Raw genomic sequence first — 59,987 nt, 5'->3', positions numbered from 1 at the left:
CTGGGGTAATCGGGATGGGTGTGTCAGAGGCGGTGCGGTTGGCGCAGGATAGAGCAGGGTTTAGGGCTGTTGTGCATAGGGTCGCTATGAGTCGGAAACAACTCGACGGCACATAACAACAACAACTCTTGTTTAACAGGGATCAAACTGTAGGGTAAGCAGAAGAAAAGCATTGCTTGGGTACAATTGTGAAGGACTGTGCATACCAGGTTACATGTAAGTCTCAATCGTAATGGTTTGAATCATGACCATTATCAAGCCCCAAAGTGTCCCTTATTTCAAGACTTAGCGTCATACTATTTATGCCTCTTCTGTTTAGAATCAACCTTTCCTTCCTATATTGTTTCTTCAGGTGTACCAATTTCAGAAACAAATAGTAAACAACAACCAGAGTTAGCTTTAATAAGACTCTCTCATTGCAATGACCCAAGAAGTTTAAATTCTGTTAATAAGCAATGAACACCTACTTAGGCTGGCAACTAGGTCAAAATGCTAATTCCTCTCCAACAGCCACATTTTTTTCTCTCTTCATGTGCACTTTCACCTTATCAGAGACTCTAATAGAGTCTGAATTTTCCTTACTGTTGAAACTACTGTGGTGTTAAAAATAAGTTAGCCCTTTGCCTGTCTCTCTGGAACCTATGATCAGAGGCGTCATCAGTTTCTCTCCCTTCCCAAGTTAATTATATTCAGTGTGAACTGAATTTTCAAATCCATCTGTTTTCCCCATCTCTGTAGGGAGTTTATTTATATCTATTATTTGAAATAGAAAAGAGATAGAACAACAGTTTCTTCATGCTTTCAACATTTTCAAATCTAAACAATAACCATTTCTTATAGAATCTACTTATTGAGAGAGAACTAGATTTTACAGCTGCTCTATGACCATTGGGAATTGAGTTGTGTCCCTAAAACAAGTCTTTTAAATTCAATCTCTATGCCAGAGGTTTGGATGCTTTTTGAGAGAGAATTGACTCTGTTATGTTAATTAAGCAGGAGTAGTGAAGAATGTATCTTAAATCAATCTTTTCATAGAGATATAAGATTGTGAAGATGGGATAAGACAGTTACCAAAAAATATGTGATTAATTTTATAAAGCATAATTTATGAGAAGGATTGTATGAAACAATGCGAATGAAGAATAGTGGGAAACATAATATATATAAACTTTGTAAGCAAACCAATTTAAAAAAATGTAAAAAAGAAATACAAACCCCAAACATAAAAAACCATGGAGACCTCCAAGGAACCGGAAACATAAACTGAAGTAAGAAGGACCTTCCTCCAGAGCAGACAGAGACTTCTCTAGAGTGAGCACTTGGCATTCAGACTTCTAGGCTCCTAAACCATGAGAAAATAAATTTCTGTTTGTTAAAGTAATTCACGTGGGGTATTTCTGTTATAGCAGCACTGGATAGCTAAGTAAGGCATGGCACTGCCAAAACACTAGAAAGGTATTGCTCTGAAAACCAACTGGAAAGGCAGCTACAGGTCAGTTCTGTCAGTTCTGACCTGATAAACAACAAGTGAGAGCTAAGATGATTAAGCATTTCCCTGGCACTTACAGAGCACAGCTGAGGTAAGTCTCTTCTGTTATTCCCCCCGTAGACATCTGTCATGATTTATACTTACTAACTTATTTATGTTTTATTTGATGCTAACTGCACTCTGAAGAAGCAGGAAAATGTTTTGTTTATCAATTTATATCTGAAACATACTGTATTACCTGGAATATGGTGATTGTTCTTAGGTACCATCAAGATTATGACTCATTGCAACCTATGGACAACAGATGTGAACCCTACCATATCCTGTGCCATCTTTGTTGTCTTAAGTACATTGCTGTGTTAATTCATCTCCTTGAGGGTCTTCCTCTCTTTCATTGATCCTCCTCTTTTCCAAGCATGATATCCTTTTCCAAGGAATAGCTCCTCCTAACAAGTCCAAGATAGGTATGAGGAGGCTTCACCATCCTTGCCTCCAAGAAACATTCTGACCTCACTTTCTCCCAGACATATCTGTTCATTTTTTTTTTGGCAGTCCATTACTCAGTGCTCTTCTCCAAAACCACTCAAAGTTATTGATTCTTCTTCTGTCGTTCCTATTCATTGTCCAGCTTTCAGATGCGTATAAAGTATATAAAGTAATTAAAAAGACCATGGCTTAATAGGTGCACCTTAGTGTTTAAACACACATTGTTGCTAATTAATACCTTGGAGAGGTCCTTGACAGTAGATTTTCCCAATGGAACACATCTTTTGATTTCTTTTTTTATTAATTTTATTATTATTATTATATGTGTGTGTGTACCATCAAATCAGATCTGACTGGTACAGGAGGAGATTGTTCCTCATTTTCCAGCCCAGCATCTGGTGCATCTGGTGCATCTGGTGGATTTGAACCACGCACCTCAGGGATTGCAGTGAAAATTCTTGCCACTAGGCCACCAGAGCTCGCCTTCTTTTGATTTCTTGATTGCTGATACCAATGGTGTTGATTGTGGATTCAAGCAAGAGGAAATAATGGACAACTCCAATCTTTTCTCCATATATCATGATGTTACTTACTGTTCCAGTGGTGAGAAATTTTGCCAAGATGTAATCCATATTGAAGGCTATGGTCTTTGATCTTTTGCATCAAGCATTGCAGAAGAATATGGTTTATGGAATATGATAGGGAGTCAACAATATTTCTTCTTTTGGACTTTTTTCCATTTTCTTCAGTTTCAATTTGAACTTGCATATGCATAATTTGTAGTTTGTTCCACAGCCTGCCCAGTTCCTGGTCTTATTCTGACTGCTTTCCACGCATTAATAAATCTGGTGACTGTGTTGTCCATCAGCCAAGGTCCATGAGTATTGTTGCCATTTATGTTTTTTTTTAAAGGTATTTGAAATGAAACAGGCTTCTTACCCGATAAGGCTGTGCAGCCTTCTCAAGCAGAACAGCAGCATGGTGCCTATGCTCCAGGGACTCCCAGCACATCACACACAGTATCTGCTGGTCATACTTGCAGTAGTAATGGAGCTTCTCCAGGTGTCTCCCACATAGGTTGTCTGCTTTGTGCTCAGGGGATCTTTCCTCTCTGAAACTGAGGAGGACTTCATGCACTTACTACAGAGGGTCAAGGACTGCAGCCTTCAATATGGACTGAGGCTCAATGTCAAGAAGACAAAAATTCTCACCACTGGACCAATCGGTAGCATCAGGATGGATGGTGAAGAGATTGAGATTGTTCACAGCTTCAGTTTGCTCGGCTCCATGGTCAACACTCTTGGGACTGGTAGCCAGGAAATAAAAAATCGTATTGCAATGGGAAAGTCTGCAGTCAGGGACCTCTCTAAAGTACTCAAGAGCAACGGTGTCTCTCTGGAGACTAAGGTGCGCCTGATACAGGCCATGGTTTTTGCAATCACTTGTCATGCATCAGAGAGTTGGACAATGACTAGGGAGAATAGAAGGAGAATTGACGCCTTTGAGCTGTGGTGCTGGAGAAGAGTATTGAATGCACCATGGACTGCCAAGAAAACAAACAGATTCATTGTAGAGAGGGTTAAACTAGGCTGCTCCTTGGAGGCAAAGATCCTGGGGCTTCGTCTGACATACTTTGGACATGTTGTAAAGAGAGACAGGTGTTTAGAGAGGGACATCATGCTGGGTAGAGTAGAGGGACAGTGCAGGAGGGGAAGACCCTCTATGAGGTGGATTGATTCAGTGACTGGGGTAATCGGGATGGGTGTGTCAGAGGCAATGAGGTTGGCACAGGATAGAGCACGGTTTAGGGCTGTTGTACATATGGTCGCTATGAGTCAAAACGACTCGACGGCATATAACAACAACAACAACAACAATTTGAAATGAATAAATCATTGATAATATGAAATTCTGTCATTTAATATCCAGTTTCATATCTTTCATCAAATTGATAGAAATCTCCAGTCTCTTCACCTTTGGTTTTATGGTATGTACATATATTTTAATACTAGTTATATTAGCAAGTCTTCCTTATATGTTAGTATAGAGAAAGTGCAACGACAGTGCTCCTTAAGAGCCTTTGTTGCAATTTTTTTAGTTGAACACATTGTTTCCACCAACCTGGGCCACTGTAATAATCTTCAAATTGTCTTTCCAACGCTTTGGTCTTCTCATTCATTCTACGTGTTAGCCTTTCTGAAATAAAGGTATATCCAATACTGTGTCTTTTAACATTGCATTTTTGTTTCCCCCAAAACAAATTAAATTGCCCTTGAGTTATGGTTTTAGAGAAGGGTACTGAATATCCCAAAGACTGCCAAAAGAATAAAGAGATACATATCTTTGAGAAAGTGTAGCTATAAAGATGGTGAAGCTTCATTTTTCATTCTTTGGGGATGTTGCTGAATAAAACTATTCCCTGAAAAGGGATGTCAGAGAAAAAGAGGAAGAATCTCGCACTGAAATAGATTGACACAGTGACTGCAGCAATAGGCCCAACTGTGTCAGAGTTGTTGAGGATGGCACAGGTAAGCAAGTTTCAGGTCTATTGTTCATAGGATCGCTATGAGTTGTACTTGAGTTGATGACACTCAACAACAACAGCAATGGTGCTGTGTGCTTTGACATTGCATTTTCCTTTCTTCACCAGAAGCAAATGAAATTAATTGTTATATGAGGTCGTTTCAGAACTGACTCACAGTTGATCCTCTGGTGAGTTTTCAGAAGTTATAAATCTCAGGGAAGTAGACTACCCGTCTATCTCCTCTCAAACCATGTGCTTCTGGGTTGGCAGATAACTTACTTACCACTAGGCCACTAGAGCCTGCTAGTAAATTAGTAAAGACTTTTATAATCAATTGTATCTTTGAAATAAAATACTGTGAAGTGTTCTCTTGTACACACAAGTGTGTAGAGATGATCTACAAGAGACGTTGGATTTTCACTTCTCGAGGTAAGAATAATATTTTAGATATTGTAAAATTTCTAGTGTAGTCTAGCATAATGCTTTATAAGTACAGTGCTCTGGAAATATGCATTGAATTATCAGTTGTAGACAGTGGAATCCAGGACACTACTTAAGTATAGTATTTTGAATGAGCTATAGCTAAAACTGTGGTTATTAGGAGGAGCAAATAAAACAACTTAAAGTCATGTGGTTTCCTCTAACTGCTATAACAAATAACTACAAACTCGGTGATTTAAAACAATTAAAACTTATTCTTTGATGGTTCTAGAAGCTCTGAGGAGAGTATGTTTCCTTGCTGTATCTATCTTCCAGAGACTACTTGCATTCTTCACATCACTCCAATCTCTTGCCTCCACCTACTTTTCTCAATTGTCCTTCTTCCCTCTTATAAAGATATTTTGAATACATTGAGTTTGCCTAATAATTCAGAATAATCTCACCATCTCAAAGTACTTAAAATTATCAGAAAGGTCTCTTTGGCCATATGAGGTAACATTCACAGGTGATGGGAATTAGGACTTATATATCTTTGGGAGTTATTCAGTCTGTTATAGAGGCCACACCTGCTGAGGTGAAGTAAGTCACAAAGCAATAGTAATCATAAAGCTCAGGCGAGGGAATAGCTCTCTGTAGAACAAACTAATTCTTGGTGTGGAGAGGCATCAACAAAGAAATCTTATTCTCTATTTTGCTTTGATTTGTTATATAGAACTCTGTAAAGTGAATGAAAATTCACGTGACAACAGGTCCACATTCTGAATAGTCAGCTGTAGTTGATTAATTCTACAACTTTTAAAGCACAACTTTATAATCTTTACTATATCACTAAACCATCAGAAATTAGCTATAGTCATTAAATATCAACAGTAAATTTCTTAGCCAACCTTTTAGATCTTTTCACAAAGAAGAACTTATGGTTCCTAGGAAATAGCTTATGAGTGTGTTGCAGGTACTTATTAACCAAAAGTCTTGGTATACACTGCACTATGTAAAAAATAATTTAATTTGGATTAATTTCATTTATAACACTTCATAACTTCTCATATTTTTTAATCTAATCTTTCAGATCCAGAATGTGCATGACTCTATAACCCACGAAAAGCAGAAATTTCTGGAATTTCAAGTCTGTGTTTCTCTCATGTTGTATAGTATTTTATCATTGCTCCTGAGTGCTGAATAGGATTCCATTGAGTGAATCGACCATAATTTCTCAATCCTTTCATTTGTTGATTGGCGTTTGGGCTATTGTCATTTTATTGCCATTGTGAATAATGCTGCTATAAACATATGTATACAAATCTCTGTGTTTCTCAGTATTGTTTTCCTATGTTCAGCTTTTTGAGGAAATGCCAAACTGCCTTCCAGAGTAGTTGCACTATTTTACAATCCCACCAGCAGGGTATGAGAGTTTTAATCTCTCCATATCCTCTATAACAATTATTGCTCGCTGTTCTGTTAAATTTGGGTCCTGACTGGGATGACATAGTATTTTTTGTTTTGATTTTCATTTTTCTTATTGCTATTAATTTTGAGCATTTCTTCATGTACCTGTTGCCCATCTAAATGTCTTCCTTTGAGAAAAGTCTTTCCATGTGTTTTGCCCATTATATCAGTCTTTTCACTGTTTGTTGTTAGGTGCCATCAAGCTGAGTACGACTCATAGGGAACCTATGAACAAAAGATCTGAACCTAGTCCTGTCCTACACCATCCTCATTTCCTGACCCTCAATAGGCCATTGCAGCACTCACCATGTCAATCCACCTGGTTGAGTGTCTTCCTCTCCTTTGCCAACCCTCCATTGTTCCCAACATCATGTTCCTCTCCAAGAATAGCATCTCCTAGCAATATGTTCAAAGTATGTGAGGCAAAGCCTCATCATTCTTGCCTCCAAAGAGCACTTTGGTTGCACCTTCTCCAAGATATATCTGTTCATTCTCTTGGCCATCCATGAGATATTCAGTGCTCTTCTCCAACACCACAGTTTAAAGGCGTGAATTCTTTTTTTGCCATCCTTATTCATTATCCAGGTCTTGGATACATAGCTAGTAATCAGAAAGACTATGTCCTGAATCAGACACACCTTAGTCCTCAAACTGACATCATTATTCCTCAATAATTTGGAAAGGTCCATCACTGCAGACTTTCCCAGTGAAATGCATCTCCTTATTTCCTGACTGCTTGAGCCAAGGGTGTTAATTGTGGATCCAAGCAAGATAAAACTGTTGACTGTTTCAACCTCTTCTCCATCCATCATGTCACTACATATTGGTCCTATGGTAAAAACCTTTGTTTTCCTGATATTGAGATGCAATCCATACTGAAGGCTGAATTCCTTCATCTTCTGCAAAAGTACTTCAAGTCCTCCTCGCTTTCAACAAGCAAGGTTATACCATTGGCGTAACACAGGTTTTTGATGAGTCTCCCTCAATCCTGATACCACATTGCTCTTTTTAGAGTCCAGATATTAAGATAATTTGCTCAGCATGTAGATTGAACAGTTATGGAGATAGAATACATCCCTGACGTTCTCCCTTTCCAATTCTAAACAATGCAGTGCTCCCGTGCTCTGTTAGCACAGTAGCCTGATCCAGGTATAGGTTCCTCATGAGCACAATCAAGTGCTCTGGGATTCCCATTCTTCCCATTGTCAGCAACAACTTGTCATGATCCATACAGTCAAATACCTTTGCATAGACAATACAGCACAAATAGATATTCTGGTATTCCTTACTTTTAGCCAGGACCATCTGACATCAGCAATGATTTTCCTGGTGCTACAGCCTCTTCTAAATCCCACTTGAACTTCTGGCAGTTCCTTATATATGCACTGTTTCAGTCATTTTTTAATGATCTTCAGATGTGTTTTGCTTGCATGTGATACCAATGAAATTATTTGATAATTTCCTATTTAGTCTTATCACCCTTTTTAGGAATAGGAACAAATATAGACTTCTTCCAATTTGTTGGCCTGACAGCCATTCTCCAAATTTTCTGGCATAGACTGGTGAGTGCATCCAAGGCTGCATCTGTTAACTGAAACAAGTCAACTGTTACCCATTAATTACTGGGGCCTTATTTTTCACCAATGCCTTCAATGCAGCTTCCACTTCCTCTTTCATTATCATTGGCTGTGGTTCATATGGTACTTCCTGAAATTTTTTTGCTTCAATTCTTTCTGGTACAGTTACTCTCTGTATTACATCTGTCTTCTTTTCATGCTTTCTGGGTCATTCAATATATTACCCACAACATTTTTCAACATTGTGACATGAGGCTTAAATTTGTTTTTCAGTTCTTTCAGCTTGAGAAAAGCAGAGCGAGTTCTTCCCTTTTTGTTCACCAATTTCAGCTCTCTGCACATTACATTATAATACTTTGCTTTGTCCTCCTGAGCTGCCCTTTGAAATCATCTGTTCAGCTCTTTCACTTTGACATGTTTTTCTTTAGATTCAGTGCAATTTTTAGAGTCTCTTCTGACGTCCATTTCAATTTTTTTGTTTCTCCTCTGTTTTTGTAATGCCTTTTTGCTTTCTTTATGAATGATACCCTTGATATCATCCCACAACTCATCTGGTCTTCTATCACTGGTGTTCAATGCCTCAAACCTATTCTTAAGATGATGATAAAATTTTGATGGAATTGATTAAAAAATCATATCTTGGCTCATGTGGACTTATTTGAATTTTCTTCAGCCTCAATTTGAACTTCCATATGAGTAACTGACGATCTGACCCACAGTCTGCCCCTGGATTAGTTTTGACTGCTGATATTGATCTTCTCCCACGATTTCTCCCACAAATATAGTCAATCTGATTCCTGTGCAGCCCATTGGGTGAAATGCACCATCTGGTGGATGGGCCTTTGTATTTGAAAGTTAGTTGGGCCTTTAGGCTTGGTACTGATTGTGTTTGGAGGGAACATTGTTCTGAGTGGTGCAGCACTTGTCTGTCAAGTTGCTGTACTGTGATTACTTGAGGTTACTGTGATACTGAAAACTTTTCCACTGGTGTGTCAAATTCCAAAAAGGTTTCCCCATCATGGACGAGTTTTGGTTGAGCTCCTTGATTAAGATAAAATAGGATACAGGAGAGCCATCTGTATCCTAAATAAAAGGCTTTTGAAAACCCTATCCACATTAAACAAAGAGGATAGTTAGTGTAGAGTCCAGATAGGAAGTCAGCTGAAATGAGGAAAATTAATAACAAACATCATTTAATAGTCTATGGAATGTTTGTGGCTTGAATGTTGGAAAACTGGAAATTGTTAAAAATGAAATGGCATACATGAATATCAACGAAATAGGCATGAGTGAGATGTGATGGACCAACTATGGTCACTTTGAATCAGATAAGCACATGATAATACTTTTCCTTGTAGAGGCCCTGTAATAGTCCGTAAACTTTAATTATGAGGCCCTTGTCTGAGATGTCATTGTCAAATGTATTTTCCCCCCCAGTCTATAGGTTTTCTTTTCATGCTATTGGAAAATGTTTTTGATTCACACAGAGTCATAATTTTTAGAAAGTCCTTATTAACAGTGTTATCCTCTCCTGATTGTGCATTGCTGGCTATATTTTCCAGTCTATTTATAAGATAGGCAGAGCTTCTAAGTTCGGTTCCATTTTGTCTCTTATGATCTTTATGGTTTTAGGCTTTAGCCCTATGTCTCTGATCCTCCTAGAGTTGATTTTTGTTTATGGTGTGAGATGTGGATACTAATAAACATGGGAGAGTCTAAAGAGCACTACACTGAGTGAACTAACTCAGTCTCATAAGGACAAATACTACATAAGAATGTTGTTGTAGAAATAGGATAATTAGTAAAATGTGTATAAAAGTCCAAAAAGGGAAGAGGAGGAGGACAAGAGAGAGTGCAGAGAGGAGAAATCAATAGGAAGAAAACGTTAGGTGGATAGAAGAGAGGTGTGAAAAAATTAGGAAATATCCAATGGGGACCTGAAAAGATGGGGAAATAGTAGGTACAGATCAATGGTAATTGATTTTATAAAACACTATATATATATATATACATATATATATATATACATATATATATAAAAAATGATTTGAAACACAATGTGAGTGAACAATGTAGGAAGCACAGTATACATGAATTAAACACAATGTATATGAGTGTTGTATGCAAACCAATATAAAATTTAAAAAAAAAGTCTGTATTTCTGAGAATATTGTATGATAACGAGTGTGGGGTGTAGACCCTTGAAAATTGGTCTTGCTAGACATTACATTAATCCCTGTTGAGATCTAGCTACCTTAACTGTACCCATATGGTTTTGCAAATCATAAACAGTTGTGGGATTGATAGAAGAATGTTTTCTATACTGTGAGAGATGGTGGGGGGGGACTGCAAAGACATTATGAGAAACAACAGTGGAGAGAGTGTGAAGGGACTGTGGCACTGCTGTGAAGAGACTATGGCAAGGTGTAATCAGAAGAACCTTGAAGATAAAGGCCACAGTTAAATTTTGGCTTGCTGGATGATTGGAGGAAAGGCTGGCTTGTAACTACTCTGAGATAGGCTGGATGTTTGAGGAATCCAGAGGCTTCTTGGATTTGTGCTGTTGATCTCACACTGGACTTTCATTAATTGAGGAATTGTGCCTTATTAATCTGGTTTGGGATTGCTGGACTAAACTTGGATTTGTATTGTAAGATATTGCATTGTGAAATAGTTGCCTCCCCCCACTCTCCAACCCATTTCCCTAATAAAGCCGACCACTTTAAGTCAAATCTATGAGTCTTGCAAGCAATACTGAACCCAATGATTGGTCAAAATAGGTACAGGAGCATGTGGGGTTGCATGTCTGATGATTTAGATGTCTCGGTATGATAAATACTACTGATGAAGAAAGTTCCACTTTATGAAACAGGTAGAGATCAGACTTGGCTTTTCCTACATTGCATCTGCTCCTTTTATAGTGTCTTCTTGCTATAGGATATATTTAGGACACAGGTAACTAATTATTTTTGCACAAGGAGAAATTGTTTCAGAAATCTTAAATGCTTTATATAAGAAAACCTTAAAAAAATAAAAAAAAATAAAACCTTAAAAGTAGAAGCAACAAGGCAGGAAATTAATATACAAGCCATTTTCACTCGTTGATTGATATTAATCAATATTTAAAGTTTAAATGAGGCACCTAAAATTGAGGGGCGATACAATCATAAATCATAGAGGTGGGATACAATTATAAATTTATATAACAAGTACTCGTATACTTAGATTTGGGAAACTGATCACTATTAACTTTATTTGAGAGAAAACATATACACAACATGGACAAAAGTGTAAAACATAATTTCTGTCTATACACCTTGCTTATGCATAGAAAAGCTGTGTAAAACAAAACTAAATTTAATAGTTACTCTTTTTATTTTACAATTTGATTAAATATTGACGTTCTTTATAGTTATTAATAAGTTAAAATACTTCATTGACTAATTTGAATAATGGAATTTAGGCCCATTTCAAATACTATTAGAAAAGTGTTGGCGTAAAACTATTTGAAGATTTAAAATAATATTTTTTGTAATAAAAAAGGATAATGGAAGCAATTATACTTCAATTATAAAAGAATAGCATTTGTTTAGAACCCTTTGCACGGGGTCTTTATATGTCAGGGTGATTACAGAATCCTGACTGCTGCACCTTAGAGAATTGAGAATGAAGGCTCCTAGGATTATAGCCGTGGCACAGCTTCTGAAGGCAACTATCAAGGACCCTACAGCCTCTATGTGTAGCTTGCTAGCTAGATTCAGCTACATAACTAAAGGGTCTCAGATGGGACCTGAGCTTGTAGTTCTTATGTTGTTTACATGTTCATTCATCCAGATACGCATTTAGATATCATGGGCCAAGAAAATGTCTAAAAGATCTAGAACCAAATACATTATGTTAAAAGTCACTCTTTTAGTTTTAAAATTTGATTCAAATGAAATTATATACATATACATATGCAATCAGAGTATCTAAGCAGATGATCTTTATGACTTTTTTAAAGAAAGGCCTCTTAAAATTCAAGTTCAGATGTCTATGGAGTAAGGAATTTTATGTGTTTAAATGAAACTGAAACTCATTGCTCTCCAGTTTGAATCCACTCATAGCTGACCCTCCAGTGGATATTCAGAGGTTGTAAATTGCACAAGAGAAGAGAAAAGAGGCAGATTTACAGATTTCACTCACAAACAAAATAATCATATGCGAAGAATATAGGCTTTAAAAATCCCTATTTTTTTCTTAGACTAAATAAAAGTGCATGTTCTATACACGCTAACTTTGAGCACATGGCCAGGAGAGATCAATTCTTGTAGAAGAACATCATGTTTGGAAGGGTGGAGGGACAGCACAGGAGAGGAAGATCCCAGATGAGAGACTGACTCAGGATAAGATAGGGTTTAGAGCTATTGTGCATGGGGTTGAGACCACTGACAAAACAACAATAAGGAGGGAGACATGGATATAATGAATATAAATCTGAAGGCTATTTACTCTTTGTTGCCATTGAAAACAAATAACATAACTTAAAAAAATGGCTCTAAGTGTACCCATAACATCTTGAAGTGAAAAACATTAGCACTGAAATGCCAGTGATGGCTTCTACGATTAGCAGGTAGGAGAGTAAAGCTGAATTCAAAAGAATATGCTTAAAGCATCAAGTCAATTGTTTCAGATTTACATTTTTGGGTTGATTCTTTTCCTCTCTCCTCTGAAGACTGCAAGAGAAAGCAAAAGAAATTCCAATTTACTGGTTCACTTCAGTGTGTTAGCTACAGATTGGCAGTATAGCGCATGGAAAAAAGACAAAACCAGGCAGATCTGGGTTCCATTGCAACCCTTCTGTAGCTGGATAGCTTTAGGTCTGTCACTTAACCTTTCTAGTAATAATGTGGTACATGTAAATTTAGAGATACAATATATGTACAAGATTAGATTGTTAGGCTAAAAGGATTGTTACTCTTGTTTGTTGAATGCATGAGATTAAATTATATGATAATGTTGCCATTTTTGTGACCCAAAAATAGCTAAATATCAGATCTCCTTTTAAGATGGCATTTGCCCTGAAACCTCAATGACACTGTTCACAGCAGGCCACAGTGTGGATGGCAAAGGCTAGTAGTTTTAGATTTCTGGACGAGTTTTTAGTAGATGATCATGGACAGGCATTTTTAATCAGCTAACAGTCTACGACAGGTTTTAATAACATTTATGACAATGGAGCTGAGATTTCTTAGAATATTCCACATCCTTTGTTATTGTTGTGGTTGGGTTTTATCAAGTCAAGTACGACCCATAGCAACCCTATGCACAGCAGATTTGAACCCTGTCCTACCCTGCGCCATCCTTATACTTCTGACACATTAGAGTCCTTTGCAGCAATCACCACATCAATTCTTCTGGTGGAGGGTCTTTCTCTCCTTCACTGACTCTCCACCTTTCTGAGCATCATGTCTCTTTCCAAGGAATAGCTCCTCTAGCAACATGCCAAAAGTATGTGAGGCAAAGTCTCATCATCTTGGACTCCAAAGAACACTCTGGCTGCATCCTCTTCAAGACATATTTGTTTGTTCTTTTGGCCAACCATGGAATGTTCAGTGCTCTTTCCAACACCATAGTTCCAAGGCATCAATTCTTCTTCTGTCATCCTTATTCATTGTCCAGCTCAGATCAATATTTTTCATTGTACTAAAATCAGCACTTTAATCTCATTGCATTTGAATGACTGGCTACAGTTCTGTTCCATTATGTTAAAAGTCACAAGAACACAAGAGTAGTGACACACACCATTTCACTTTCTTTTCCAATAACGTCAATAACAAAGGCATGCACATGTAGACTGTCAGTGATACACTTGATCTAAAAGCTTGATTTCAGGGTGTTTTCCATATTGTGGATATTCTTCTCGGTCACCTTTCTTTGAATTTGAGGTATACGTTTTCGGAAATTTCCACTCAGCAGGATGTAGAGGAAAGGGTTAATACTGCTGCTGGTATAGCTAAGACAAATGGAGAGGTAATAGCCGACATAGAAGGCCAGTGTGGGCTGCTCTATCTCCAGGTTCACCAGTTGTATCACGTGATAGGGAGCCGTACTTAGAATAAATACTGCCACCAGCACCAATACCATCTTCGTCAGCTTCACAACTCTCTGCCTTGGAATCCTGGGATTGTAACTGCAAAGAAAGCATTGGAATAGAAATGAACATAAGCAACAAAATGTTCAGGGGCGGGGGAATTAAATAATCATGGAGTTGTATAATTTGATGGGTTGGGGGGTGGTAAGGGAAATCGGAAGAATCTGTTCTCAAAAACAATGTATTTGAGTTTTGTAAAGAAACTAATAAAAAAAAAGACTGAAAAGAAAGTTTTAATACTTTAGAGCTGAGAGTTTGGCACTTTCATCAGAACATAGAAGTCTTGCATTAACCCTCTCAGACCCAGGTAAAAGCTGTAATATGCTTAGAGCTGTGGACAAGATGGTGCCCGAAGCAAAGGAGACTATGGGTGGATTCTGATCAGAGTGAAGAAAAACTGTGTTGTTTTTGTTGTTACTATGTGCTGTTAAGCTGATTATGACTTATAACTATCCTGTGTACAATAGCTCTGAACTCTGCCCTATCCTGAGTCAAAACATCCTGTCTCAAAAACACTGACCCCGTTACCCCAGTTATCGTCAATCTATCTCATCCAACATCTTCCCCTCCTGTGTTGTCCTTTCACCCTTCCAAATACGATGTCTTTCTCCAAGACTGGTTCCTCTGGGCTACATGACCAAAGTATGTGAGATGGCAGAGCCTCATAAATCCTTGTTTCCAAGGAACAATTTAGTTTCAACCTTTCTAAGACAGACCTGTTTGTTCTCTTGGCAGACCATAATACGTTCAATACTCTTCTCCAACACCACAACTCAAAAGCATCAGTTCTTCAATTGTCCTTAGTCACTGTCTAGTTCTCTGATGTATAGCAACTAATTGTAAAGACCCTGGCCTGGATCAGGTTCACCTTATAGACTGACATCCTTGCTCTTCAGTACTCTGGAGAGGTCCCAGATAGTAGCTGATGAATGCAATTAATCTTTTGAATTTTGAAATGTTCAATTTTGATTTTTTTTTTTTTTTTTACTTCTGGTACCTAGAATGTTGACTGTGGACATGAACAAGCTGAAACTGTAAACAATCTCAATCTCTTCTCCATATTCTTCGGTGCTGCCATTTTGGCCCAAGTGTGGGAATCTTTGTTTTCTCGATGTTGAACTTCAATTCTGCAGCAAATGCTTCAGGTTCCTCTCAGTTTTGGCAGTCAAGGTTATTATCTGCATAACACAGGCTGTTGATGAGTCTTCCTCCAAATCTGATGCATATTCCTCCTCATGAAGTCCATCATCCTGAATGATCTGTTCTGCATATGTATTGAAAAGGTGTGGAGACAGGACATTACTGATGCACTCCTTTCCCGATTTTGATCCATGAGGTGTATCCTTAAACTATTCTGACAACTACTTTCTGCTCCAATTATAGTTTTCACATAAGCACAATCAAGTGTTCTGGAATGCTCATTTTCTCAAGGTTAGCCACAATTTGTTGTAATTCACATAGTAAAATGCTTTTGCACAGACATTCCTCTGATACTCTACTTTCAGAAAAGATCCATCTGTCATTAGTTATGATGTCTCTAGTACCATAAACTCTTCTGAACCCAGCTTGCACTTCTAACAGTTCTCTGTCAATGCACTGTTCCAATAATTTTTAGATAATCTTCAGGAAGATTTTATGTGTGATATTAGTTTAATAATTTCCATAGTCTGTCAGATCACCTGTTTTTGGAATAGGAATAAATATGTATCTTTCCAGAAGGTTGGTCAGGTGGTTGTCCTTTAGGGATTTGTGTTTTGTTTTTTAATACTGTTGAATAGGATCCAACTGACACAGAAGATTGCTCCTCTTTCTCCAGCAGAGCATCTGGTGGATTCAAACCACGTGCCTTCAGGATTGCAGCACAGCTTCTTGCCATTAGGCCACCAGAGCTCCCTGCCTTTAGGTTTTTTTATACAGCCTGGTGAGCATGTCCAGAACTGTATCTATTTGTTGACATATGTCAATTGGTATGCTATCAATTCTTGGGTCCTTGGTTGTTGTTTTTTTTTTTTTTTTTGCCAATTCCTTGATAGCAACTTGAACTTCCTCCTTCATCACTATTGCTTCTTGGTTATATTTGTTTCATGAAATTCTTCTGTGTCAGTCAATTCTTTTTGGTCTACTAACTCTGTGTACTATCAGGGGACATAGTGGACTTCAACGTTGCACCAAAAGGAGCCATGCCTGTGGCAGACATCTGGGAACTTTTGAGAGTGAATACGTGTTCTCAAGAGGATAAGCGTGCTCCTTTGAAATGTTGATGCTCCATACTGGGACCTCCTCTTAGACCTCATTTCATGCATATATTCAATTCTCTTTATATCTTTTGTTCCTATCTTTTTCTTTTAAGTAACCATTGTAGGTAAGGCATCTATGATTTTTGTGGGTATTGCAATGTATTATCAAACTCAATAGGGAGAATACTATAGGATGAAAGTTGTCAGTAATATAGAGGAAGTTGCATAGTGGAGGCATATTTGAACCTCATAGGAACCAGCTTTTGCTAATTATTATAGTTCAAGTTATTCCTCGTGTCATTAGTTATGAAATTACCCCTGGAGCTATCACTTCAGGCAAAAGGGGAACTTTGCATATTTTCTATAATTTAAAACTTTTTTAAAAACATTTTTTAAAATTAAATTTTTTTGGGGGGGTGGTGTGTGTGTATATGTACCATCAAATCAGATCTGACTGGTACAGGAGGAAGTTGCCCCTCCTGCTCCTGCAAAGAATCTAGTGGATTCGAACTGCGCACATTTGGGATTACAGGGCAGCTTCTTGCCACTAGGCCACCAGAGCTCCCTAAAGTTCTTTGTATTTTTTAATACTTAAAATTATCCTCAAGACTTTTCTATAAATTTAATGTTATTCCAAGATAAACACATTGAAATATCCTTAATTATGTAAAATTAGACATTTAACAAAAATCTAATATTATTTAACAGAAAGTTTAGATATTTGACAAATAACTCTTAGTTATATAACCAAAATCTCCATGGAGTCATGTCTGAAGCAGGTGAACCAGTTAGGGTAGTAAGAATGAAAAGGATATGACAGGTAAAATCCACTTAAAAGCAGCAATTCCACTGCAGTTTTCATGAGTAGACTCCATTCCTCTAACTTCTTGCATTTTGAGGTATATCTATGTAAGCCTTATTTCATAAGATGCTCTTAGCATTTCTGGTGAAGAGTGTTAGAAGCTAACGATCTGATTTGGAGAACATTTTTTAAAGGGCTCAAATATCCTCTCCAACTTTTTGTGTCTTAATGTTCTGTGTGATTCAATTTCAATCTTCTCACCAATTCAGTTCCTTGGGTGTATTTAGAAGTGATTCCACCTACCCTCACCTTCCCCGCATAGCTATGGTTTCTTCCCTCTCCCAGTATAAATGGATCACTCTTTAATAATGTGAGATTATCAAAGACTTTCAAGAAGCTAAAAGGGGGAAAAATATGAGTCTACAGATCACTTATCTATTAGTATCAAGGATTTTCTGCAGATTTTGACTAATGGTGGCTATACTGATTGTTGTTGTTGTTGAAAGTGTTGTGCAGATAAAACTCAGAATTATGCTTTTTCAAAAGAAATACAAAAATATATTCAAATTTTAGTAGTAACATTGACCCAATATGTTAGATAATTACGGATTTAAACAACTTGGCATATTAATTTCAAAGGGAAACAATTTCAATTTATTAATTTAGTTTTAGATCTTTAAATGATCTTTCTTTATCTCTAGATAAACCTTTAATTTCATTAACCTGTGAATACTTTTTTACTAAGTATGCAAAACTAATCAGCTCCTTCTCTACATTAAAAAACCCCCAGCAAAATGAAAGGTTACACATAATTTATAGGGTATTTATTTATGTACACAATTCTGTAAAATGCACAGCTAAAACATTCAAATGACAGTTGCTGATGACAAATGTAGAATTGTTTAAATAGAAATTTGAGTTCAGTTCACATTTCAGTGAAACTGTTTTGCTAGTGATTTCAGCCTTTGTCACTGAGAAATCTTTATAGATAACTCCTTCAAAAAATGTCTTATTTCCTGAAAGCGCTTTATATAGATATATATTCATGACTTATGCTCAAATATGCTCAATATGGAAGATAAAGGAACTCTAATAGCTTAGTGGTAATAATAGTGTTCCCAATGCAAAGGCAAGAAGTTAGAATCCATTAGCTTCTCCACAGGAGAAAGTTTGGCAAACTCCAGTCTCTTCTTATGTGATTTACTGCTTCTGAAAACCCACTGGCTGGGTCAGCTAGGGGTTAGTTCCCACTCAGTGGTACACAACAACAACAACAACAGCTCAATTGTAGTATGTTTAAGTGATTGTCACCTTGAGTTTCCATTATAGATGTCTTGTGGTGGTTGTTAGGTGTTGTTGATTATGACTCATAGTGATCCTGTGACCAACATATCTGAACCCTGTCCTGTCCTGTGTCATCCTCAACATCTCTGGCACACTTGAATCCATTTCTGTAGTCATTTTGTCAGTCCATCTCATTGAGAGTCTTTATCTCTTTTGCCGACCCTATGCCTTTCCGAGCATGATGTTCCATTCCAAGTAATAGCCTCTCCTAGCAACATGTCCAAAGTATGAGATACAAAACTTTACCTTCCTTGTCTTTAAACAGCATTTTAGATGCACTTTCTTCAAGACTTATCTGCTTGTTCTTTTAGCAGTCCATGAGATACTTAGAACTATTCTTCATCACTACAACTCAAAGGTGTCATCTTGTATTTTGTTATCCTTATTAATTGTTCAGCTCCCAAAGGCAACGCAAGTGATGGAAAAAAATAGGGCTTGAATCTGACACTTCAAACTACCACCATTGCTCCTCGGTATTTTGGAGAAATCCCTGACAGCAGACTTGGCCAATGCAATACATTTCCTGATCAACTGATTGCTGGTACCATATATATTGATTGTTAATCTAAGTAAGATGAAATTATTGTCAATTTTTATCTTTTCATGATGTTTCTTATCAGTCCAGTGGTGAAGATTTTTGTCTTCTTGAGAAAGGCTGTAGTATTTGGTCTTTTGCAGCAAGTATTTCAAGTTCTTACTTTAAGCAAGCAAAGTTATGTCATCATCACAATGCTGATTCATGAGGTCTTCCTCTTATCCTGATGCCACATTCTACTTCACGGAGTCCAGCTTCTTAAAGGATTTGCTCAGCTTACAGACTGAATACATATGGAGAAAGGATACCACCCTGACATACACCTTTCCTGATTTTAAACCATGCAGTGTTCCCTTGCTCTGGACAACATTTATTTTTGGTCTAGATACATGTTTTACATGAGCACAATTAAGTTTTCTGATATCCCTGTTATTCTTAATTTTAGTCATAGTTATGGTCCACACAGTCAAATGCCTTTGCATAGTCAATAAAAGACAAATAGATATTCTTCTGGTATTTTTTGCCTTCAGCCAGGATCTTTCTGACATCAGCAATGATATATCTTCTTTGTTAATGTAGATTTCTTAGGTTATCAGAATTTTTCTTTTACTAACTAAAGTAAAATAGGAGCTCTGGTGGCTTAGTGGTAAAGAATTGTAGTGCCAACTCAAAGGAATGCAGTTCAAATCTACCAGATGCTCTGCAGGAAAAAGATGGGCAATCTCCTCCTTTGTGATTTACTTTTTCTGAAAGGGTATCTCTGAGGGTCTGCTATAAGTTGGTTCCAACCTGACAGTACACAACAACAAACAATAACAACAACTTTCATTGTCGTTGTTACGTACAATTGAGTTGAGTATGAAGAGTATTGAAAATACCATGGACTACCAAGAGAACAAACAGGTCTGTCCTGGAAAGGGTGAAACCAACTTGCTCCTTGGAGGCAAGGATTTTGAAGCTCCATCTCACATACTTTGGGCATTTGCCAAAAGGAACCAGTCCTTGGAGAAGGACATCATGCTTGAAAAGATGAAGGGATAGTGCAGGGGAGGAAGACTCTGTATGAGATGGATTGACGTAGTAACTGGAGCAATGGGGGTAGGTGTGTCAGATATAGTGAGGCTGGTTCATAGTAGGGCAGGGTTCATAGCTGTTTTACCTAAGGTTGCTATGAGTCACAGGCAAATCAACTGGACATAACAAGAACAACATGTTGACCCTATGAACGACATACCAGAACCTTGTCTTGTCCTGGGCAATCTTCATCATATATGACACACTTGAGCCGACTACTGAAGTCACTTTTTCAATCCATCTCATTGAGGGTCTTCTACTCTTTTACTTATTCTTTCCCTATTCAAGCAAGATGTAGCCTCTCCTAGCAACATGCCCAAAATGTGTGAGACAAAACCATCCTTGCTAATAAGGAGTATTCTAGCTGTACCTTCTCTATGACTGTTCTCTTGGTAGTCCACGGGATATTACATACTCTTCTCTAATACTACAATTCGATGTCATCCTTATTCATTGTCCAGATCTCTGAGGCATAGCAAGTGATGGAAAAGACCATAGCTTCAAACAAGTGCACCTTAGTCTTCAAATTAACACAATTGTTCCTCAGTATTATGGATAGGTCCCTGACAATGGACTAGCCAAATGCACTACATCTTCTAATGTCCTGACTGCTGGTATTAAGTTTGTTAATTGTGCATCCGAGGAAGATTAAATCGTTGGCAATTTCTTCAATCTTTTCTCCATCTATCATGATGTTGCTTCTCAGAGCAGTAGTGAGGAATTTTGTCTTCTTGATCTTGAGATGCAATCCATATTGAAGGCTGTAATCCTTGATCTTCTGCTACAAGTATTCTAATTCCTCTTCACTTTCAGCAAGCAGGTTGTGTCATTTGTGTAATACAAGCTGTTGGTGGGTCTTCCTCCTAACTTGATACCACATTCTTCTTCATAGTTAAGTTTCTTGAATGATTTGCTCAGCATTCAGATTGAGTAGATATGGAAAAAGGATGCAACCCTGACACACACCTTTCCTGATTTTAAATTATGAAGTGTTCCCTTGCTCTGTTTGGACAACAGCTGCTTGGTGTAGGTATAGGTTTATGAACATAATTAAGTGTTCTAGATTCCCATTTTTTCAATGTTAGTTATAGTTTGTTGTGGTCCACACAGTCAAATGCCCTTGTTTAGTCAATAAAACACAAATAGACATTCTAAAACAATAGTAGGTAGGGCTGTGAAAGGAGCAGTGGTAACATTGGGAAGACTACCCTTTTCATAAAGGGGAACTGTCTCCATCAATAATATCCACAGCACCATATAAGTAGCTACATGATCAGGCATGCCATCTCACATGCTCTTGCACCTATTTCTATGAATCATTGTGTCCAGTGTTCATTGCAACTTGATTCACAGACTTTATTCACAGTTGTGGGTTTTATTAGGAAAATAATTTGGGGAGTGGGGGAAAGACAAAGAATATCATACAATTTATGTCCAGTTTTGGTTCAACAGTCCCAAGCAGGATTAACAAGTCACATTTCCTTGGTTATTTAAAGTCCAGGTTCAGTTCGGTTGCACAAGTGCAAGAAGCCTCTACTTTCCTCAATCATCCAGCAAAATTAATCTTAGAGCAGTTACAAATCAGCTTTTCCTTCAATCTCCAGCAAGCAAAATCTTTAATTATGGCTCTATCTCCAGAGTTCCTCTGGTAACACTTTGCCACAGTCTCTTCATAGCAGTGTCACAATATTTTCATCTTTTCTCCACTATAATTTTTCATAGTGTGGAAAGCACCTCCTTATATTGGTCCCACAGCTGTTGATGATTTTCAAGACCATTTGTTTGTAAGTAAGGTAGTTAGAATCTATATCCCCAATAGGGGCTAACATAATTAATAGAAAAGCCAATTTTCAAGGTTTCTGACACCACCAGGACCATTAGTGAAGAAGGTGGAACAGAAACATCTGAGGTAGAATAGAAACATCTATGCCTCCTCAGAAACAGAAAAAAAACTTGCAGAATTTGTCTGATCAGAATTCTGAAAGACAGTCAAAAGTTTAAAGCAACCAAGCAAACATGCTATAAGGAAGATCACTAAAACAAGGAAGAAGACATGCATGGTATTTTAATTTACCTAAGCCTCACTCTCTTCCCTGGAATAGTAGTAGTTGTTGTTGTTATGTGTTGTCAAGGTGACTATGACTCATAGCTACCCTATGCACAATAGCTCTGAATCTTGCTCTATTATGAACCAATCTCACTGTCTCTGACAGATGTGCCCTCCCTCCCTGTTACTGTGTCTGTCTATCTCATTCAGGGTCTTTCCCTCTTTTGCTGTACCCCCACCCTTCCAAGTATAATGTCCTTTTCCAAGACTAGTCTCTCTTGGCAATTTGTCCAAGGCATGTGAGATCAAGCTTCAAAATCCTTGCCTCCAAGGAGGAGCTTGTTTCACTCTCTCCAGGACAGAACTGTTAGTTCTCTTGGCACTCTATGATATGTTTAATACTCATCTTTAGCACCACAATTCAAAGGGATCCATTCTTATTCTATCATCTTTGATCACTGTCTAGCTCTCTGTTCCATAACAAGTAATGTCTGGATCAGGTGCACCTTCATTTTTAGACTTAAGCCTGTGTTCCTGGTTCTGGAAGGAGCAAAGTTCGTCTTCTCCCCAAAAATTGTTTTTGTCTATTTTAACTTCACTGAGTTTTCCTCAGATAACTGTCATAAGGATATTCTCTTTGTTTCATCCACTCAGAACTCTATCAGAGTGGAAAGCCTGGGTTATGTTGTCCTTGAAAGTAAATGAAAGTAAAATGAAGAAACTATTGCCACTTGAGGCAAGATAAAAAATAAATAATAGCTTCAGTCAAAATTTACCAGAGGCTAAAAGGAACAGAGAAAAATTGATATACTGAAATCTGAGGGTGGATTTTTTTTTTTTAAGAGGAATGCAGGTTCTGAAAAGTTGCTTCAAATATGGGAGTTAAGAAAGTCACACACATGCTCAGGGCAGGATGCATGCCCAGAAAAGTACTTAGTGGACCCTAGGTTAGTACTTCTGGCTGGTCTTCCGGCTCAAGTAGTAAGTGAACAGCAAATCTAAGTTTTAGTGGCCTAGCTGAATGTTGAAGCAGTCCCTTCAACTCAGAGCCTACAGATATCTTTTCTTTGTTTATTGCTTTAATATTGAAAACATTTTAAAGAGATTATGGTGCATGGAAAAACAATACAATTGAAAACATGAATTAAAAAAAGAAAATAAATGAAAACTGTCCCTAAGGAAGGACAGACTTTGGAATGACTTTACATAAAAAACATTAATAGAACTATGGACTAAAATAAAGGAAACTATGACAATAATTTCTCAATAAGTAAAGAATATAACAGAGAGGAATTTTAGAAAGGGACCAAGTAAGATTTTGTGTGTGTGTGTGTGTGTGTGTGTGTGTGTGTGTGTGTGTGAGTGTACCGTCAAATCAGATCTGACTGGTACAGGAGGAGATTGTCCCTCCTTTTCCTGGCAGAGCATCTGGTGAATTCGAACCGTGTGCCTCTGGGATTGTAGTTGCAGCTCCTTGCCACTAGGCCACCAGAGCTCCCCTGACCAAGTAAGATTTTATAGCTGAAAATTATAGTAATTAAAATGAAGAAATGCTCTAAAGGTATTAAAAAGAAGTTAATTAAATTTAATTAATTAAAAAGAGTTAAAATACAGCAACTATGAAGATAGATGAAATGAAATTATTCAATTTGAATAACAGGAAGCAAAAAGAACTAAGAAAAATAAACATAGCCTAAGAAACTTGAGAAAGACCAATATGCAAGCCAATTATGTGCATAATGGAAGTAACAGAAGTAGAAGAGAGAAAGAAAGGAGCAGAGAGAATGAGAGCAAACCTGGCATTTAACATAAAACTCACATTTTATAAAATACATGGTAAATAAATCCTAGAAACTAGAAAACTTCACTGAGAGTAAACTCAAAGACATCTACACAGAAACACATTATAATCAAATTAAAAAATTAGGATAAACTCTTACCATCCAGCATCCTTGTTTTGCTGATACATCTCCCAAGTATAGCATAAAATTAATATATAGCACACCAAAATCAAAGGTAAAGGGAAAAAGAAAGTTGATATTGTCAAATACAGTGTATACCTGTGAAATTAAAGAGAAAAAAGACATTGCTGTCATGTTCATTATGCTAGGACTTAGCTTTTGTAATTTAGGAGTTCTAATTTTCTGATTCCCCCCCCACCCAGGGCCTAGGATAAAATCCTTGGGGCGGGGGTGGGGGTAGGGGGGAGTGGAAGGAAAGCTCTTTGAATAGTTTAATTTAGGGGGAAAGTTAAGTAGTTCTTTATTGTTCATGGAAAATGATGATTGCTTCTTCTTTTTTTTTTTTTTTAGGCAAAATCAACTCTACTGTGTGCAGACAAGGTAAGACGACTGATTAGTGTTGATCTTTATTATAACAATTGTTGTTGTTGTTGTTGTTGTTAGGTGCTGTCGAGTCATAGACGACTCATAGGGACTCTATGAACAAAAGGCCTGAGAACTGTTCGTACATAGAGTTTGCGGAGGCAAGCCATTTCGGAAGTAGATGCCGCTCCTGCTTCCAGGTTTGTTTTAAACGGGAAGCTCCAGCCAACACTGTCCACCATGGGTAACCATTACCACGTTTGGCACATCAGTGTCCCAGTGTTCAGTATCACAGCAACCGCTAGGTACCTCTGTACAACAATGCACAGACCAATGCTATACCACCTAGAAGGACGTTTGACAGGAAAACAATTTGAACCTGGCCTGAGGGCCGCAGATGAAAATCACCCACCTTTGGCTTGGTAGCATAACTTTCTGTCCACTAGGCCAGTGTAGCTCTCTCTATGTAATCGTATTATAACAATACATTACATAAATCAACAAGAACAATAAGCAACAGAATAACAGTTACTATGTAGTAGGTACTATTTGTACTACCTGTCTGGTGTGTTGTCTAAACAGTAGTGATGTACATGTTGCTGTGATGCAAAAAGCTATGCTATCAATATTTCAACTATCAGAAGGGTCACTCCTCATTGACAGATTTCAGTGAAGCTTTCAGACCAAATCCTGATAAGTTATTACATCTATTAAATTAGTCAGTTAAAACCTTAAGGATCACAGCAAGAATACTCTCTATCTTGCTTGTTTTTGACATGTCATTCAGTGAGATTGATTGCTAAAGGAGGATATCATGTTTGGTGGAGTAAAGACATAGAATATTTCCCCCTTTGCATTTACCTCAGGGTATGAATTGGTGTAATATTGCAACATGTTGATAATTGTGAGGGTAATATAGAATCAAGCAATATTTTGTTCTGTTGCAAGTACATAAGGTTGGCGTCCATAGAGCACATATAAATTAGATGAACTCGACTTGATGGTAGCTGACAAGAAATATTAACACTGTATTAAGTGCTTTATGTTCCTGAAATTATAGAATTTATATGACTCTATGAGTTCTGGTGGCCTAGTGGTAAGAAACTGCACTGCAAGCCCGAAAGGCACATTGGGTGGAATCTACCAGCTGTTCCACAGGAGAAGGATGGAAGCTGTGTTTAACTGCCTCTGAAAACCCTCTGGAGGGTCAGCTGTTGGTCGGTTCTGACTTGACGGTGCATAACAACCACTATAATATGAATATGATGCCACTGATATCCTCATGCTACAGAAGAAGAAACCTAGGCATGAACTGGTTTCATGACTTTCTTTAAGTTACCCGGCTAATAAATGGGAGAAGTGGGATTTGAATACAAGAAGTTCGGTTCCAGAGCCTATTTCGTACCATGGTACCAGGTGATATCTCATTGTGCTGAAATGAGGGTTTCTGCAAAAATCTGATTTTGGTGCAATTCCAGAACAATTTCTCAGGTGAGTAAACTCCTTTCCTGCACAGATAAAATATTCTTTTCTTGCTGGAAAACCCCTGACCTCTGGAAAAGAAGGCTGGCAAAGACACAGTGGATATGGATAAGGGACCAAGTGCAGTATGGTAGTTCCCAAGTCAGGTTGTTTTAAGGGCTTAATTCTAGGAGGTCTAAGAGAGGCTGCCATGTGAGAAAGAATGATAAACAAAAATAGTAGCAATATCTGTAAATCCAGAATCGTTAATTTTTTTTAAGATCATACAGTGGGCATCAGGTGGCCTTTTTAGGTAGAAGGAAGAGTCTAGATTAACATATCAACCAGGAGTGATTAAATATCATTTTCTCATTTGAGTTGGTCTGTGAGTACAGCCAGTGCTGATGAGAGAAATAATGTATGAACAAGCATGTCATTTACAGTCATGCGAAGATTTCTTTCTTGAATATGTGTCCTCACAGGGCTTGTACTCTATATCATGAATAAATAATTCATTCATTTGATAAGTGATGGGGGGGTATTCCATCATGCTGACTTGAGATAGTGTGTGTATAAAACACCTTACACATTACTTGTGAACCCCTCTGAACTCCTTGCCATTGAGTCAATTCCCAACTCATAGTGACTATTATGTGATGTTGAGTTGATTATGACCCATAGCAACCCTATGAATGATGGCTCTGAACCTTGCCCTATACTGTGCCTCCTCACCATCTCTAACCCTCTTAAATTGCTTGTTATAGTCACTGTGTCAATCCATCTTGTAGATCTTCCTCCTGTTTGTTGACCCTCTACCTTTCAAAGCATGATGTCCTTCTCTAAGGAATGGCCCCTCCGTACAACATGCCCAAAGTATGTGAGACAAAGTTTCACCATCCTTACCTAACTCTTTAAGAGAGTAGAACTGCCACATTGGGTTCTGCTTTATCAAAGCAGACTGCCACATCTTCCTTAGTAAACAGAAAATCGAAACCCATTGCTATCAAGTTAGGTCTGATTCATGGTAACTCTATGTGTTACAGAGTAGTAGTGCTCCATACGATTTGTTGGCAAGTAATCTCTGCAGAAGCAGATAGTCAGGCCTTTCTCACATGATACTGCTGGGTGGGTTTGAACCTTTTTATGTTACTAGTTGAGCATGAATTGTTGAGGCCTTTTAGCACCATGCATAGACCTAACCCTTAGTAGGTGTTCAAAAATCTTAGAAGGTATTCAATGGACTTCCAGTGGTATAGTAAAAAATTTCAAGTAGGAAACTTTTTATTTAATTTTACTTTTAAAATCTAAGAATAGTAATGGCTTTATGATACAGCTATTGATAAGATTTCAATATATGCAACTCTTAAACCCTCTGTGAATACTCTGATTTTGATTGATTGTTGAATTCTTGGCTTGTCTGACTTCTGTATATCTTTCAGATTTATGTTTGAAATACATTTTCAGCCAATGAAGTTGCATAATGAAATGAAAATAGTTTTATAAAGGCTAGCAGAAGAATTAGCACACCTCTCCTTAAAATCTAAGTATCCCTTAAAATCTAAGTATCAACTTAGTTATGGAAAGGAGAAATATAAGTGGGGAGATTGACACAAAGACCCTTTTTGGGCCTGCTCATGTGTTGGCAAAAGAGATGAACAGAATCACAGATGTGGTGAAATCCATGGGAAATCGTTCACTATCAACTAGTCAATAAGCACAATAAGCCCATGTTTACTTTGCTTATTGAATAATCTGACATTGAAATTGAAGTACGTACCAATTTAATTCAACTCTATTTTTCTTAAGACTTAACAACTTACCAGAGTACATCTTCAGGGGATGTTAAATCAAAAGCACAGCTCTCGATGCCGTCTTTAAATGTGATGACCTTTGAGTAGACCCAGACAGGCCATGCCAGGATAAAAGAAGCTGCCCAGAGCCCCAAATTGATGCAGATGGTCCTGTACCTAGTTCTCCAACTCCTTAGTCGAAATGGCTGGACGAGAGCCAAGTACCTGCAAAACCAGTTAAGCAGGGTTTGGGAACAATCGATAAAAACACTGAACTCCAAAGATGAACGATTCATGATAAGAGTAAATTATTAGTATTATTATCCTTCCTGAAGTACACCTCTATTAGAGGAAAAGAAAGTTACATTTTTCCAAGAGCTGGCTGATACCTGCAGAGAAAACAACTCTTTACCCTGAAAGCTTGAATAAACCACTCATCCAAATAACTGTCACTTCCATGAATACACTGATAATTCTGGTAAAATTTTGCAGTGCAAACTCTTTATCTTCAAAGATTCTTCCCTTGTAAGAGAAACTGAAGACTTTTTTTTCTGAATAAGTATTTCCTCCATAAGGAAATGACTCTCTTCCCAGTAGGATTTACTAACATTTATGCAAGAAAAAGAAAAGGATGGGCCAATAGAAGAATTTGTAGTTAGCTGAGATTAGGCACATCTGATAGACATATTGCACATATGACTGTACTATAGAGTCCTCTGGCAGGGAAAGCACAGTGAAAAAACTAACATAATTAGTTTAAACAGCACAAATGCTCCCTAGGGAAATTAAACCAGGAAAAGGATATGGCTTAAGATTATGGGGAATGATAAATTGCACAGGAACGATATAGGGCACCATCAAAAAGAGCAACTCAAGAGCTATCCTGAAGTACAATACTGTGAGGGATAGGACACTATTTGTACATAAAAAAAATAGTGAATGCACTATTAATAAAGTGTATGTACCAACCACTAAAGCCAAAATGAAGAAATTGAGGATTTGTATCAACTTTTGCAGTCTGAAATTAACAGAACATACAATAAAGATGCATTGATAATAATTGTCAGTTGGGATGCAAAAGTTGGAAACCAAGTCTATGTGGTCATGATCCAGGTTCTGAGGGAGAGATATTTGAGACAGTATTTTGATATATGGTATGAGTAGGAGTGGTAGTAGGAGAAATTAAATAGATGTAAAACACGACTTTGTTTTTGTTGGCTGCTTTCAGTTTGGTTCCTACTCATGCTAATATGTATTCAACAAGAACTGCCTGATGTTAAGGCTGGGTTTAGACAAGCTGTGGTACTAGGGATATTACAGATAATGCTAGATGGATTTTGGCTGAAAGCAGAGGGCACCAGAGGAATGTCTATCTGTGTTTCATTACTATGCAAAGACATTTGACTGTGTGGGTTACAACAAACTGTGGCTGACCCTGAAGAAGAATAGGAATCACAGAATATTTGATTGTGCTTATGTGAAACCTATACTTGGACCAAGAGGCAGTCATCAGAACAGAGAATGGAGACACTACATGGTTCAAAATTGAGAAAGGTATATGCAAGTGATAAATTCTGTCTCCATACCTTTTCAATCTATATGCTGAACAGATTATCCAGGAGGCTGGGCTCTATGAGAAGGAATATGACATCAGGATTTGAGGAAGAATCATCAACAACCTGCGTTGTGCAGATGATACAAGTCTGCTTGCTGAAAAGTGAGGAGGACCTGAATTGCTTGCTGCTGAAGGTCAAGGATTGCAGCCTTCAATAGGAATTGAACCTTAACATCAAGAAAACAAAGATTCTCACCTTGGGCTGTTTGGCAACATTATGATAGATGATGAAGAGATTGAGATTGTTAACAGTGTCAGTTTGCTTGGCTCCACAATCAACTCTTTGTAACAGCAACCAGGAAATAAAAAGACAAATTGTATTGGTAAAGTTGGCTGTCGGGAACCTCTCTAGATTACTGAAGAGCAACATCAATCTGGAAACTAAGCTGTACCTGATCCAGGCCATAGTCTTTGCAATTCCTTGCTATGCATCAGAGAGCTTGACAATGTCTAAGGATGATAGAAAGAGAATTGATGTCTCTGAGCTGTGGTGCTAGAGAATTGATGTCTCAGAGCTGTGGAGCTGGAGAAGAGTGTTGAATATATGATGGACTGCTAGGAGAACAAACAGGTTCATCCTAGAGAGGGTGAAACCAGGCTGCTGCTTGGAGGCAAGGATTCTGAGGGTTTGTCTGACATACTTTGGGCATGTTGTGAGTATAGACCAGTCCTTGGAGAGGGACATCATCCTTGAAAGAGTGGAGGGATGGAGAAAGAAAGGGAGACCATTGATGAGATGGATTGATACAGTGACTGGGGTAATGAGAGTAGGTGTATAAGAGACAGTAAAGTTGGCACAGGACAGAGCAGGTTTCAGAGCTGTTGTACATACAGTCACTATGAGTTGCAAGCAACTCAAGGACACAAAACAATATATATTATATATAATTATATATAATTATATATATACATATACATAGAATGTTTTCGTTGTGTGTCAGAACTGACTTATAACTGACCCTTCTACAAGTTTTTAGAGGCTGCAAATTGCATGAGAGGAGATTGGTTATCTTTTTCAGACAGAGCTACCTTTGGGTTGACAGTACAACTCCTTACCCATTAAGCCACCAGAGCCCCATAGACAATGCTTAAGGTAGCTCTGATTATCCAGTAGTAAGGAGTTGTGCTGTCAACCAAAAGACAGGTGGTTCAAATTCACCCTCTGCTCAACAAGAAAAAGAGGGGGAATGTCTTCCTGTGCAATTTACAGCCTCTGAAAACCTGCTAATGTGTCAGCTATAAGTCAATTCTATAATAATAATAGCAAACAATGCCTGGTTTTGCACCATCCCAATGATCTGTTGCACATTAGACTGTTGTGATTCATACTTTTCGTTGCCTGAGTTTTGGAAGGTCTTTGTCAAACCTTTCTTTCTAGACCATCTTAGATTGGAAACTGCTGACATCTGCTAATATCATGACAACACTCAAACTTTCGTAAACAAATAGTGTTGGCTTTACACGTGTGCTGTATGGGACTTGAACCTGGGTCTCTCATGTGGAGACTGAGAATTTCTACCACTGACCCACCAAATAAAATCAAACCAAAGCAAATAAATTAGTGCCATTGAACTGATTCTGACTCATAGCAACTCTGTATTAGGTATCAGTGGCAGTGAATCTTAGCTTTTCTTTCTCTTGTGGAACTATTCTTGCATTTGAACTTCTGGAGATACTCAGCTTTTTTTATTAGCAGCATAACCCATAATAGACTATACCATCAGAGCTATTTACTGAATCACCACTGCCCTCAGAAGTTGCTTTCATTTCTAACTTTATTTTCTCCAAGATTTTGTAGAGCTGCTTCATGAAGACTCAATAAATAAAAGAATCCCTGTTCTCTTGCTAAACTGATTTTATCAACAGCTTCTGTTTCATAGACAAAGAAAATAATCCAGTTAACATTAGGAATTATGTGCAATGGATTTGTTCCAAGTTAAAAAAATGTACCTTCACTGTATTGGCCTTAAGAAGTTCTCAGCAGGAGGTTAAATATCTATATGTAGACTATATCCAGACACTCCTATCTCTGAGGTATGGAGAAACTTTTATTAACTAGAATGAATGATGCTGACAACAGTGAGACTGTTCTTTAAGTCGTTTATCTACAGTGGGCCTAGTCAATGTGGGATCCTCACCCAGTGTTCAAACACAATCATGTTACCTGGCTCTCCTTAAGGCATTGGCAGCATTGGCTGGTATCAGCCGTGTTATCCAATCCAACACAGTACATTATTTTAAATATTTTTAAAATATCATATGAATTACAAATTAAGAAGCATACTTAATGCCTTGAGAGCTTTTTTCGCCAGCGAAGCAGTAGGATATAAAAATGCATAAAACATCACCATCATTATTCATTTCTGCTAGAGTAAAGATTTTGTATTAACCTTGTCATTCCTTCATTTATTCATCAGAAGATGTGCTTATCACTTCCCTAACCCCACACCCATTAAAAAGGGGGAAAGAGGCAGTATTCAGGCAAAAGTCTTGGATGAATTCAAAGAAATTGAACACTTTCTTCAAGTCTGACATTCACTTCTCTGATTCTTTCATGAAATATTTTGCAACAACCTGTAACTAACCTTCCAGTAGGTTTCTAGAGGCTGTAAACTGGCCAGGAGATTGCTTATCTTTCGTCCTGAGTAGCTAGTAGCAACAGAACTACTTACCCACTAGATCATCAGAAGCACTTACTATATGTGACAGTCTGCTTCTGAAAGGATTAGGAGCTTTTTCTTAAAAAAAAAAATCAGCTTGTATACAATAAATCATTTATATTGAGTTTCATTTATGTAGATTGTATTTCATATAATCTTTCCCTTACATTGTGTTCCATACAAACATTTATTCACATACATTGTGTTTTATATAATGAATTACTATTGGTCTATGACTATTTTTACCCTGCTTTTTTGAGTCCCCACTGAATTTTTCCCATTTCTTTGGAAAGTTTACAAGGCATTTCTACTCTGGATTTGCAAGACTCTCTCCTGATGCGTTACTGGTGGATTTGAACTGCCAGAGATGTGAAGCCTTTGGATTAGCAGTGCAACTTGCTAACTACCATGCCACCAGAGTTCTCCAACAGGGTCACTATTAGTTGGGTTAGACCATGGAAATGGGGTTGGTTTGGGATTATGCGCTTGCTCTCACATAGACACCTGGAGTATATCAGAAATCAAAGACTATCTTTTTCAAGGTTAAAGAAAGCAGAATAAATAGTGAGTAAATAAAGAAATAAATAATATCTTTAAAGCAAGAGGTAAGAAAAGTAGATCAGAACAAGGGGCATCAGCAGTGTTGAGTTGGGACAGAGTAGGAAGTGAGTTGACATTTTAAAAATGCATTGCTCTTCCAAACAGCATAATATCACTATATGCACATGACTTTCTTTAAGACCTTTTTCTAGATGAAGATAGTTGCTAAGACATGGTGTGGAGCTCTTGACATCTGGATGATACAGGACACAGCCAAGCTCTCGTGTTTTCTGAAGGCCACACAGTGAAGTTCTTACAAGCTATGTGTTATCTCCAGTGTCAGATAACTTGAATGTGAGCCAGGCTCAGCAACACATTGGCTCTGTAAGTGGAGCCATCATCATTATCACCAAGATGAATATTATTAACTTAACAATGTTGGTGAATATTGCTGTAGCCTATTTGACAGCTGTCAGTGACTTCATCTTGTTTGGATCCACAATCAATACACTTGGTATCAGCAGTGAGGAGATCAGGAGATGTATTATTCTAATAATTCCAAATTACTGAGGAGGAATGGTATCAGTTTAAGGAGTAAGATGCTCCTGAATCAGACCATGGTCTTTTTAGTCACTTGTTATGCATCTGTAAGCTAGACAATGACTTAGAATGACAAAAGAATTTATTTTTTTAAACTGTGGTTGGAGAAGAGTACTGAATATCCCATTGACTGCCAAAAGAACAAGCAGATATGTCTTGAAGAAGAAGGTTCAGCCAGGGTGTTCTTTGGAGCCAAAGATGATGAAGGTTTATCTTATATACTTTGCAGATTTTGCTAAAAGTTATTCCTTGGAGAGAGACATCATGCTTGGAAAGGTGGAGGGACAGAAAAGGAGAGGAAGACCCTCAACAAGATGAAATGACATAGCGACTGCAACAATGGACTTGAGTGTGTCAGAGTTTGTGAGGACAGCACAGATTAGGAAAAATTTCAGATATGTTATTCATAGGGCCACTATGAGTCATACTCAGCTTGATAGCACCTAACAACAACAACAATAACATTCTAGGATATAATAGGAAAAATGTCCAGTGATTCAAATGCCAACATTTTCATTAATCAATTATATTTAAATGACTGCACTCACCAGTCTCTTCACAGCTAATGAAGAACCCATAGCTACTTCTGTGATGACACTGAGAAAGCTGCTATGTGATAACCTGAGCGTGTGAGACAGTGAGCAGAATTAGCTTAAGATGGAGAGTAGCCCTGATGGAATTTGATTACTGACTGAAAGGTCAGAGGCTCAAAACCACCAGTAGCTCCATGAGATCATGATAAGCAGTCTTCTTCAGTAAAGTTTTCTAGGTTTAGAAACCCTGTGAGAGAGTTCCAGTCCATCCTTTAGGGTCTCTATCAGTCATAAGAGACTTAATAACAGTGGATCTTGTATTGGGCTTAAAGAACAAGACCTCTAGCTTGGTTTTTGTCTCTCCTTATTCTCCACATGTCTCTAGCAAACACCATTACTTCTCTGGCTCTCACCTTTCTAATGTAAAAACAATGGGGAGTGGGGTTTGTTCTGGTTTCTAATATTGCGCAAGTTCATATTTTTTCCCTTTACACTGAACTGTAAATAAAATGAAATTTTGAAGGAATGTTGATTTAATTTATTACGAATACAGTCAAATAGCTCTGGTGGCCTAACGGTAAGATGTTGCATTGGAAGCATAAAAGTATGAGGTTAAATCCACCAGCTGTGCCATGGGAGAGAGGTAGTCTCCTCCCACATGATTAATTGCCTCTGAAAAACCACTGGAGGGTCAGCTATTTGATTCTGACTCAACTGTGCACAACAACAATATAGTCAAATATTTTGGCAAAGTCAAAAAAGTAAACAATTTTCTGGTATTCTCTACCTTCCACCTGATCTGATGTCAGCAATAATATCCTTGGTCCTACAAACTGTTCTGAATTCAATTTGAATTTCTGGCAGTTTCCTGTTGATATATGGCTCCAGTAATTTTTAAAAATAATCTATGGCAAGATTTTGCTTGCATCTGATACTAATTAGATTGCCCAATAATTTCCAAATTCTGTTGGATCATTATTTTTTGTTTTTTAAAGAATCTGTCAATGTAATTTATGACATCTCATCAAATCCTCATTGCCTTTCCTGTGATCACCCACCCACTCATCTCTGTGCTCCCTCCCTCCATTCCTATTCCTGTCACCATCATTGTTTCTATTTGTGTGTAGTTCTTGCTTTAGTTTTTTTATTCCCCTAATCAATCAACCACATATATCTTGTTCCTTGTGGATAATTCCACATAATGCCTGACCACTTATTCATTCCATATCACTGTTCACTAATTTCAATAAATTGTTCATTGCTTATCCATTAATTTCCTACTCTCCCAAATATGTAACCATATCAGATTGATTCTGTATATAAATCTTTCTCTAGATTTGCTTGTTTGTTTTGTATTTTGTAACAGTGATCTAGTGTAATATTTAACCCTTTAGTGACTCATTTATTTCGCTCAGCATACTGTCCCCTAGATTCATTCACGTTGTGTGGTGTTTCACTAGTTCTTCATTGGTTTTTGGTGCTGTATAGTGCTCAATTATGTGGCTGTTACACAGTTCCTATATTGGGTGGTTTGTTTATGGGGACTTGGATTATCTCCTTAGCTTTGCTATTGTGAATGATGCTGCAATGAACATGAGTATGAAAAAAAATGACCAAAAAAGATGTTTTAGTGTTTTAAATTATCAGTGTCATTAATATCACATGCAAGCAATATTCTGCTAAAAATGATCCAAAAATGACTGGAACAACACATCAGCAGAGACCTGCCTGAAGTGTGCATATTACAGCTAATGTTAGATGGATCTTTGCCGAAAGCAGAGACTATCAGAGGAATGTCTATCTGTGTTTCATTGACTGCGCAAAGACATTTGACTGTGGCCACAACAAACTGTGGCTAACTCTGAGAAGATTGTGAATCTCAGAACACTTGATTGTGCTAATGCAAAACCTACATTTGGACCAGGAGTCAGTAGTCAGAACAGAGGAAGGAAACACTACATGGTTTAAAATTGAGAAAGGTGTACACCAGGGATGTGTCTTAGCTCTGTATCTTTTCAGTCTACATGTAGAGCAAATCCTCTAGGAGGCTAGGCTCTATGAGAAGGAATGTAGCAGAGGATTTGAAGATTTATCAACAAACTGCATTATGCAGATGATATAACTCTGCTTGCTGAAACTGAGGAGGACCTGAAGTGTTGCTGCAGAAGGTCAAGGACTTCAGCTTTCTATATGGATTGAAGCTCAACACCAGAAAAACAAAAATTCTTGTCACTGGGCCAATTAGCAGCATCATGATAGATAGTGAAGAGATTAAGATTGTTAACAGCTTCAGCTTGCTTGGTCTCAAAATCAACACTCTTTGTGCCAGCAGCCAGGAAATCAAAAGATGAATTGCATTGAGAAGTCTGCTGTCAGGGACATCTCCAGACTGCTGAAGAGCAACAATGTTAGCCTAGAGACTGAAATGTGCCTGATCCAGGCCATAGTCTTCCCAACTATATGTTAAGCATCATAAAACTAGAAAATGACTAGGGATGATAGAAGGAGAGTTGATACCTTTGAGCTGTGGTGCTGGAGAAGAGTATTAAATATACCATGGATTGCTAAGAGAACAAAGAGGCTTATTCTGGAGAAGGTGAAACCAGGCTGCTCCTTGGAGGCAAGGATTCTGAGGCTTTGTCTGACATACTTTGGGCATGTTGCAAGAAGAGACCAGTTTAGAGAGGGACAATATGCTTGGAAAGATTGAGGAATAGTGCAGGAGAGGAAGACCTTTTATGGGATGGATTGATTCAGTAACTGAGGTAATGGGGGTAGACAGTAAGGTTGGCTCAGGGTTGAGCAGTGTTCAGAGCCTTTGTATATAGGGTTGCTAAGAGTTGCATGTGACTTCACAGCACACAACAACAACAAAGAAAACAAAATAGATCTTGGTGAAGAAAGAAAAATATTTTCAAGGACTCAATCCATAGATAAGAAAGAAAGAAAAAAAGAAATGCTTTGTTGTTATAAAGTAGCACTGATATTGCTTAAATCGGGAGACCTTGGAGGAGTACAGACGGCTCTGTGTAATATTACATTCTTTCAAAGTTTCTACACTTACCTGTCTACACTCATCACAGTCATGATGGCACTACAGGCGAACTGGTTGCATGTATCCAGGGATGTGATGATGGTACAGAGAGGCCCTCCAAACACCCACTCTCCACCTCTGGCCCATTGGTGGATAATAAAAGGCATTCCAGTGATGTGGACTAAGTCGGCCACAGCAAGGTTGCAGATATAAATGTCAGGAATTGTTTTTTTTCTTGACCTGAAAGAAATGGAGATAGACTCAGTGTTGTTGTTGTTATGTGCCATCGAGTAGGCTAAGTATTAACATAATTAATGTGCACTTGCTTCAAATTTTAGCTCTGGAAAATTTCAACTGCCACGATGAGTTTTACTTGATTGCACAGTCAACACTCTTGTTACCAGCAGCCAGGAAATCAGGACATGGATTGCATTGGGCAAGTCAGCTGTCAGAGACCTCTCCAGAGTACTGAAGAGCAATGACATCAGGCTGGAGACTAAGGTGCACCTTATCTGGGCCATGGTCTTTGCTATTATGTGCTATTTATCAGAGAGCTGGACAGTCACTAAGAATTACAGAAAGAGAATTGATGCCTTTGAGCTGTGATGCTGGAGAAGAGTGTTGAATATACCATGCACTGCTAGGAGAACAAACAGGTTTGTCCTGAAGAGGGTGAAACCAGGCTGCTCCTTGGAGGAAAGGATTCTGAAGCTTTTTCTGACATACTTTGGGCATGTTGCAAGGAGGGACCAGTCCTTGGAGAGGGTCGTCATGTTTGGGAGCGTGGAGGGACAGCACAAGAGAGGAAGCCTCTTCTCCCTCTCCCTCTCTCTCTCCCTGTCCCGCTCTCTCTCCGTCTCTCTTTCCCTCTCCCTCTCCCAGAAGTATTTGGGTGGGTTGAAGTCCTCCACCAGAGCCCTGCATCTCACGGCAAACATTTGTCTGTCCCAGAATTTATTGGAAACCTTTTGTCTTCTCTTACCTCACTAGGAGATGACAAAACCAAACAGCACCACTTTGCCTGCCCTCCTGCCCGCCAGCAGTATGAGGTTTGCCTAACTGGAGGTTCTTGGAATTTCTTTGTTCAGTGATTGAGGTAGTGGGAGTAGGTGTGCTAGAGACAAGGAAGTTGGCACAGGATAGAGCAGGGTTTAGGGCCCTTGTACACAGGGTCACTATGAGTCGCAAGCGACTCGACCACATATGACAACAACAAGAATGATGAGTTTTAAGAATTAAAGCAAAGTCTACACAAAGACATATATGAATGCCTACTTGATTGTTGTTGTTGTTGTTAGGTGCTAACAAGTTGACTACAGCTCTCAATGGTCCTGTGAAAGACACAAATCTGAACCTTGCTCTATGTTGTATCACCCTCACAATCTCTGTCATTCTCAAGTCCATTGTGATGGTCTCTGTGTCAATCTATCTCATTGAGGATCTTTCTTTTTTGCTGACCCTCTACCTTTGCCCGCATAATGTCTCTTTCTCCCAACTGGTTCCTCCTAAAAATATGCCTAAAGTAAGTGAGACAAAGTTTCATTATCTTTGCCTCTACGGTGCATTCTGGTTGCACTTCTTTTAAGACAGAGTTGCTTGTTCTTTTGTCAGTCCATGGGATAGTAAATAGTCTTTACAAAGTCACAGTTCAAAGGTTTTGATTCTTTGGTCTTCCTTATTCATTGTCCAACTTTCAGATGAATAGGAAGCAATTGAAAATACCAAGACTTGGATCAGGTGCACTTTAATCTTTAAACTGATATTATTGCTTTTTAGCATTTTTTAAGATATCATGGACACCAGATTTCCTCAATACAGCATGTCTTTTTTATTTCTTCACTAAAGCTACCAAATGTGTTGATTATAGATCTAAGTAAAATTAAATAGTTGACAACTTCTTTCTTCATCTATTAGGATATTGTCTATTTGTCTAACTTTTGTCTTCTTGATGTTGTAATATAATCCATATTGAAGACTGTAGTCTTTGATCTTCTTCAGGAAGTGCTTCAAATCTTCTTCACTCTGTGAAACCAAATCCTCACAACTAGACCAATAAGAATATAATAATAAATACAAAGAGATATTGAAATTGTCTAATATTTTGTTTGGATCAACAATCAAAACTCATGGAAGCAATATTTTATTAGACAAAAGGACTTTTTTATTTTTTTTAAAATGTGAGAATGCCAAGATGTCACTGAGAAGACTAAGATGTACCTGATCCAAGCCATGGTATTTTCCATCTCTTCATATGCATATGAAAGTTAGACAATGAGTAAAAAAGACTAAATAAGATCTAATGCCTTTAAATTATGATGTAAGTAAAGAATATTAAATACTTCAAATTATTAATATTAAATAAACTTTTAGGAGAATAAACAAATCTGTTTTAGAGAAAGAACAGCCAAAATAAGCAAACCACTATAAAATAAAAGAGGGAAAAATCCCTAGAGGCAATGACAGCAAAACTGTTGTTCATGTACTTTGGGGCATGTTATCAAGAGGAGCCAAGCCTTGAAGAAAGACACCAGGCTTGGTAAAGTTGTTTTGAAGAGGTAGGAGCACTTAGGTTTTTTTCACACTTGGACTGTTGGATAATATTGGTTGATTATACCTCAGTACATCTTCGTTTTTAAAGTGACATCCTTGCTCTTTAGCTCTAACTAGTCTAATGAACAACTCGTGTTTTGCGAATAACACAATCTTGCTTATAGAAAGTGAAGAAGACTTGAAGCACTTATTGAAGAAGAGCAAATACTACAGCTTTTAGTATGATCACATTTCATCATCAAGAATACAAAAATCCTCACATGTGGATTAATAGGCAACATCATTATAGATGGAGAGAAGATTGAAGTTATTAAGAATTTTATTTAACTTGGATCCACAAGTAATTCTGTGGAAGTTGTTGTTGTATGCTATTGAGTTTCTTGCAACTCATAGTGACTCTCTGCACAATAGCTCTGAATCTTGCTCTATCTTGAGTCCACTTCATCATCTCTGACATACCTATCCCCATTACCCCAGTCATTGAGTGAATCCATTTCATCCAGTCTTCCTCTCTTGTGCTGTCCCTCCATCCTTCCACACATGATACCCCTCTCCAAAGACTTGTTCACCCTTGCAACATGTCCAAAGTATGTCAGGTGAAGCTTCAAAATCCTTGCCTCTAAGAAGTAGCCAGGTTTCACCCTCTCCAGGATGAACCTGTTCTCATAAGAGTTCATGGCATATTCAATACTCTTCTCTAGCACCACAACTCAAATGCATCAACTCTTCTCTGTCATCCTTAGTCATTGTCGAGCTCTCTGATGTATAGCAAGTAATTGCGAAGACCATGACCTGGATCAGGTGCACCTTGGTGTCTAGACTTACACCATTGCTCTTTAGTACTCTGGCAAGGTACCTGAGAGCAGATTTTCCCAATGCAATTAATCTTTTGATTTCCTGACCCCTGGTGCCAAAAGTGTTGATTGTGAAGCTAAGCAAAATGAAGCTGTTAACAATCTCCTATATCTTCACCATCTATCATGATAGTGCCAATTGTTCCAGTGGTGAAAATCTTTGTGTTCTTGATGTTGAGCTTCAATCAATATTAAAGGCTGGAGTCCTTGACCTACAGCAAATGCCTCAGATCCTCTTCAGTTTTAGTAAACAAGGTTGTGTCATTTGCTTAACACAGGTGGTTGATGAATCTTCCTCCAATCCTCATGCCACATTCCTTTTCAAAGAGCCCGGCAGTAAAGAAATCAAAAGATGTGCTGCTTTGGCAAATCTGTTGCTAAGTTAAAGTACTAAAGTATTGGTTTGTTATTGTTGTGTACCGGTGAGTCAAAACTGACCCATGGTTGACCAGCAGCAAGTTTTCAGAGGCAGTTAATTGCATGAGAGATTACTCATTCTTTCACAGAACAGCTGGTGGATTTAAACCATGTACCTTTGGATAGCCAGCACAATTCTTTACCACTAGGCCATCAAAGCTTTTTAAAATGTTGGTCTATATCTTACCATTTTGAGATCTGCCAATCAGAATTAATCTTGTTGTTGTTGTTATTATGTGCCATCAAGTCACTTGCGACTCATAGCAACCTTATCTATGAACAACATCCCTAAACTCTGTCCTGTGCCAATTGCACCATCTCAAGCAAGATAAAAACATTTCTAGAATCTTCATTCATTATCGTAACAAAAAACTCCCAACACTTAATTTTTTTAAGCCAAATTGTGCAGGGGACAAAGATTTCATTTAAGAAATAAAGTGTGTTATTCTCTAGTTAAGGAAAGAAAATAACCAAAAAAGTCTTACCTTATTATAGTGACTACAATGAGGATGTTGCCAACCAACCCTGTCGAACAGATAATCCCAATCATAGAAGGGAGGATGACTGTATCTACAATGCTAGGGGTCTGATAAGCAAACTCTTTACCCAAAGATTTGTTCAAAATTTCAGCAGAGATATTCCAACAGGATGAGGAAAGCAGATTCATTGTTCATGAACTACAGAGGGTTAAAGCTGTGAAGAAATAAAAAGTGTTTTATTTAATTAGTTTTAGAAAATGTTTTCTTTTCAAGAACTTTTTTTTAACATATGCTGTTGTTATTGATTTCCTTCCAGTTGAGCATGACTCAATATGACCCTATGAACAGAAGTCCCTCTACAACTATCAACATTTATCAAAGTTGATATTTTTAACATATATTCAAAGATTCTCACCACTGGACTAATTGGCAGCATCAGGATGGATGGTGAAGACATTGAGGTTGCTAACAACTTTAGTCTGCTTGGATCCATGGTCAACACTCTTAGCACCCGTAGCCAGGAAATCAAAAAACATATTGCAATGGGAAAGTCTGCTGTTAGGGACCTCTCTAGGGTACTAAAGAGCAATTATGTCTCTCTGGAGACTAAGGTGCATCTGATACAGGCTATGGTCTTTGCAATCACTTTTTAGGAGAATTGATACCTTTGAGCTGTTGTGCTGGAGAATAGTATTGAATGTACCATGGACTGCCAAGAAAACAAACAGATTCATCCCGGAGAGGGTTAAACCAGGCTGCTCCTTGGAGGCAAGGATTCTGGGGCTTCGTCTGACATACTTTGGACATGTTGTAAGGAGGGACAAGTCCTTGGAGAGGAATATCATGCTTGGGAGGGTGGAGGGACGGTGCAAGAGGGGAAGACCCTCTATGAGGTGGATTGATTCAGTGACTGGGGTAATCAGGATGGGTGTGTCAGAGGCAGTGCAATTGGCACAAGATAGAGCAGGGTTTAGGGTTGTTGTACATAGGGTCGCTATGAGTCGCAAGTGACTTGACGGCACATAACAACATAACAACAACATATTCTCCTTATTGTTATTGTTGTTGTGTGCCATCAAGTCAGTTGTAGCTCATGGCAACCCTATGCACATTAGCTCTGAGACCTGTCTGGCCACTTGTCCAAAGTATGTGAGACAGAGCTTCATAATCTTTGACTTGTTTATTCTTCTGACAGTCCATGGTATGCTCAACACTCTTCTCTAGAAGTACAACTCAAAGGCATTGATCATTCTTTTATTATCCTTAGTTATTGTCCAGACTGATACCATTGCTCTTCAACACTCCGAAGAAGCTCTGACAGCAGATTTTCCCAATGCAATTCACAATCTCACTCACTTCTCCATCTATCATGATGCTGCCAAACGTCCTGGTGGTAAGAATCTTTGTTTACTTGAAATTGAGCTTCCATCCATATTGAAAACTACAGTCCTTGATCTTCTGCAGCAAATGCTTCATGCCCTCTTCAGTTTCAGCAGGCATGGTTGTATCATCTGCATAACATAGATTGTTGATAAGTCTTCTTTCCTTTGCAATACTCTTTTGTTGTTATTGTTGTAATGTAGCATAGAGTATGACTCATAGTGACCCTACAAACAACAGATCTGAACCCTCTACTATCTTGTGTCAGTCTCATCAACTTTGACATATTTGAGTCCATTGCTGCAGAGTGTCAATTAATCTCTTTGAGGAGCTTCCTCCTTTTTTACTGACCCTCCAGCTTTCCAAACAGTGTCCTTTTGTACTGACTTCTAAATAAATCTCTTGGATTTGCTTAAGAAATGCATTAGGACACCAGATTGTTATTTCCTAAGACTGAAATTGGGTAAGAGTCACTGAGATGATGTTTGGACTATCTTGAAGGTTGAGAAAGAGTGAGTTCAGCAAGGATAGTTGAGAGAAAGAAAAAAAGTACGGTAGCCAGTTGGAGTAGCATGTATTGAAATGAATTACACTACATGAAAAACTTACCATAAATCATCCTAAAAATGAGTAAATAAATAGAAACCTAAAAATTTATTTTCTTATCTTGATGAAAGATCCAAGTGTATCATGTAAGTCTGACATTTGGTAGTGATACCAAAGCTATCTTTGTCTAGAAGGCATTTTATATAATTTGAACTTCAGTTCCACATCAGTATAAAGTGCACTGAGAATTCAAGGTCCAGAATCTATACATGTTCTGTTTCTTTGTCCTTCATGGTTAGCATTTTATGCAAAGCTCTGCAGGTTATATTCACAGTAAAACAAATAATAGAAAGAACAAAATACCCCTGACAGTCTAACAGCCAACAGTATGATCACGAAGTAAAACTCTGTTCTCTCTTCTGTATATATACTTACCTTATTTGTAATTTTTCTAATTTGCTTCTGTTATCTTTTCATTTTCTATTCAGTTATTTTAAGCTAAAAATCTGTTAATGCCAATGTTAACTTTTATTATGTTTCTGTTATGTTGAAACTTGGTGTCAAAATATATGCAGAAGAGCCATTTTCAGGCAAATCAGCTATGCATGACTAACTGGCTGAACTCAGTGAAGGGTTTCATATGGAGAGACATATTCACAGTCAGGCATTTTATATTGTTTTAAAAACACCAAATGTGGCTATTTGAAAGTCAAGATGATTGATTTATTTTCATTTTCACCATGTGTTCAGAATCATGAAAAACTTTCTCCAGTGTTTATGAAAGATTTCAGAGGAGATCCAAAACAACAGTGTTTAGAAATCATAATAACTAAGATAACAGGTGAAAATTATCTGGAAAGCCATTTGTAAAGAATTTCTACAAACTTTAAAAGAGAAACTGTGTGTTTAAACTAAGTTTCAGACTCATGTGCTTTTGTAAATGATTAAGTTAAATGATTAGGTAAACTTTTTCTAGTAAACAGTTACAGCAATAACAATTATCTCTCAAATCATCATATATTTCAGTACCTTTTCTCCAAATATTATGTGCAGTAATGTGGCTCTGAAAGGTTTAGCTAACAGACATGTTAATAAATATGCTTTTAATACTATTGGACTATGGTTAAGGAGTATAATGTTTTTGGCTACGCACTGATTTTTTTCAATAACAACAGCAAGAATAACACAATAAAACTATGTTGCTGTTGTTAAAGGCTGACGAGTCTCTTGCAATCCTAGCACCCTATGCACAGCACCTCTGGACCTGACCCTATCCTGAGCCAATCCCACTGTCTCCAACACATTTTTCCTTAATACTCAACTTACTGTAGCAATATATATCATATCATATCATATCATATCATATCATATCATATCATATCAATATATACATCATATCATATCATATCAATATATATCATATCTATATATCTATATCATCTATATATATCTCTATCTCTCTCTCTATCTCTATCTTTATCATCTCTATATCTCTATATCTATGTATATAGCATATATAGCAATATATAGCTGCTTATTGCTAGCTCCTGAGCTCTAGAGTAAATAGAATTCTTAAGTCAAAGCTTCTTAGCCTTACCCTACTATTTCTCTATATTTCTTTCTTTCCTACCTTTCAAGTTCTTTGAGAGAGCTTGGTGGCCTGTTGAGGAAGATAGAAGCTCACAGAATGGAAAAGGAAAATATCTAGAAAATAATAGTATGTACGGAAAGAACTCTGAAAGTAAACAACAGCCTATTAAACTGTAACATTTATCCAAGCCATTGAAAATTGGGCAATTAGCCTTGTCACTTTGTGGTTTTGAGGTGTTTTCAAGTCTACCCTGACTCATAGCAACCCCATTTGTAACAGATCAAAACCTTGCTTGATCCTATATAATCCTCCTTGAAAGTCACTAATTTTCTAGTGTCAATTAAAAGGTCAACACTTTTCATAAGTGTTCAAATTAAAAGTTAGTATATCAGAGAAAAATATAGAAATTGACAATTCATGAATCCTTTTGACATACTGATAAAAAATTCCTTGTTTTGCCAACTTACCTAAAAAATTCCAAATTTTTCAAAGTAAAAAAAATCAAATAATAAATTCATTCCAAGAAAAATTAGTCATTTGTACTTCATCTTGTACTGGTCAGCTGCTTTTCCTCATAGTATATTACTATTAAATTCTGAAGATAAATTGCACTGGGGAAAGTCTGCTGTCAGAGACCTCTCCTAAGTACGGAAGCACAACCATATCAGTCTGGACTAAGGTGTGTCTGATCCAGGCCATACTCTTTGCAAATACTTGCTGTGCATCAGAAAGCTGCACAATGATGATAGAAAGAGAATTGATACCTTTGAGTTGTGGTGCTGGTGAAGAGTGTTGAACATACCATGGATTGCTAGGAAAACAAACAGGTTCATCCTGGAGAGGGTGAAACCAGGTTGTTCCTTGGAGGCAAGGATTCTGAAGCTCTGTCTGACATACTTTGGACATGTTGCAAGGAAAGAGCAGTCCTTGGAGAGGGATGTCATATTTGGGAGGGTGGAGGTACAACACAAGAGATAAAGACCTTTGATGAGGTGGATTGATTTAGTAGTGACTGGGGTAATGGGGGCAGAGACCATAAGATTGGCACAGGGTAGAGCAGGGTTTAGGGCTGTTGTACACAGGGACATTATGAGTTGCAGGTGACTTGATGGCACATAACAACAATACCCAACAATATTTGTTACTTTCTTGATAAAGCTAATCATAGTTATGGTTCTGTGTTCAATAAATTCATTATTCTTAGTTAAATATACAGCTAAGTAGTATTGGTAAATAGTAGCTGTTGGGAAAATCTAAACATTGATATTTAAATTGTTTCCATTTTAAATAATTTCAATATTACAAAGAAGGTTTTAATTTTGTTTTGGATTTAGAATAATTAATATAAACAAGTCTTTCAATTCCTAGTGCAATCCCAAAGGCACACAGTGTGAATATACCAGCTGCTCCATGGACTAAGGATGGGCAATCTCTTCCCATGCAACTTACTGCCTCTGAAAACCTGCTGGAGGGTCAGCTGTGGAAATTTAGTCCATGATAGATGGAGAAGAGATTGAGATTGTTCAAAATCCGCTTTCTTGGTTCCAAAATCAACACTCTTGGCACCAACATACAGGAAGTCAAAAGACAAATTTCATTAGGAAAATCTGCTCTCAGGGACCTCTCCAGAGGGCTGAAGAGTAACTATGATAGCTTAGAGACTAAAATGAACCTGATCCAGGCCATGGTCTTTGCAATTACTTGCTGTGCATCAGAGAGCTGTACAATGGCTAAAAATGACAGGGGGGGAAAAGGATGTATTTAAATTGTGCTAGAGAAGAATATTAAACATACCATGGACTGTCGTGAGATCACATAGTCTGCCCTGGAAATGGTGAAGCCAAGTTACTCTTTGGAGGCAAATATTATGAAGCTCTATCTCATATATTTTGGACATGTTCCCAGGAGAGACCAGTCCGTGTAGAAAAGACATCATGCTTGGAAGGGTAAAAGGACAGTCCAGGAGAGGAGGATACTGGATGAGATGGATTGCTACAGTAAGTTGAGTATTAAGGAAAAATGTGTTGGAGACAGTGGGATTGGCTCAGGATAGGGTCAGGTCCAGAGGTGTTGTGCATAGGGTGCTAGGATTGCAGGAGACTCATCAGCCTTTAACAACAGCATAAGAAGAAGGACCATTTTCACTTCTGATATCTCCCAACTTCATGATGGTAACCAACAGCTAAATAAGACTACATTAATAAAAACTCTTTTTTAAAAAAAAAATAAAGCAACTCTTTTGCAAAAAAATCATGTACAACATTTCTTCTTCTGAGATTGTGCAGTATCTCTAGAATGTTCTAGCTTAAATTCATCCACTCTTGGTATTAAAGTGCTGTCCCCTTAAAACTCTACCAAGTATAAAACTTTCATATTCCTTAGATTAAAAAAATTAACATTGAGATAGAAAATGAACTATATGAAAATGGGTATTAAATAGTTAAACAGGATTCTTTTGTAAGAAGTTTCTTACGCCTTAAAAAAAAAAAGGAAATTTATGCTTATGAGGTTGGTGTTGAAAGAAGACTGACAGTGTCAGTTTAATATATTCTGATTCACATCGTTCATCTATATACACTGACATCTTCATACATACACAATTTATTCATGATGACTAGGACAAGCAAAAAGAGGAATGAATTTCAAGGAAATTAGACATTTTTAAGTAGAAGAAAGAGTGTTAATAAGTTTGAAAAGTGATGAGAAAATGTCTATGGCATAAAGCAGCATGATGTAGAGAATAAATCAAAAGAGCTAACAGATGATGATTTACTTACACAGCAGTGATAATATCACAGCTTCATTTTTGAAAAATAAACTCTAAAATAATAATCTTCAACTTTTTTTAGTAAATGTAGTCTTGCTGATGAGATTTGCTAAATCTGGTGAGCCAATTTTATGGCTCTTGCCTTGTTACTATTTTCAAGTTAAGTCTCAGGGAAAGAAATCAGTTTGGAAAAAAACCCAAATAACATTCTACTAATTACCAGCAAAGTAGTTGATATTTATCCATAGTCACAAAGTACAAAATGAATTTTACATTTACCTGATTATATAAGCTATACAAACTCACTATGATTTTTTTTCTAAATTATAACCCATCTAACTAGAGGATTTCACTATTGTCTTTTAACTCAATCAGCTCATTTCCTTTTATTTTGTTAAGCCTTTCTATTGCTGTTGTTGTTATGTGCCCTCGAGTTGTTTGTGACTCATATAGCAACACTATGTACAACAGCCCTAAACCTTGCTCTATCCTGTGCCTTCCTTATTGTCTCTGACATGCCTACCCTCATTACACCAGAAAGTGAATCAATCCATCTTATCAGAGGGTCTTTTTCTCTTGTGTTGTCCCTCCACCCTCCCAATCATGACATCCCTCTCCAAGAACTGGTCTCACCTTGCAACATGTCCGAAGTATGTCAGATGAAGCTTCAGAATCCTTGCCTCCAAAGAACAGCCAGGTCTCACCCCCACTAGGACGAACCTTTTTGTTCTCCTAGCAGTCTGTGGTATAGTCAATACTCTTCTCCAGCACCACAGCTCAAAGGCATCAATTCTCCTTCTATCATTCCTAGTTATTGGTTAGCTTTCTGTCTCTATTGGGGAATCTTTTCTTAAAAATGGCCAACAGATATTCTCTATTTTAAACCATTTATTCATCAAACATTAGTGTATCTATATAAAGGGATAAGATCAACAAAATACTAACATATCATAGTGTGATTATAATAATACAATAAAGTACTGACAATAATGTCTGAAACCTAGTAAATATTCAGTTCATAGCACTCATTATCATCATCATCACCACCATCATTTTAGTAATAGAACTCTGGGATATGGAACTTTGGTATGTGCTGGCAAGAGCTTTAGAACAAAGGTTGTGAAACAAGAAAGCCTGAAGGTAAGGTTCCTTCTTTTTTAGTCATTAATCTCTAATGAGTGCGTTTATAAAAATGACCTCACCCTTTAGCTCTACCAAAGAAAAATGTTTCAAATTCTGCTGAAGTAGAAAAGATAACAGATTTTATTAAACTGATAACTCTATTTTTTGAGCTATGATGGCCTAGTAGTAAAAAGCTGAACTGCAACTCCAGAGACACATGGTTTAAATCCATCAGCTGCTTCTCAGGAGAAGGATGGACAATCTTCTCTTGTGTGATTGATTTACTGCCTTTAAAAATCTGCTGGAGGGTCAGATATGGATTGGTTCGAACTCTATGGAACACAACAACTCAATGGCAAACAATACAACAACCTGGGAAACACAAAATTGAAGTGCTGAAAAAAAGACAGTTTATATACTGATAACTAAGCAACTTGTTAAGTCAATACTGACTCATAGCTGACCCTCCTGTAGTTTTTTTAGGCTGTAAATTGCACAAGAGGTGATTGCACATATTTTTCCCACAGAGAAGCTGGTGGATTTGAAAGGACCACCTTTGGTTTGACAGTGCAACTTCCTACCCACTAGGCCACAGAGCTCTGTTTTGTGTAGATGGGCAGCATATTCCAAGCTAGATATACCTACCAGCTAGTCTACCAGAGCTCTCTTTAATGCAGATGATGTAGCAGAATCTAAATCATAATCATTTTACAAATTATCTTTTCATCATATCTGCTAATCTCTTTTCAAAGCATACATTTTTCTGACCACAGTTTCTGCAAGTAATGCCAGAGTACATATTAGTCGTATACTTCTTGGAATATTATTAGTACATATCTACTAATAACAACTACATTTCTTCCCCCCACCCTGCTTCCAAGAGTGGCCCCCTTGTTAGGAGTTTGGATTGAATGCCTTCAGCTTTCAAATTTTTGCTAACCTGTATTTTCCCCCTTTGATTATATCTCCTCCAAGGAACACTCATAATTGAGAAGCCTATCTTCTACAAAGACTTTCTGTTGGTCGAGGAGTCTTTATAAAACTTATTCTCTTCAGTATGCCAAGCCTTGGCTCTCATCTTTAAGGTGAAAGGGTTACATTAGTACCAATGTCATTTGGAAGAACAATTTAAAGTGAGCTGCAACAATGAAAGATAACCTTATATTAAAAGAATGGTAGCAGCATGGGTATAACCAACCATCTCTGATTTCTATTAACTTTACAAAAGAGAACAGTCCCCACCAACAAAATCCATTATACAAAACCAATTTCAATAAGGTCAGATATGTCCTGCACACTTCCCTCATGAACCTACTGCTATTAATTCCAACATCAATTTCTACTGCTCTAAAATTGGGTCTGAAATCTGTTACAATGGTTACACAGATCTGTTACATTGATCACACCGGACCACACTCACTGTTACCGGGTTTACTACGCAAGTTAACAGATTAAAATTCAGGTTAGCAACAAAATACAGTTCCTCAGGATAGCTTCTCAAGCGTACTAGCAGGTTCTTGACCTTCAGCCTCACAGCTTAAATCAGTGTCAGAAAGTCTTTAGTCCTGCTGATTATAATATCTCCTTTCATTCCTTCAACAAGTCTGTGTGAAGACCTCTGTCTCTAGCTCCAATGAGAAGCAGCCCCAAGTCAGTTCTGTCTTATGTCAGTCACTGGTTCTCTACTGAGGCTGCTGTTACTGCTTTTGTGTAGTTTTCAGTCTGATGTGCTGCTAAATTTACTCATTTTAAACTTGGTGGGAGGGGGAAAACCAACCAATCCCATAACAATTATTTTATAAACACCCTGTTTCAAATCCCCCCATGGTCATGAAAATTGAATTAGAATGCAGAGAGGCCAAAACAAAGGGAGAAATATTAAAGTAAAAAAGATGAACAGAAGATTGCAAAGGGCAGCTTGACAAGCAAACTAAAATATCATATGAAAATATGCAAAGATCTGAAGTTAGAAAATAAAAATGGAAGAATGTGTTGGCAATTTTTAAGTTGAAATAACTGAAGAACATAAGCCTCATGTTGCATAGGTGAAGGACATTATTGACAAAATCATGAATGGTGCAGGAAAAAAAATATAAATAAGGATGGAAGGAATACAGTTATTGTACTAAAAAGAACTGGCTGACACAGAACTATTTTAAGAATTAGCATATGATCAAGGACCAATGGCAGTAAATGAAGAAGTTCAAGCTGCATTGAAAGCATTGATGAAGAATTCGGCTCTAGGAATTTATGGAGTACTAACTGATGTGTTTCAGTAAACAGATGCAGCCCTGGACAGGCTCACTGGTCTATCAACGCCAAGAAACACAGAAGACAGCTATATGGCTAACTGACTGAAATTGTTCCCATTCCCCAAAAAGGATGATCCAACAAAATGTAGAAATTATCAACCAATATCATTAATGTCACATATAAGAAAAATCTTGCTGAAGATGTTTTTTAAAAAATTGGTAGAACTGTACATCAACAGGGAACTGTCAGAAATTTAAGCTGAATTCAGAAAAGACATCATTGCTGAAGTCAAACAGACCTTGGCTGAGAGCAGAGAATATCCAGTAAGATGTTTATTTGTGTTATAGCCACTATGCAAAAACATTAGACTACATAGATCATAACAGATAATGACTGACATTAATGTGCTCTTTCAAATCCTGTACCTGGATCAAGAAGCAATTGCCTGAACAGAACAAGGAAATACTGCATGGTTATAAGTCAGTGCAGGTGTGCTTCAGGGTTGTGTTCTTTTTCCATGCCCTTTTAACATGTATGCTTAGCAAATTATTTGAGAAGCTGAACTATTTGAAGAAGAATGTGGCACCATCAGGATTGGAAGGAGACTCATCAGCAACCTGAATCTTGTTTTATGTAAGTAGGAAAGACCTCAAACTACAAAGACTACAATTTACAATATTAATTGCTTTTTGACATCAAAACAAAATTTTACCACTGGACCAATAGGCAACATCAATATAGATGGAGAAAATATTGAAATAATGAATATTGTTAACTATTTCATTATACTTGACTCTGCAGTCAACAGTCATGGCAGACTTCCACACTGGAGAAATCAGCTGTCAAGGACTTAACCAAATTTATCAAAAGCAAAAATTTCAGTTTAAAGACTAAGGTGGGCCTGATCCAGGTCATGGTGTTTTTCTGCCACTGGCCATGCATCTGAGAGCTGGGCAATGAATACGAATGACAAAATAATTGAAGCTTTTGAATTGTGGTGTTGGAGAAAAGTACTGAATATCTCAAAGGACTACCAAGAGAACAAATAAGTCTATCTTGGAGAAAATGCAAATGCAAGCAGGGTACTCCTTAAAAGCAAGGATGGTGAAATTTCATCTCATATACTTTGGATATGTTGTGAAGAGGGGTCAATGTTTATAAGAAGACATCACGCTGGGAAAGGTATGAGAGAAGTCAGAGTAAGAGATCTTCAACAAGATAGGTTGACACCGTGACTGTAACAATGGGATCCAACATAGCAGAGATGGTGAAAATGGCACAGGATAAGGCCGGGTTCAGATGTTTTTCATAGGGTCACTATGAGTCATAGTTGATTCAGTGGCATTTAATGGCAACAACAATCCAGTCATAGGTGAAAGTCTAACCCAATGACTAAGAAAGCCATTTTGAACAATAAATCCATGATACCACATCATAAAACATTCAGGGCAATAAAAAAGGATACTCCTCTATGTTTCAAGGGTTTAAAAGATGATTTGGAGTAAAAAGGTACATACATGTGTAAAAGTTATATTAAAGAGTGAACCCTTATCTTTCTAAGGGTTTATTTTCTTTAAAATACATGATTCTATGCATAGTGGAAGAATTTTAGCCTTATTCTAGACAAGGGAAAAGCATTTCATCCCACAGTTAACTCTTTTTACTATGATTAAAGAAATACAAATTATTAAGACAGCTTGTAATATGGAATGTGCCCAGAAAAACCAATAGCATAAACTAAATATATTGAAGAAAGAAGAGTCAGTCACAGGAAATATTTAATACCACCTTGTAGACTTTTGGAAAATTCTTGATGTCCTCCTATTCTTTTTTTCTTGATGTACTCACCCATCAGGGGGTATTAGCAATGGTGCAAGACCTTTTTGGAAGGAAAGGAATTCACTAGCTGCTCTGTGGGAAAAGAATGGGAAATCTCCTCCCAACTATTTGTTGCCTCTGAAAAACTGCTTGAAGGTCAGCTATGAGTCAGTTTAAACTTGACAGCACACTACAACAAGACATACAGCATTAACAAGAGATACTAAGGATTTTTGTTACACTGATCTACAGAATTATCAAGTTTGAGACAGGCTAGCAGACAAATTATGAATAAATGTTTTCAATACCATAATTTGGTAGAAGCCCTCATAAAAGCACATACCTTATACCAGGCTTATTAACCATTAAGTTATGGTCTAATATAGGTCTTTCTTTATCTGAATAGGATCTTTAGCTCACTTGTCAATTACACACTTTCATTATAAGGACAAATAATTAATAGAATTCCTAGGTTGTTGTTGTGGGCTGTTGAGTCAGAATTGACCCATAGCTGATTCTCCAGCAGGTTTTTGGAGACAGTTAATTGTACTGGAGGAGACTGCCAATCCTTTCATGAGGAGCTGCTGATAGATTAGAATCATGTGCCTTTGGGATTGCAGCACAGATTCTTGCCACTACACCAGAAGTGCTATTAGGTAGCCTAATATATATTGATGTTTCATCCAAGGCAAACAACGCCCAGGGATAGTGTTTATAATTTGGATCTGGTTCATTTATGTTGGTATAATTAGGTACCTCCCACAAAACCACACATCCATTAGGAGTACAGAACATGTTCTTTCTGGTGTAATTGTGTGGGAAGGCAATAGTTTGATCAGTTCAAGTAGTAGTCTGTTAGAAAATTATTATAAATGGATAACTGAGTCTTATTTGGCTCGAAAACTTGGAGAGGAGACAGTTTATCTAGATTTGCTTTATTTCTATCCAAGCTATTTAGTGATTTAGTTGCACTTGCCAAAAAGTTTCTAAAAAAGTATTTAAGTGAATGTGCATACTGAGTTGGAAAGTCATTGTTGGAAATGTAAAAATTTCTTTGAAAAAAACTAAAAGTGTTGCTGTTATTTTTAAGTTCTGTCCAGTTGAGTACTGCTTATAACAACTCTTTGACCAAAAGACCTGAACCCTATTCTATAACTTAATAATTTCTCTAGTGTTCATATTTTCCAATGGCCCATTTTTTTTTTAAAGAAGCGGATGCCAATCCTTTATCAAGTCTGTCTTAATCTGGGAGCTCTACCGAACCCTGCCACCATGTGTAATCACTATGGCATTCGACATACCAGTGGCACAGCATTCAGTATCACAGCAACTCCACGTTATCTTCGTACAGCAAACTGACATACAAACACTGTACCATTTAATGATGTTCTCCCCAAACACATATAACACCAGCTTATACTTGTTAATGAAATAAAAAAATGACCAGTTCACATTTGACTTTTAACTAAATCAAGAGACCTACTCACTAGAATGCAACAGTTTCACACAGGAGTCTCAAAACTGGAGACTTAGGAACCAATTGACTTTTAAATACAAAGACCCACCATCCACCAGGTCTTGATTGACTCAAACAAGACACTTCCAGCACACAGCTGATTGTTAAATAAATTCAGGCGACCAATCTGCCGGCACTCAACTGCTAACAAAATAAAAAATGAGCAGGGAAATGAATAACATTGTTGTTGTTGTTATGTGCCGTCGAGTCATTTGCGACTCATAGCGACCCTGTGCACAACAGCCCTAAACCCTGCTCTATCCTGCGCCAACCGCACTGCCTCTGACACACCCATCCCGATTACCCCAGTCACTGAATCAATCCATCTCATAGAGGGTCTTCCCCTCCTGCGCTGTCCCTTCACCCTCCCAAGCATGATGTCCCTCTCCAAGGACCCGTCCCTCCTGGCAACATGTCCAAAGTATGTCAGACGAAGCCCCAGAATCCTTGCCTCCAAGGAGTAGTTGGGTTTAATCCTCTCCAAGATGAATCTGTTTGTTTTCCTGGCAGTCCAGGGTACATTCAGTACTCTTCTCCAGCACCACAGCTCAAAGGCATCCACTCTCCTTCTGTCCTCCCTATTCATTGTCCAACTCTCTGATGCATAACAAGCGATTGCAAAGACCATGGCCTGTATCAGGCGCACCTTAGTTTCCAGAGAGACACTGTTGCTTCTGAGTACTTTAGAGAGGTCCCTAACAGCAGACTTTCCCATCGCGATACGCTTTTTGATTTCCTGACTGCTGGTGTCAAGAGTGTTGACTGTGGAGCCGAGCAAACTGAAGCTGTGAACAATCTCAATCTCTTCGCCATCCATCCTGACGCTGCCAATTGGTCCAGTGGTGAGAATCTTTGTCTTCTTGACATTGAGCCTCAGTCCATACTGAAGGCTGCAGTCCTTGACCCTTCGCAGCAAGTGCATGAGGTCCTCCTCAGTTTCAGCAAGCAGGGTTGTGTCATCTGCATAACACAGATTGTTAATAGATCTTCTACCAATCCTGATGCCACAATTAACGTTAGATAAGTTTAACTCAGAGAAATAAATTTTCAGTTCTTTTTTCCCTTTATTGAGAATGTTTGTCTTCCTTTAAGAATTTATTTTATATTGATTTACATACAAAATGCATATACATTATGTTTCATTTTTGTACATTGCATTTTTAATATTCATTAATTCATATTATGTTTCATATAATCATTTACTGATTAACTAACTTTTTTCTCCAGTCACGAGGCTTTCTTTTCACTCTATTAGAAAAAGTTTCTGATGTACACAGGGACTTAATCTTTTGAAAATCCCATTTTTCAACGTTATCCTCTCCTTCTTATGCATTTCTGGCTGTATTTGCCTGCCTCTTTATATTGTAGGCTAGGACTTCTAAGTGTGGTTCCATGTTGTCTCATGATCTTTACAGTTCGGGGCTTTACTGCTAGGTCTCTAATTCTTGAGTTGATTTTTGGGTATGGCGTGAAATGTGGATCATGCTTCAGCTTTCTGCAGGTAAAAGTCCAATTTTGCTAGCACTATTTGTTGAAGAGACCATGATTTCCCCATTTGATGGATTTTGTTTCCTTGTCAAATACCAGTTGACCTTAGTTTGTTACCTGCCGACAAGTCACCTGCAACTCATAGTGATCTTATGCACAATAGGTCTGACCTTTGCCCAGTCCTGAGACAATCTCATTGATTCCAACACACATACCCCCATTACCCCAGCTACTGTGTCAATCCATCTCACTGGGGTTTTCCTCTCCTGTGTTAACCCTCCCCTTCTAAGTATGATATCCTTCTTCAAGAACTGGTTCCTGCTAATCAATATGCCCAAAGGCCTTCGAATCCTTTCTGGATTCTTGCTTCTGTTCAATTGGTCTATGTGTCTGTCATTGTACCAGTACCATGCTGTTTTGGTTACTACAGGTGTGTAGTAGGCTTTGAGATCAGGAGTGCTGTGCCTCCCACTTCATTTTTGTTTGCCAGAAGTCCTTTCCTTATTCGAGGTCTCTTTTCTTTCCAAATAAATTTGCCAATGGGATTTTCTATCTCTTTGAAAAATGAATTTGTTATCTATTTTGGGATTGCTTTAAAAATGTAGGTTGGTTTTTTAAAAGATAGTTATTTCACTATTTCATTTTCCTATCCATGAACAGGGAATATTTTTTCCATTTATTTAAATCTTTTTGTTTCTTACAGTTGTGCTTTTTAATTTTCTTTATAAAGGTCTTTTGTGTTTCATTTTTATTTATTCCGTAGTACCTCAATTATAGGTTGGCTATTGTAAATGGTATTGCTTTCTTTTTCCTATTTCTATTTGTTACTATAGAGGAATAACACTGAGGGGTTTGGTTTTTTTTTAATATTAATATGATATCTTGCCACTCTACTAAGTTCATGTATTAGGTCTAAGAGGTTTGGGTCTTTTTAAAAATCCCTTTGTTTTTCTGTGTATATTGTTATATCATCTGCATATAGTAACAGTTTTACTACCTCTTTGCTGATCTTGATGCCTCTTATTTCCTTCACTTAATGTATTTCCCTAGCAAGAATTTCCAATATAATATTGAATACAAGTGGTGAAATTGGGCATCCTTCTCTAGTTTCTGTTCACTAAAGAAATGCCTTTAGCCCTTCTCCATTGAGAATGATGTTGGCTCTTGGTTTTTCATATATACGTTTCTCTATATTGAGGAAATGAAATTCTCTTCTACTCCTAATTTGTTGAGTAGTTTTTTTGTTGTTTTGCTTTTGCCACACTACTTCCCAATATATTTTCCCTAATAAACCCCACCACTATGAGTAGTGTCTCTGAGTCAAGTTGCAAGGAATGCTGGGCCCAATGATTGGTAGGAATAGGTGTAGGAGCATTTAGGTGTGTGTCTGACCATTTAGTTATTGGCATGGTACTATGGATTTTATTGTTAGGGAAAGTTCCCCTTTTATGGAGAGGTTGTAGTCAGACTCAGTCATCCCCTTGTTGTATCATCTGCTTCTTTCATAAGAATAAATCTATTTTTAATAATTCCTAGTAATATTAGGATTACTAATTTTACATAGGTAATTCTTATGGCCTAGTGGTAAGGAGCCACACTGCCAACTTAAAGGCACATGTTTTGAGTCTATTAGCTGCTCCACAGGAGAAAGATGGGAAATCTTCTATGAACTTTTCTGCCTCTGAAAACCCATTAGATGATCAGTTATGGGTTGGTTCTGAGTTGATAGTACCTTATAACAGTTTATGTAAGTGTTTAAATATCACTGAACTTATCAGAGTAAGTTACTCAAAGAAGGAGTGACATTCTTTCCAAAATAGCTTGCCTCCGGAAAGTCAATGAACATGGAGAAACGATGGAAGTTATACAAGTGTTCAGGTCTTTTGTTCATAGGGTCACTATGAGTAGTCTATGACCCGATGTAACCTAAAAATATCAACTTAATAATACTGGACAGAATTAAGATATTAATGTTGTTGTTGTTGCTATGTTCCATCAAGTCGACTGCGACTCGTAGCTACCTTATGTACACCAGCCCCAAACCCTGCTCTGTACCTTACCAATCTTACTGTCTCCAGCACACCAATCCCCATCACCCCAGTGGCTGAATCAATCCATCTCATCAAGGTTCTTCTTCTCCTGCACTGTCCCTCCACCCTCCCAAGCATGACATCCCTCTCCAAGGACTGGTCCCACCTTGCAACATGTCCAAAGTATGTCAGATGAAGCTTCAGATTTCTTGGCTCCAAGAAGCAGTCTGGCTTCACCCTCTCCAGGAGGAATTTGTTTGTTCTGCTAGCAGTCTATGGTATATTCAATACTCTTCTCCAGCACCACAGCTCAACAGCATCAAATCTCCTTCTGATATTCCTAGTTATTGTCCAACTCTCTGATGCATAGCAAGTAATTGCAAAGACTATGGCCTGTATCAGGCACACTTTAGTCTCCAGGCTGACATCGTTACTCTTCAGTACTTTGGAGAGGTCTCTGATAGCAGACCTTCCCAATGCATGTCATCTTTTAATTTCCTGGCTGTCGGTACCAATAGCGTTAATTTTAGAGACAAGAAAACTGAAGTTGTCAACAATCTCAATATCTATCATAATCTATCATGATGCTGCCATTTGGACCAGTGGTGAAAATCTTTGTTTTCTTGATGTTGAGCTTCAATCCATCTTGAAGGCTGCAGTCCCTGACCTTGTGCAGCAAGCACTTCAGGTCCTTCTCAGTTTGAGTAAGCATGGTTGTGCCATCTGCATAACTCAGATTGTTGAAGAGTCTACCTCCAATCTTGATGCCACACTTTCATCATAGAGCACAGCTTCCTGGATAATCTGCTCTGCATATAGATTGAAAAGATATGAATAGATTGAAAAGATATGAGATAGGACACATCCTTGATGTACACTCTTCCCAATTTTGAACCATGCAGGGTTTACTTGCTCTGTTCTGACAACTGCCTCCTGGTCCAAGTATAGGTTTCACATAAGCACAATCAAGTGTTTCGGGATTCCCATTCTTCTCAGAGTTTGTTGTGATCCACACAGTCAAATGCCTTTGCCTAGTCAATAAAACACAGATAGACTTTCCTCTGGTACTCACTGCTTTCAGCCAAGATCCATCTGACATTAGCTATAATGTCCCTAGTGCTACGGCCTCTTCTAAATTCAGCTTGCACTTCAAGCAGTTCTCTGTTGATGTGCTATTCCAGTCGTTTTTGCATAATTTTCAGCAGAATCTTGCTTCTATGTATTATCAATGATACTGTTTGATAATTTCCACACCCTCTTGGATCACCTTTCTTTGGAATGGCAACAAATATAGATCACTTCCAGTCAGTTGGCCAGGTGGTTATCCTCCAGATTTCTTGGCACAACTTGGTGAGCACATCCAGGGCAGCATCTGTTGAAATATATCAGTCAGTATGTCATCAATTTCTGGGGCCTTATTTTTTACCAATTCTTTCAGAGCAGCTTAAATTTCTTCCTTCATTACCACAGGTTCTTTCTCATACATTGTTTCATGAAATTCTTCTGTGTCCACCAATCCTTTTGGTACAATGACTCTGTATACTCCTTTCATCTTCTTTTAATATCATTACATTTCATAATCCTGTCGTTGCATGCTATTGAAGATATCCTGGAGAAATTCAAAATACTTTCTCCTTTTTAAGGACTAATTGTACTCATTAAAATGAAGAAATCATTCTTTTTAGTGCACCATTCAAATATATCAATTTATATAAAATGTTTCCAGTGTAGCTAATGAAAATCTAACTCATAAAGCAGCTGTATGAAGCAGTATTTCTAATGCTTAAAAGAGTAATATTTGATAAAAGCAAAAATTAAAATAAAAACTCAAACCCTGGTAACTGGTAACTTTTAATCATAGCTTCTGGCAAAAAAGACAGAAACTCAGACAAAATGAGAAAGCAAATCCATCTAAATTTACTAGTCTGTGAAGGCAGCTCAAATTCCAGGTTTGTACTCAGTGTTACACAAGTTAAACAAATGGAGAATCTAATTTATCAGAATTTATATAGTAATTCTAAGATGATATGAACTTAATTCACCAGAAAAATAGGTCCCAAGTAAATATATTAACTATCTAGATTCTCAGATGGAGAAATTTTAGTCAGACTCTTTAATTTATACTGAATATTAAAGAAAAATTTTCAAACACATACACACATGCACAATAATGCAATGGAACCCATTTCCCCAAAGTGATCTGTGAAATTAAATGGTTATTTTAACAGTATTAGCATCTTCTGGTTTTTAAAAAAATTATTATTAATTTTAATGAAAGTTTATATAGACTTTGGATTTCCATTAATTCACTGTTGCACTTTTCTCCCTGCCCACCCATTCCACCCATGCCCCCCTCCAGTTCAGCTTCTCCTGTCTTTCAACGTGAGCCCCAAACCGTCATCTTGGTAGAAGGCGAAATCTAGGCTTATTTACCAAACTAATTCACTAAGTTAGTTTCCCAGAATAAAAGAAAATATTTTTATA

The 59,987-nt window shown here is 37.6% G+C and overlaps 1 protein-coding gene across 1 annotated transcript; it reads right to left on the bottom strand.

The window, feature by feature from the left end:
* Positions 1–13,818: 13,818 nt before the first annotated feature.
* MCHR2 (melanin-concentrating hormone receptor 2) lies at positions 13,819–41,182 on the bottom strand. The gene is made up of 5 exons (XM_006881193.1): positions 40,999–41,182; positions 36,723–36,932; positions 27,741–27,935; positions 24,076–24,195; positions 13,819–14,135 (listed from the first exon to the last, which is right to left on the bottom strand). Exons 1-5 carry the CDS (start codon positions 41,178–41,180, stop codon positions 13,820–13,822), a joined length of 1,023 nt encoding a protein of 340 aa, XP_006881255.1. The 5' UTR covers positions 41,181–41,182; the 3' UTR covers position 13,819.
* Between the last annotated feature and the right edge of the window lie 18,805 nt (positions 41,183–59,987).

This window comes from Elephantulus edwardii, unplaced genomic scaffold (genome assembly GCF_000299155.1).
Source record: "Elephantulus edwardii isolate Elephantulus edwardi_28Jun2011 unplaced genomic scaffold, EleEdw1.0 scaffold00013, whole genome shotgun sequence".
Taxonomy (NCBI): Eukaryota; Metazoa; Chordata; class Mammalia; order Macroscelidea; family Macroscelididae; genus Elephantulus; species Elephantulus edwardii.
The sequence above is the reverse complement of the archived record's forward strand: the minus strand, read 5'-3'. Positions and strand labels throughout refer to the sequence as shown.

What these genes read in the sequence shown, in the direction of transcription:
- MCHR2 (XM_006881193.1), bottom strand. Translation starts at nt 41,180, where the DNA reads ATGAATCTGCTTTCCTCATCCTGTTGGAATATCTCTGCTGAAATTTTG. An exon ending in ATTGTAGTCACTATAATAAG is followed by an intron (nt 36,933 to 40,998) that starts GTAAGACTTTTT and finishes CATTTCTTTCAG; the next exon opens with GTCAAGAAAAAAAACAATTC. An exon ending in TCCCCTGAAGATGTACTCTG is followed by an intron (nt 24,196 to 27,740) that starts GTAAGTTGTTAA and finishes TTAATTTCACAG; the next exon opens with GTATACACTGTATTTGACAA.